General features: G+C 49.0%; 1 long non-coding RNA gene across 1 annotated transcript; it reads left to right on the plus strand.

Moving 5' to 3' along the window:
• Positions 1–14,015: 14,015 nt before the first annotated feature.
• On the plus strand, positions 14,016–53,951 carry LOC137225927 (uncharacterized). The gene is made up of 7 exons (XR_010944093.1): positions 14,016–14,602; positions 16,407–16,507; positions 16,759–16,831; positions 44,848–44,930; positions 45,869–46,005; positions 48,311–48,438; positions 53,028–53,951. It is a non-coding gene; the product is annotated as an uncharacterized lncRNA (long non-coding RNA).
• The last annotated feature ends 17,788 nt before the right edge of the window (positions 53,952–71,739 follow it).

Genomic DNA, 71,739 nt, shown 5'->3' on the forward strand with positions numbered 1-71,739 from the left:
GAAATTTGTCAATGAGAAGAAATGCATTCTCTCCCAAACTAGGGTAAGACTTATGCTTTGATGAGTCCTTCGTCGGGTCTCAAGGTTACTGTGTCTTCCAGTTGTGGTTTTTTCATTTCAAAAAGCACCTGCTGTTCAGGGCCCTTCGAGGATTCTAGGCTGGCAGAGAGTCCGCTGTAGTGTGCCGGTTTGCCTGTCTGTCACGGGAGGATGAGCCTTCAGCGTAGGTGCCAGGGACTCTGGGACAGGGCTTCCTGTTCTCCCTGTCTTTCTCCCGTCATCCCTCTTGCTACTGGGTGGTTCCCGGGAGCATACAAATGTGCTGTATTCTCCCATCTGGGAAGCAGCCCTCCCTGATGCCGCGTCTTCCTCTAGATCGTGCCAGAGATGGGGCATGCTTCCAGCCGGAGCTGGCAGGGCTGCGGGTGGACTGGCTGCATCGCGGGGTGTTTGGTTTTCTCTCTCTGCTCTGCAGGGATCTGAGGCTGCTCCGTGGGAAGCTTGTGTTCCTGAGTAGGAAGGATCATGGCTGGGGAAAGGCCCAGGCTTCTTGGACCATCATTTGTCATCCTTGAACAAATTAAGGGAGCTTGGGACATACCTTCACCTGGATCAAGATCTACTTTCCCCTGCTGCATCCAGACCTCTGGGGTCTGCAGGGAGGGGGGCTCACCTCGCAGGCACACAGCCTTTGTGGGAGAAGCCCAAGGATGCGTTGAGGGACGTCGAGACCTAGGTGGCCTAAGGCCGGTAGAGCAGTAAGAGGAGGGGGCCTGGCTCAGAGGGACATCAAATCCCAGGGCAGGGATAGAAGGGTCCGGAAACAGGCTGTGGACAGCTCTTGTCCCTTTGACCGGTCACTGCTTCAGGTGAAGCCTTATGTCACTGGCACCAAGTCTCCAGGGTCTGCAGCACGCCAGGGCTTCACTGTGGTTCCCCTCAACTTAGCAGGCTCAAAAAGCCAGGGGCTTCCCTTCTAAGCAGTGGGTGCCCATAGTAGGGACAGCTCGCCAGGGGGCTGCCTGACCCCCACAAAGGGGCAACTGGATAACTCTCGCCCTCGGCAGGCGTGCCCTGTGAGCTGCGCTCAGCCTCCCTGAGTCTCACCTCCTCTCCCATCCCATGGGGACGCCTCGTCCATGAAGCCAGGACAGTGAGTAGAGCATGTGTGCCAAGTGTCAGGGGAGAGCCTGGTGCACGCTGAACACTGTCTAAGGTCTGTTCTCTCCCTGTCACCACGTTTGCTTGCGATCTCAGCTGAGTCAGGGCCTTTGTCTGATCATTTGCTGAGCAGAGTTAATAATCCACATTCTCCTAACCTCCCAGAACTACCGAGAGAAACACGTAAAAGGGTGGACTTGTTTTCCAACAAGGCCCAGCATCTCCAGTTTAGCTCCCAACCTGCCAGGCTGAGTGGGATTGCTCCTCTTCTACGTTCGGAGCCCTTGGAATCCACTGTGCTCTTTACGAGGTGACAGTGTTTGGCTACTAAGAGTCAGCCCGTGTGTCACCTCCCCTTAAGAGTTCCCCACCTCTCCCCTCAACAGGAGTAGGTGAGGCCCTCCCCGTGACCCCCCCTCCCCAGTCCCCATGCCACCTTCCACACCAGAGCTCGTCACCCTCTGCTTTGCCTTCTTGTCTGCCCTCCTGAGCAAGGTCAGGGTCCAATTCTGACCCAAGTGTTTGGATACAGTACAGGTCTGACCAGAGCCCATGATGCCTTCTTAAACAAATAGATGCATGAATGGATAAATGAGGTAGAAGACGAACTGTGAGTGGCAGCCAGCTCACGGAGGGAAAGCTGAAACCGTGGGCTTACAGCGGGTGGGTCCTCTCTGGGTGTGAAGATGCCCCAGGGATTTCAAGTTTTCAGCTACCCTCGTGCTTAGCCCGGGGCAACCCTGAAAGCCGCCCAGGTCCTGAGTGGAAGGCGGGCTCCTGGGCTCACACTCAAACTCCTGTCCTGCTTTGGTCTCCCTGCTCTCACCTGTCTTGAGTCTCCTCTCTGTAAGTAGTGACATTTTGCACGGACTGGAAGTTCAATGTTGAAAATAACATGGGCTCCATGTTGGGTTCATTACTATTCCTTATCACCATCAGGGCTGTTTCTGATACTGACTCTAATTCCTCACCACCCATTCATCCCGCACCCTGCTCCCTGGCCTTGCTACCCAACCGCCTTCACTGAACCTGGCCTTGAGCTCCCGTGTCGTCAAACCCAGGCTGCCCATCCTCTTAGGAGCGTCACACTAAGTGACTGGCTTCCTGGGAGCCGTCCCCCCTCTTGGTTCCTGGGGTCCCACTCTGCCTGCGTCTCCCCTCTCCCTTCTCAGACTCTCTTTGCAGCTGTGCCCATGTTCCCCTGGAGCTCACCCATTACCTTGGTCCCAGCACCACAGCAGGCGTGTACTTGTGAGCTGGCCCTTCTCTGGGTCACAACTCAGAGGCTACCCCTGACTTCTCAACCTTGACATGCCCCAAACTCAACTGCTAATTTTTCCCTTGAAATCTGCCCTCTCCTGGTTTTATTCATTTCTGTAGACAGCACCCAGGTCCTCAATGCCGACTCTTAGAAGTGGTCTTGATTCCTCTCACCCTCTCACACTCTACATTTGACCCACCAGCAAGTCCCAATGCTTCTGCTTTCACCTGGGCCTCAGATCTGTCCACATCTCCCCATTATTGTCTGGGTGCCCCCATGAGGTGTAAGCTCCATTTGTTAAACAAATGCCTGAATCTCATTTCACCTACCAAGGAACTCTGTGAAATAGGAAGGGTAGAGTTTAGAAATGAGGGCCCAGAGAGACCTGGGACGGGGATACTGCCTCAGGCCAGAGCCTCTGTTCCTTCTGCAGTTTGCACCACCTTCCTGGTAATGGGCTCAGCATAGGAGCACAGGTTTAATCTCACCCCAGGGTACAAGTTCAGACACAACCCACCCTACATTCTTAAAGGCTGTGAGGCTTTAACTGTTGTTTGTGCCGCAGTCTCCTTGACTGTGGTTCAGGAATGTCTGTCACACTTTTAAATTTTTTTTTAACATCTTTATTGGAGTATAATTGCTTTAGAATGATGTGTTAGTTTCTGCTTTATAACAAAGTGAATCAGTTATACATGTACATATGTTCCCGTATCTCTTCCCTCTTGAATCTCCCTCCCACCTTCCCTATCTCACCCCTCTAAGTGGTCACAAAGCACCGAGCTGATCTCCCTGTGCCATGTGGCTGCTTCCCACTAGCTATCTATTTTACGTTTGGTAGTGTGTATATGTCCATGCCACCCTCTCACTTTGTCACAGCTTACCCTTCCCCCTCCCCATATCCTCAAGTCCATTCTCTAGTAGGTCTGTGTCTTTATTCCTGTCTTACCCCTATGTTCTTCATGGCATTTTTTTTCTTAGATTCCATATATATGTGTTAGCATACGGTATTTGTCTTTCTCTTTCTGACTTACTTCACTCTGTATGACAGACTCTAGGTCCATCCACCTCACTACAAATAACTCAATTTTGTTTCTTTTTATGGCTGAGTAATATTCCATTGTATATATGTGCCACATCTTCTTTATCCATTAATCTGTCGATGGACACTTAGGTTGCTTCCATGTCCTGGCTATAGTAAATAGAGCTGCAAGGAACATTGTGGTACATGACTCTTTTTGAATTATGGTTTTCTCAGAGTATATGCCCAGGAGTGGGATTGCTGGGTCATATGATAGTTCTATTTTTAGTTTTTTAAGGAACTTCCATACTGTTCTCCATAGTGGCTGTATCAATTTACATTCCCACCAATGGTGCAAGAGGGTTCCCTTTTCTCCACACCCTCTCCAGCATTTATTGTTTCTAGATGTTTTGGTAATGGCCATTCTGACTGGTGTGAGATGATATCTCATTGTAGTTTTGATTTGCATTTCTCTAATGATTAATGATGTTGAACATTCTTTCATGTGTTTGTTGACAATCTGTATATCTTTGGAGAAATGTCTGTTTAGGTCTTCTGCCCATTTTTGGATTGGGTTGTTTGTTTTATAGGGCCGTTGTGGGGTTTACGGGAGCGAATATGCAGAACACCCTCCGTTCTGTCAGCACACTGACCGCCCCAGGGTCGGGTGTTTTATCACCACAGTTGCTGTCCGCTGCGGAGTCTGGCACTAGACTTCTCTGTAGAGATGTCTACCCTTGCTGGCTTGCTTCACTTCCCTTTCACTTCTCAGCCCACTCACGTATGGTTCTACCAGTTCTCTGCTAGGAGCTGCTCCTGGGGTCATCAGAAATGTCAGTGGCCATTAGTCCTGTACACTGGTCCTTGCACCTTACCCTGTCTCACAGAGCACTCAGCTCCGTCCCTCCTGAGGCAGCCCCTCCCCGCTGTGGCCGGGATACTCCCAGCTTTTCTCCACCTCTCCCTCTCCCTCCCTCCCTCCTTCCCTCCCTCCTGCTCTCTCTCTCTCTCTCTCTCTCTTGCTGGCTCCCCCGCCTCCACTGGACCCTAAGGACTGGCCTCTGTCCCCCTTCCTGGCTCAGGGTCTGTTCTTCTGGGAGACCTCATCTAGCCACATAGCATCACCCGCCAGCCATTCACCACCCTGTCTGCAGCCAGCTCTCCCCTTTACTGCCCAGCCTGCTCCTCTAAGCTCCAATCCAGACCTCCTTGTGGGGTCAGCAGTGCCACCACTGAATATGTTTCAACTGAGCTGGACTTTCCCCTGAAACTGACACCTTTATCTTTCCCCAGGGACAGGACACTGTCCTCCCTGCCCCAAACCCAGGAATCCTTCTTAACCCATCCCCTCTCCTTCTATACTCCATCACTTCCTATGCCATTTTGCCTGCTTCATGGTTCCCAGACTATCCACTTTCCCCATCTCTCCAGACCTCCCTCTAGTCCAAACATATAATTTCTCACCTGGATGGATTACTTTGCCATTCTAATCCATTCTCCACAAAGCAGCTTATTCAAGCCTTTAAAAACTCTCCTCGATCGTGTCACTTTGTGACGTAGAACTCTTCAATCCTTGCTGGTAGCTCTGCTGATAAAATCCCAGGTCCGTGGTGTGTTTTCTCACGACGGTGCCCTGGCTCCCTGAGTCCACTCACCACCAGGCTTTTCCTGCTCCTTGAAAGTCCCATGCTGCTCCCTTCTCCAGGCCTTTGTCTGGCTGGCTAGCCCAGCCTCACCTTGCTGTGCTTCCCAAGGTCACGTGCTGTGCCCTCAGACTAGGCCAGGGATTCTGTTCTCTGAAGCATGTCCATGATACCTTAAAGAGCTGTACCTGTGATTTTGTTATTTGCCTGAGGCCACACCCTCCAGTCTCTTGGTTTTAAATCCCAGGGAAATACTGGTGTTTCCCACATTACCCTCTCCTCTGGGTTTTCAGCCTGGGTATCTTTCCACCCACCTGAAACATCCACTAGTATGTCCAGCAGGTACCTCAACAGGGAACATGTCTGAAAAGCAAATTCCTGATTCCACCTGGGCCAGACCTGCCCCTCCTGCAGTGTCCCAGTGCAGCCCTCCATGCTCAGGCCACCCCTGACGGCTACTCTCCTGCTTTCACACCTGGATTCAGTTCTCACCTGTTGGCTCTACATCCAAATTCCAGGACATTTGACACCGACAGATACTCCGTTTTTTAGTATTGCCCTTGTGTGAACTAAATGTTTGTGTCTTCTCCCAAGTCACATGTTGAAGCCCTTATCCCCAGTGTGATGATGTTTGCAGGGGGGGGTCTTTGGGAGGTAATTAGGTCACAAGGGTGGAGCCCCCAGGATAGGATTTGTGCCATTTTAAAAGAGGAAGACACATGAAATGTCTCTCTCTGCGTGCATTCACCGAAATGATCAGGAAGAGAGCCCTGATAGAGATCCAGACCATGCTGGCAGCCTGATCTTGGACTTCCAGTCTCCAGAACTGTGAGGAATAAACATCTGTGGTTTAAAATCATCCAGGTCTATGGTATTCTGTTGTCGACTGAAAAAAAATGCACAGCCTAAAAGTTGAGAATTATGCTTTATTTGGCGGACAAAACTGAGGACTTAAGCACAGGATGCAGACTCTCAGATGCTCTGGGAGTCTGAGCAGTTGCGCCCGAAAGGAAAGGGGGGAACCAGGATATATAGGAGTTTTTGCAACAAAGACCAGGTCGTCAGAACATCAAATGACTACTGTTAGTTAAAGAAAACCAGACATCTCAAGTTAATGAATTTAGCACTTTTCTACGTATGGGAAGATGCAAGAGTCTGGGCTTATTGAAATCATTCCTTTGATATGCACCTTAGCTCTCTGGGGCCAGCATCCTGTGATTTCTCATCCCTAGTCTCCTCAGGGTGCACCGTTGTCAAGGGGTGGCTGCAGCGGCTGACTGCTGGATGGTGGGCATCCTGTTCCACGCTGAGGTCCCTCAGGGCTCACCTTGGGGGAGGCTGTAATGTGATGGCTTGATGGCTGCAACACCCTTCGTTTACTGATATGTCAGGCAACATGTTTTCATTGACACTGTTATGGCAGCCTGAACTAACAGACATCCCTCTTCTACGTGACAAAATTATTTTCAGTAATAATCGTGAAATAAAGCAAATAATAAGGTCCAAGAAATGAAGTGCAGAGTGCAAATTTTCTTAAACTGAACTTTGTGTATATAATCATATAAAAAATTAGTGAATTTCAATAAAGCAGAATCAGCCCAAAGAGGTACAGTGCAGACAAGATATCACAAGATGCCACAAGATATCAGTGATGCAATGTTTTATTTCCTTTATTAATTCTTTGGTTTTAAGACAATCACTTAACAATTATAAAAGGCTAAATTTCAATTTAAAATATATTATTTACAATTGGTAATAGTTCGTGTATAAATTAAAATATGTTCTTGTAAAACAAAAATGTCACACCTCACAGTTTGCAGTGTTTTAAATACATTTTAAACACAAAAAACCCATATTTTAAACAGAAAAAACTATCCCAAGTGGTCACAGGGAATGACAGAGTTGAAGGAACTCACATTCTGTGGCCTTGTCTTCGTAATTGCTGTGCTGTCAATATTTGTTTCAACTCTGCAGTTTAAACGCAGGGTCTGGAGCCCTCATCTGGGCCCTAAGTGAGCTTGTGTGGTTGGGAACCATGGAAACTTATGCGTGACCTGTTCCCAGAAGTTGGGGGCGGTCAACCTTGCAACTGACAGTTCTCTGAATTAACCTCCACGTGGAACACATTGCTGACTAAAGAATACATCATAAAATGTGCAAATTTGAAGTTTACGGCTGTACTAATAAAACGCAATAGTAAATGCAGCATTCTTTGAAAATTAGACAAATAAAATATTATTGAAGGAGAACTCTTTTCTCAGTGATAACATTTAGAATTGCCCATTCTTGGATGTTGAATTCTCTCAGGGCGATGCACCCCTTTTGCCTTCACTGGGGGCAGACTGCTCCCACACCGGGCCTCGGCACCTGCCTGCAGGCTCAGACTCCCTCTCACAGTCCACCCTGCCCCTGTGGTGGTCCCAGCCCTGATCTTTCACCTGATTCCTGTCACTGTCACTGTGTGGGCTGAACCGTGTCACCCTCCCACTTCCCTCCTACAAAGTTCACACGTGGCAGTCCCCACCCCAGAACCTCAGAATGTGACCATATTTGGAGATGGAGACTTCAAAGAGGTAATTAAGGTAGAATGAGGTCATTGGGGGTGGGCCCTAACCCAATATGACTGGAGTCCTTATAAGAAGAGATTAGGACGCAGACACATGCAGAGGGAAGACCACGTGGAGACACAGAAGACGGCCGTCTCTGGGGTTTGCTCTGGCGGCCGAGTTGACCACTACAGTCACCTAAGAGGGTCACGTGCTTCTGTCCTCACCCCTCTGCGGTCCTTCCCCATCACAGCAGCACAGTGATCCTCCAGGTCGGACCATGTCCTACCTCTGCTCCGCCCCTCCAGGTCCGCCTTGCCCCAGGCTCTCTAGCAGGCTTCTGACTTCCTCCCCAGCCCTGGCTTCCCCTCCCCCTGCTCCCTGCCCTTTGCTGGTTACTCTGCAGGATACCTCCCGCTCAGGTGTCCACACCACAGCTCCACCACGACCTTCTCTCTTAAAAAGCCACCTCCTCATGGGGCATTGCAAAATTCACGCTCTCCATCCCACACTTCCTCTCTCTCCTGCCTGCTTTGCCCCTCTTATTAGCACACAATCTCACATTCCTGCCTGCCGTATCTCACCTGGTGGCGGAATGAGGTCACCTGTCCTGAATTCCAGAGCCTAGGACAGGGCTTGGCACAGAGTAGGTGACCGGTAACCATTCATCGATGGAAAAGATGAACACGTGAATGAATGTCCAGCCCCTTGCAAGCCCGTCTGCCAGAGCAGGGAACAGCCCTGACTGCTTATTAAATAGCTCCATCCCTGGGGCCCGGGCTAACAGCTGGCACATCTAAATTTTGAATTCAAATGTGCTGATTCCCTTGGATTTCACCACACTCTCTGAGCAGACTTACAAATACAGCTAAGATGGCAGAATTAGTCCCCCAGGACTTGGCTCTGTCAACTGGGAAGTGAAATGGGATTTCAGAGCAGGGGTGGAAATAAGAGGCTTGGGGGGCTTTGCCAGGGATACAGGGTTTGAGGAAGCTTCTGGAAGTTAATTCACCCACAAAGCTATCTATTATGCCTAAAATCCAGACCCAAGGGTGTGGGGGTGGGGCTGTCTGAGCCATTGTGCATTTCCTTTGGGACATGCAGCCTGGGGAGAGGCCCACACAGCTCACTGATTCACCAGCCACATTTGGACACCCCTCCCCAGCCTGGGGCCTGGATGGGAGACAGGATTCTATCAAGAGCCAGTTGTCTCCCCCCAGTCCAGGGTCTTTATCGGTGAGTAACCCTGAAACTCGCCCCCTCCATGGAGTCCCCCACCCCTCCCTGGACCTTCAAGCTTTGGCCAGGCTAAGCTGCCAGTGGCCTGGAAAGGCTCGTTGGAGAAGGTACAGCTTTCAAAGCTGTCAGTTCAGGCTTCCCAGAAAGGGCTTTGAAGTCTGACACGCCGGCCCCTCCCTTGGCTAAGGACTGGCACGTTCTTTCCTCCCCTGCCTCAGTTTGCTCACCTATAAGCTGAGGAGGGCCATGCCCACCTGGCAGGTGCATGTGAAGGTCCAGAGCAGTGTAGAGAAGCAGCTGTCCTGGAGTCAGTTAATGTGGGGAAGCAGCGCGATCTAGGACAGCACTGAGGGGACACAACCTCAGAGGCTCCAGTCCTGGAGTCCAGGCAGGACACTGAACAGAGAGGCAGAGGCACTGGCCACCGGCCTTGCTGCCTCTGCCTTCCTGCCCAGCAGCTGGGCCTGAGGCCCGCAAGGCAAGCCCGTGGGCCGTTAGACCCAAGGGCTTGAGAGCAGCCATCCTGAGGCAGCTGACGGCAGGGATGGGGGGGGGACCTTTGTGTCTGCCAGTCCCCTCCTGAGGCTGGGGTCACTCTCCTCACCAGCGGCCTCTGTTTCACCAGGCAGTTTGTCCATTCCAGTCCAACGGCCCATCATCAAAGAGCATTTCATGCAAACTGCTGAGTGTGTGGGATTTATCCAGGATGTGCTTTCTTTAAAATAGTATCAGGGTCTCCTTTTGTTAATTGCAGAGCCATTACTAAGGGAAGGGAAAAGGGCAAACTTCCTTTTCTGGGGGCAAAATCTACTAGAAGTGAAGAGATTCTCTCTTGTAGGTGATGGGAAGCTCACAGGGATGGGGAAATCTCAGAGGGGACCCCAAATGGTTCTGCATCACTTTTGGCTGCACTTGACCATCAGAATGGCCTGTCCGAGCCTGAGGAACCCTGATGATGTCCAATCAAGGCCACAGTGATGTGGTGGAGGCCTCTGGGGCCAGGACCTCAGAGAGCCACGAGGGTGACAAGTGTCTCAGTTTGCCTGCCCAAGGTTTAGCTGGACGTTCTGCTCACTCTAGAACAGTGTGGCCTCTGCACCTCTGCACGCTGATCCGTCATCCTCTCTGCTGCCACCTACATGCCCTCTGACCCTGTCACACCTTTGCCCTTCCTGACCAGGTGGGAGGTCAGGGGCCAGGTTTCCAGGGGACAGTGTCAAGTAGGCCTGTGGTGAACCCATTTGTGCCCCCTGGCCCTGGAGTGCTGCCTGGGGCTGGGGAGCTGGCAGCCAGGGGTTAAATGGCTTCCGCGTTGACCAGAAGGCAGGGGGTGCAGTTTCTAGGGAGCGAAGCCACTCCTCCTGGGGCGTGGGGCACAGGAAGCTCTTCCAACGTCTTGGGAGAAAAGTTGTGTAACTACCTTCTGGGTTAAGGAATTATTTAGTCTACTTCTTCCTTTACTGGCCAGGCCCCGTGCTGGGGGCTGGGAAACACTGACGCATAGAACGCTGTTCTCCTCCTGGGGTTCTGGGGTTCAGGTCTGTGGGAGGGACAGGCACTTAGCAGAAAGGACACTGTGAGGGCTAAAGCCCCTGAGGGAGAAGGGAGGTGCCGTGTGTGAGTGCGTGTGTGTGCACACGTGCATGTGTGTGAGTGCACGCTCTTATGAGGCACGCGGCCCAGTCTAGGGGGCGGGGAGGGAGACAGAAGAGGGCCCCAGGGAGAGGGCAAAAGTCAGAGCCAGGGAGACACAGGGATGGCCTTGACCGAGCTCAGCCATCCTGGGAGGGTCCCGAGTGGCCTCAAGGAGACACATGAAACCCAAGAAACTTAGAGTCCATTGCAGACTAAGACTTGGGGCTGCCTCTCACTCACTCTTATGCCTTCATTCTCTCTTTCTTTCTCTCATTTTCTCTCTCACTCGCACCCACACACTCTCTCTCTCTCTTTCACTGTGAGGCAGGCACCCAAAGGTTTTCCACATCCTCAGATGTCACCGTGAGACGAGACATGTTAAGAAAGGGGAAATTTTGTGCCTGGAAAGCGATGGAGCACCCTTCATCTACTAACAGGGAAGAAACTGGGCACCAAAATCTTGCTAACTGCTTTGATGTACTAGACACAGAACTCTCTTTTTGTACGAAAACATTTCGGTGTATATTTTGAAAACTTCTACGTGAAAATTTAAAAAAATCTTATTCAAAAACCCACACAACTGGGCTTCCCTGGTGGCGCAGTGGTTGGGAGTGTGCCTGCCGATGCAGGGGACGTGGGTTCGTGCCCCGGTCCGGGAGGATCCCACGTGCCGCGGAGCGGCTGGGCCCGTGGGCCTTGGCTACTGAGGCTGCACGTCCGGGGCCTGTGCTCCGCGACGGGAGAGACCACAGCAGTGAGAGGCCCGCGTACCGAAAAAAAAAAAAAAAAAAAATCCCACACAACTTTTATCAAAGTTATGAAAACATGGGGTTTAAAGAGTCTCACAGCCCAACAGGTTTTGTTATGCAAAGCAGCTGTCTCCTTGCCCCACCCCATTGTTTCCTGCTCCCCAGAGAAAACCAATTTTCAACAGTTCTTTTGATGTTATGTTCCCAATTCTAAATAAAATGCTTACATGACTAACTTTTAATTTTCCAGTTCTGGGCATTATTCTTTTACTTCTTACCATGGAAAGTGGGGAATTATTTTTCATTCACACTCATTCTAGGCAGCACCACACACATATTCTAACACGTTCCTTCCCCCATTATCAACAACATAGTTACAGCCTAATTCTGCACGGATTCTGCATGGATTGAGAACACAAAAGTTCCCACACTCCTAGGAAAAGACCCATTGTTCTGTAGCCATGGTAACAAATAACAGCGGGGGGGGGGGGGTTAAACTTTTTCAGTGGAGAGACAACAGCTGACTTCAAGGAACATGCTTTGCAGCCAACCAATCAGTGTCAGCTCCTAGCTGAAACTCAGCCAATCAGAGATGGACACAGTCAATTAAGTGGCCTCTGTGTGCCAGCCAATCAACCGTGTTGTGTCTCATCCAGTCACCTTCAAGTGATGCCGAATGACATCATCCCCAGTCTGGATGGATGGCCAGTCCTCGCACTCCTGGCTCCGTGCTCTGGGAGACTGCCTGAACAGCAAAGCCCTCCTTTTCTCAAGTGAGCAGTAAGTTCAGCTTTGCATTATATTTTAGAGTTGAAGGATAGCCTCATCGTCCTTGACGAGACGAACATTCATTATTTACAGGGTGACTAGGTTAAGGCTTTTCACAGGCAAGCCCTTTCTTGCATAACATTTTGTTTTACCTGGAGTTAATGATTGCTTTATGTTTTTCATTTGCTTAGTTTTCTTTTCCTTTCCGGCATAACATTTGTTTTGTTTAGTTTTACCTGGGGTTAATGATTGCTCTATATTTTTCATTTGCTTAGTTTTCTTCTCCTTTCTTGCATAACTATTTTGCTAGACCTGGAGTTAATAATCGTTCTATATTTTACATTTGTTTGATTTTTTTCTGTACTTGTCTCTAATTCATCCCCAAACTCTTCTCTATTGTCCATGCTTCTTCCCTGTTGGCGTAAATTTCCTCTCACTGTGTTCCAATACATTAGCTGTTCTATCAATTTTGTTCTCCTGCAAAGTGTCCCTTAGAGCTCCTGACCTCCCCAGCTGCTCTGGCTATCCTGGCCCTGCTGCTAGATCATCTTAGGGTCTCCTTCATGGCCCACCTGGGAACCCCTTTCTGTTGTCTGTCCCATTGGAAGGGTGATGCCTCACTTTGGAGAAGCCCATCCCCTGAGGGCTTGCTGAGGAAGGGTGCAGGGGAGGACAACCTGAGTACCTGCATGTCTGAAAAAGTCTTTTACTCTAACTCCTGATAAAACCAAACTACTGGTATAGAATTCTCTGATCAAGATTATTTTCCTTTAAAATTTTGAAGGTATTGCTCTATTTTTTTCTGGTTTGCAGAATTACTAATAAGACACTTGTTGCATTCTGACCCTCAAACCACTGCATCTAACTCATGTTCGCTTATTTTTAGATCCTCTCTGAGAGCTTGTAGGATCTCAGGTAGTCCTCAGTATTTGAAACGTAATGATGGCAAGCTCATTTATCCCACGTGTTCCCATTCCTTCAGGTTGTCCTGTTGCAAGTTCAAGCTCATTCACCAACTTCTCTTTTTCCTCCCTCCCCCCAACCCCTGCCCCAGACTCTGAGGTGCCCCAGACTCTGAAGTGCTGGGGTGGAGTTTTAGAGCCGGTGGGGAGGGGGCATTGCAGCAGGCCCCTCTGCTGAGTGTGTCTGGCCCAGCCTTGGTCCTGGTGATTGCCATCTGTCCCTGCCGGCATCTGATGGTACTTCCATGTCCTCCTTGGCCTGTGGTCACTGATACCCAACACTTAACTCTGTGTCTCCTTCTGTGAACTCTGAGGCCACCGGCCTGTTGATCCTGTAACAGACACAGGACACTGGGTGGGGGGCTGCTTTAGGCCTCTCTGCCACCTCCTGGGGTTCCCACAGGAAATGGGATGCACATTCCCACAGCTTTGGGGGTAGCCTCCATTTTCTGGGGGTTCTATCATCCCTGATTTGGGAAGTGACCTGGGGTGGGGGCGCTGCAGGGCAGGAGGTCTTTAGCAGCACCCAGCCCTGTTGCCTTCTTCCCTGCCCTCTCCTCCCCCAGCCCAGGAGCCCCCATGGTTCTGTACGTGTGTGTGTGGAGGGTACCTGGTGAGGTGGTACCTACCCATCCTATCACTCATGCAGGGACTCCATCTCTTTTTTTAAAAAAATAATTAATTCATTCATTAATTTTTGGCTGCATTGGGTCTTCGTTGCTGCATGCGGGCTTCCTCTAGCTGTGGTGAGCGGGGCTATTCTTCATTGCAGCGCGCGGGCTTCTCATTGCGGTGGCTTCTTTTGTTGCAGAGCTCGGACTCTAGACGTGCGGGCTTCAGTAGTTGTGCCTCGTGAGCTCTAGAGCGCAGGCTCAGTAGTTGTGGCGTATGGGCTTAGTTGCTCCGCAGCATGTGGGATCTTCCCAGGCCAGGGCTTGAACCCGTGTCCCCTGCATGGGCAGGCAGATTCTCAACCACTGCGCCACCAGGGAAGCCCCAGGGACTCCATCTCTTATGGGTCAGACCCCGTTGCTCCTGGAGCGCTGTCTCTGTCCTGGGCTCGCGCATCCCTTTGCGACACTGCAGAAGGCTGCCACATGGTCTCTCTGCTCCTACCCCTGCTTGGAGCAGCCCCAAGGGGCTTTTTTTGTTTGTTTGTTCAACTTGTAGCCCAGGTTGGTCCCTTCCCCTCTCCCTGTCTTCCGATGACTTCCCTCCAATGCTCGTGTTCAGTGTCTACTTGGCTTCTGTCACCTCCCCTGCCCTTCCCCTTGTCTCCTTCCTCCAGTGCACTGGCTCCTTGGCTGCCCGTTAAAGCTGCCAGTCTGGCCTTGGGGGCTTGGTGTTGAATTCCCCGCGGGGACGTTCTCCCAAGCCCTTCCTACCCACTCATTCATGTCCCTGCGAGTTGTCACCAGAGTGCATCCTTCTCAACCCTCCCAGAGTTTCTCTTCCCCTTCCAGAGGACAGTGGAAGGGAGCCCATGATACGGAGAGTGTGGGATCGTGTGTTATTTCACGAGGGTTTCGCACTGGCTGCATGTGGGCTTCAAGGCAGAGACTCCCCTGACTGGTCTTCTCATCTCCAGTCCTGACTGAGCTGACGTGGGGCAGGCACTTGGTAAGTTGTTTGCATGAATGTGAACCCGGGGCTGAGCACTGACTCACGCTGCCATCTTCTCCATTCTGCCATGGAAACCCTTTGCTGTGAGTGGGGCCCACACCGAGCCCTCCAGGCTGTGTGCTGAGCCGGGGAAACACACACGGGCCAGAGAAGCAACATTCCTTTACCAGAGCAGCCTAAATTCAGTGTGTGCTAATTAGACCTCTCAGTGTCACCCTGTTTCCTCTAAACCTCTGAACCAGGAGGGGTCCTTGGTTCCATCCCCTCCCATCCCCAGCGAGGCTCTGCCTGTCTGCTAACCTGTTCCCCTGGTGTTCTGCCGTGGAGAGCGGGGAATTAGCAAAGTGCCAGGCACCCGTGCCCAGCCCCCTGAGTCCCCTTCTCCTGGCCCCGCCCAGCCTGGCCTTACCTGGACCTTCATGCTCTTCTAGTTTTATTTGAGGGCTTTATCTGCAGTCACGCAGGCTGCCCTGTCCCATGTGTGGGAGCCAATGGGAATACAGGGAATTAAACTCTCCTAAGTGGCCCTCAACAAGTGAGTCTCAGGACTTCTGTATAACTTCTCCAGCTCCCTCACCCTGAGGTGGGATGAATCTGAGGCCTGTGTTTTACACTGTTTCCCAACAGGAGGAAGCTGGTGGTGTGCTGTTAAGTGTTTATCAACCAGTTCTTGGGGGTGGGGGGGGTGAGGGGGGATGAACCGGATTTGTAGTGTTTGCAGATTTCCATGGTGTGAAAACTCCCACCATGACTAATATCAGCCAGCACGTGACATCACTGAACGTGAAGCTGGGAGGAGATGCACCCCATGAACCAATGTGAACAAAAGAGCAGGTGTGAACCCAGGGAAGATGTGAGCAGAGGGCAGGTGTGAGCCTAAGGGCAGGTGTGAGCCTGAGGGCAGGTGTGAGCCGGCTCCGGCTAGCCTGGGACCGAGGTCTCGTCAGCACATCTTCCTGCCTTCCCTTTCCTGTCTCCCTCCCCTCCTGCTGGGATCCCTGCTCCTCCCAAATAAATGATTTCCACTTGAATCCTGTCTCAGGGCCTGCTTCTGGGGAACTCAGTCTAAACAGCCAGAGTTAGCTCCAGAAGGGACCGTGGATGTTGTCCATTTTTAAGACGAGGAAGCGGAGGCCCAGAGAGGGGAGATGACTCCCCAGGGCCCCAGGCTGGGTAGCAGCAGATCCAGCTTCAGAATTCCCAGGGTCAGGGGTCATCTTCAATTACCATCTCAGCAATGTGGAGTTGGGGGTCACACCCAAGAGTGCATTGCTGTCACGTGTCTGTGCCTGGAGACAACCCCTTTGCAGGGAGGTACTGGGCAGTCCTGCAGCCCAGGGTCACGGAAGGACAGAAGGGGAAGAGTAGGGGCTCAGGGGGTGAGGCAGGCAGGGTTCAGAATTCTCGCTGTGCCTTTCTAGGGTGAGCCAGGATGTCACTTTTACATCAGCAGCCTTTCCATCTCTGTAAGGTAGTGATGGTGATTCTGACCTAGAGAACCTCCTGCACAGTAGGTCCTCAGTGAGTGATGATGTGGAGAATGGTGATGAGTATGCCAGGTAGAGGCAGTCACAGTGTCCCGCCATAAACTGGGTTCCTCATCTGCACAGAGGGAGCAGGGAACAAGCCAGCAGCTGGCTGGGGGCGTGTGTGAGGTGACCTGAGGGATGCAGGTGGGCCCTCCACTGGCAGGCACCCTGAGGAGCCCCATGAGGCTGCCACGTCCAGCGTGCTCCGGGGGCCAGGGCTGTCCCGGGCCCTGAAGGTCATGACTGTCTCTCCACATTCATTCCTCACCCAGCTCCTCCCAGGAGAAATGGGCTCAAGCGCGACGTCACCTCGGTCATGGAGCTGTCACAGCTACAGATGTATGGTGGTGCCGTGGGCTGATTACTTCTGCAGGTAAATGCTGGGAAGGGGTGTGGAGGATGGGGGTTAGGCTGGATTTCTGTACTGCACATTTGCAGAAAATAATATTATATTTTTAGAAAGAATTTTCGTCCAATTTCCCATGGCTGGTTCCCCTTTGTTCTTCTATTTCTTGGTGAGATGTTATGCAATGATTGGTTAATTTGAATTTTTGAACTTTTATCGAGGATAATTATCAAAAGTTAGCCATTGGAATTAGTAAGACTTTTTTTTTTTTCAATCAGATGGAGTGACAGCATTTTGAGATGAGGCCATTCTGGACAGAGAGGCAAACTCTCCTGGGAGCTCTGCACTGAGGTGAGAAGGACTCGGGTTCCCCTTGTAGCCAAGGGCCCTCCCATCACAGGGACTGTCCCCACGTTCTGAGGACTCCATGTGCCCCAGCCTGCTCTGCAGGTCAGTGCATGGCAGAAGATCAGCCCATGGTGGGAGGTAGGTGGATTTGGGCTCGCGCCCTGCCTGCTCTCACTGCAGTGTGATTCGACGCCTTTTGGTTTCTCTGGGACAGTCCCCTTTCCTGTTGGGTGGGCTGTGTGTCCACCTTGGGTTGTCATACAGACTCGGGAAATCACAGGCTACAGCTCCAAGCTCCATGCTGACACAGGGTGGGCACAGGGTGTCATAGTTCCCTCTGCCTCTTGTCAAACTGCCTGATCGCAGTTTTTATTGAGCACCTATTGTGTGCATATCCCTCTGCAAGCCTGGCCCCTGTCCTCTGGGGACTTGGATTCCTTCCCTGGCCCCTTCCTGCATGAGGAAGAGTGCAGGGTGATGCTGACAATAACCCACCTATAGGAGTGACTCCTACCTGCCAGGCACTGTTCTCAGTATCTATGTGAATTACTTCATTTAACTTTCCCAGTAGTCTTTCCCCCATTTTACAGGCATGGAAGTTGAGCATAGGGAGAGTAGGTAACTCATGTGAGGCCCCAAGACCAGACTGATTGATAATGGGGGGGAGGGGTTGTTGATAATGGAGGAGGCTGTACACGTGGAGGAGCAGGTGGTTTATGGGAAATCTCTGTACTCTGTGCACAAAATTGCTATGGACCAAAGACTGCTCTAAAAAATAAAGGCTATTTTTTTTTTTAATGGCTGGCGTCTTGCAGTGCCTGGTCATGGTAGAAGTTAGGCATAAAGCAGAGGACCTGGGGATTTAACTCAAGGGCTCTAGGAATCCATGGAAGAGTCCACAGCAGAGAGGTCATGATGGGATTTGTTCTTTAAGCAGATGCCTCTCATCAGCAGGCAGGGAACACTGTGGGGCCCTGTTTGGCTGGGGTGGGGATTTCTGTGTTCCTGTGTGGGGAAGATTTTGCAGAAAGCGTCTGCCCTCCCATTCCTACCCAGCCCTGCTAAGCCATCTGAACCCTCTGAGGTATCACTGGATGACCCTCCCAAAGGACTTCATCTCATACCCACTCCATTCTCTAAATGAATTTTTCTCCAACCATACAACTTAGTTTGGAAAGTCTCATAGAAAAATATTTTCATCTATTAATTATGTTCTCATGGGTTCCTTGGAATGCAACAAGAGATGAGAATCCTTTGAGCTCAGCATCTTGCCTTTTTCCTAAAATTTCCCCTAGATTTAGGAGCCCACTTAACAGAAGGTGTAGTCTAAATATTCCTATTACCCATCACTTTCCCATCTGAAGAAAACTAAAAACTGGACAAAATATAAAACAATGGTTTTCCAGCACTGGACTGTGATCCATGGGGAAGAGTAAAGAAATGAAGTGAACCCTAAGACACGTCACTTACTGCCTGTAGGGAGTTTCAGCCACTGTTCAGGGAAGTTGAATCCAAGCAGAGCCTTGTGATCTTCCTGAATTGAAGAGACAGCTGGACCTGTGAGAGGCTAAGGCAACTGGAGTTTTCAGGGCAGGTTTTGGAGAAGAGATCTATGGAGGGTCCTCTTAGGTCTTGGTCAGCGTATTGTATGTCAGGAAACAACCTAAGTCCAGGGAAAGAGCCACTTGAAAGGAACAGAAGGAACAACCCTCAGAGAGGTTGGGGATAGTTTGTGTTCCCACCAGCTGGTGGAAAACCTTGTAATTCATGGGGAACTGGATAGAGTACCTAGGAGGGTATATTCTCTGAAGTTAAACAAAATTAGCCCTAGAATAATGGCTGCTCTAGTTCTGCCTAACAAATCTTAAAGGTAAGCCTTGACAAGGTCTAACTGCTTCCAGGTAACTAAACTGTATCTTAGACAAAAGTTCAAGAATATTTAAAAATAAAAATATTCAATAAACAGAAAAGTAAAATTCACAATGTCTATCTAGTCAACAATTACTAATTATTCATCAAAGCATGAAAATATGATGCAGGACAAGAGAAAAACTAATACAAACAGAACTGCAAATGACACAGATAATAGACTTATTAGACAAGAGCATCAAAAAGGTTATAACTTTGTTCCATATGCTTTGGTAGGTGGAGGAAAGATTGAGCATGTTAAGTAGAGGTACAGAATATATAAAAAAAGTCAAGATTCTAGAGGTAAAAGTGAATATATCTGAGATGAAAAATACATTGGACAGGATTAATGACAGATTAATGCTAAAAGACTGATGAATTTGAAGAAATGGCAGTAGAAACTATCCAAAATGAAACAGAAGGAAAAAATCAGACTGAAAAAAATATGAACAATGAACTGTGGGAAAACTTCAAGAGACCTAAACATGTATAATTGGAGTCCCCAAAAGAGAGGAGAGGGGGAAGGACAGAAAAAATATTTGAAGGAATAATGGCTGAAAAATTTCCAAGTTGGATGAAAGCTATAAACCCACAAGAAGCTCAATGAACCCTAAACAAAAGAAATAAGAAAATTACACCAAGGTATATCATAATCATTTTGCTTAAAACCAGTGATAAAAAGAAAATCATAAAGCAGTTGGAGCAAAAGACCTGTTATGTACAGAGGAACAAACATGAGAATGAAAATAGACTTATCACTGGAAACAATGCAATAGAGAAGACAGTGCAGTGACACCTTAAGAGTGCTGAAAGAAACACCCTTGTCAACCTAGAATTCTATGCTTGGTGAAAATACCTTCCACAGTTAAGGTGAAATAAACTTTCTTGGAATGGCAAAAGATGGAAGAATTTATTACTAGAAGACCTGCACTACAGGGTATATTAAAGAAGTCCATCAGGAAAAAGGAAAATGATTCCAGATGAAAATGTGGATCCACAAAAAGAAATGAAGAATATCAGAAATTGTAAAGATGTAGGTAAATATAGAATATTAAAAAAAAAAGCTTTTAAAAGGACAATTGACAGTTCAATGTAAAAAATGATACCACTGTATTGTGGGTTTTATAACACATGCAGAAGTGAAATATATGACAAAAGGAGCAAAAAGATGGGAGGGGGAGAAATAGAAAAATGCTGTTCTAAGGACCGTTTACTATACATGGAGTGCAATAATATTACTTAAGAGTAGATAGCATACCATAAACTCTAAAGCCACCACACACAAACACAAAGAGTTATGGCCAATAAATTGACAAAGGAGGTTAAATAGAATCATTAAAAATATTCCATCCAAACACTCCCAAACTCATTCTGCAAGGCCACCTTCACCCTGATATCAAAACCAGACAAAGATGTCACAAAGAAAGAAAACACAGACCAGTATCACTGATGAACAAGGATGCAAAGATCCTCAACACAATACTAGTAAACAGAACCCAACAGCACATTAAAAGGATCATGCACCATGATCAAGTGGGTTTTATCCCAGGAATGCAAGGATTCTTTAAAATACGCAAATCAATCAATGTGATAAACCACATTAACAAATTTGAAGCAGAAAAACCATTTGATCATCTCAATAGATGCAGAAAAAGCTTTCAACAAAATTCAACACCCATTTGTGATAAAAACCTTCCCGAAAGTAGGCGTAGAGGGAACTTACCTCAACATAGTAGAACCCATATATGACAAACCCAAAGCCAACATCGTTCTCAGTGGTGAAAAACTGAAACCATTTCCACTAAGGTCAGGAACAAGACAAGGCTCCCCACTCTCACTACTATTATTCAACATAGTTTTGGAAGTTTTAGCCACAGCAATCAGAGAAGAAAAAGAAATAAAAGGAATCCAAATTGGAAAAGAAGAAGAAACACTGTCACTGTTTGCAGATGACATGATACTATACATAAGGAATCCGAAAGATGCTGCCAGAAAACTACTAAAGCTAATCAATTAATTTTGTAAAGTAGCAGGATACAAAAGTAACGCACAGAAAACTCTTGCATTACTATAGACTAATGATGAAAAATCTGAAGGAGAAATTAAGAAAACACTCCCATTTATCACTGTAACAAAAAGAATAAAATACCTAGGAATAAACCTACCTAAGGACATGTATGAAGACCTGTATGAAGAACAGTATAAGACACTGATGAAAGAAATTAAAGATGATACAAACAGATGGAGAGATATACCATGTTCTTGGTTTGGAAGAATCAACCTTGTGAAAATGACTATACTACCCAAAACAATGTACAGATCCAATGCATTCCCAATCAAACTACCAATGGCATTTTTCACAGAAGTAGAACAAAAAATTTCACAATTTGTATGGAAACACAAAAGACCCCGAATAACCAAAGCAGTATTGAGAAAGAAAAATGGAGCTGGAGGAATCAGGCTCCCTGACTTCAGACTATACTACAAAGCTACAATAATCCAGACAGTATGGTACTGGCACAAAAACAGAAATATAGATCAATGGAACAGGATAGAAAGCCTAGAGATAAACCCATGCACATATGGTCACCTTATTTTTGATAAAGGAGGCAAGCATATACAATGGAGAAAAGACAGCCTCTTCAATAAGTGGTGCTGGGAAAACTGGACAGCTACATGTAAAAGAACGAAATTAGAACACTCCCTAGCACCATACACAAAAATAAACTCCAATGGATTAAAGACCTAAATGTAAGGCCAGACACTATAAAACTCTTAGAAGAAAACATAGGCAGAACACTCTATGACATAAATCACAGCAAGATCCTTTTTGACCCACCTCCTAGAGAAATGGAAATAAAAACAAAAATAAGCAAATGGGACTTAATGAAACTTAAAAGCTTTTGCACAGCAAAGGAAACCTTAAACAAGACGAAAAGGCAGCCCTCAGAATGGGAGAAAATATTTGCAGATGAAGCAACTGACAAAGGATTAATCTCCAAAATATAGAGGCAGCTCATGAAGCTCAGTATCAAAAAAAAACCAACCCAATCCAAAAATGGGCAGAAGACCTAAGTAGACATTTCTCCAAAGAAGATATACAGATTGCCAACATGCACATGAAAGGATGCTCAACATCACTAATCATTAGAGAAATGCAAATCAAAATTACAACGAGGTATCACCTCACACCAGTCAGAAAGGCCGTCATCAAAAAGTGTACAAACAATAAATGCTGCAGAGGGTGTGGAGAAAAGGGAACCCTCTTGCATTTTTGGTGGGAATGTAAATTGATACAGCCACTATGGAAAACAGTATGGAGGTTCCTCAAAAAACTAAAAATAGAACTACCATACCACCCAGCAATCCCACTACTGGGCATATACCCTGAGAAAACCATAATTCAAAAAGAGTCATGTACCACAATGTTCATTGCAGCTCTATTTACAATAGCCAGGACGTGGAAGCAACCTAAGTGTCCATCAACAGATGAATGGATAAAGAAGATGTAGCACATATATACAATGGAATATTAGTCAGCCATAAAAGGAAGCGAAACTGAGTTATTTGTAGTGAGGTGGATGGACCTAGAGTCTGTCATACAGAGTAAAGTAAGTCAGAAAGAGAAAAACAATACTGTATACTAACACATACATATAGAATTAAAAAATATATGGTTTTGAAAAACCTAGGGGCAGCAAAGGAATGAAGATGCCGACCTAGAGAATGGAGTTGAGGACACAGGGAGAGGGAAGGGTAAGCTGGGAAGAAGTGAGAGAGTGACATGGACATATATACACTACCAAATGTAAAATCAATAGCTAGTGGGAAGCAGCTGCATAGCACAGGGAGATCAGCTCGGTGCTTTGTGACCACCTAGAGAGGTGGGAGGGAGATGCAAGAGGGAGGAGATATGGGGATATATGTATATATTTAGCTGATTCAGTTTGTTTTAAAGCAGAAACTAACACACCATTGTAAAGCGATTTTACTCCAATAAAGATGTTTAAAAAAAAAAGAATAGACTCCTAGGGAGGGCGCTGTAGAAGGTCAAACAGTGATCCAATGCCCTGCAGACCGCAAGCCCACATACAGTAGCTGGTGCTTCGTGGTCAACACTGACTTGTCCTCATTACTTCTCCCTTATTTCTTACAATAACCTCATGAGGTGGTTAACAGTTACTCCCCTTTACAATGAGGAAGTTCAGGCCCAGACAGGTGGGCCAATGTGTTTCTAGCAGTACAGAGCTACGAAGTGAGGGTGCTGTCATCCTAACCCCACAACCAGAGTCTTTGAAGCATCTTGGAAACAACTTGCAGGCAGAGGCTACACAAAAGCAGAGGGGATGGGTGTTCATGGCTGGAATTGTAATACATGGTTTAGGTATACGTACGATTTTAAGCACTTAACCAGACTCTCCTTTGTGGTCAGCATTTATTCTCTGGCCGAAGAAACATTCAGAGTGGGTAGTATTTTTGTAAAGAAACAGTGATTGCTGGCAGCCTTCATGGGTTCATTAAAAACAAGTCATGGCTTGATGACATTCAGTTTCATTGGGCAGATACACTAAGCCATAAGACCCAGTACTCTTGAATAAAGGGCATTGTGAATTCTATAAAACATTTGGTATCGTTTTTAAATATGCTACTGTGGACAAAATGGGAACAGGGGTCTGAAGGAGGGTGACTGCAATTAGATGGGCAGAAAGTGGGTTGAGCTCCGTGCCCTCAGCCTGAATGATGAGCCTCGTTGGGTGCAGATGCATTTTCTATACTGTGGCTGCAGGCTCTGGGGCTGTAACAATTCATTTTAATCAACGACCTAAATCATGGCAGCCTCATTTATGCTGTGCAGATGGAAAAGAACCTTGGGGAGAGAGCTCTTGTGTTGAATGAGAGGTTCCAAGGAGTACTGGGATGGTGACTGCACCAGGAAGGTGGGTCTCAAAGGCACAGTTGTAGGCCTGCTGTGCCCACAGGGAAGCCAAGCCATGGTTTGTCATGGGACTTGGACGCAAGGATTATGATGTGAAGTTTAAGCTTTCACAGAAGGTTCATGGTATTTTGTAATGAGTCCTACTACTTAGACTACAGACACCCTCCTCAGGGTCTCAGAGGACTTAATCCAGAGAGATCCAGAGAGCTTCTGATGGATCTTTCTTCTTTCACACTCACCACCAACCCACTTTCCCACTAGCTCACTCAAGTGTGCCCCATCTACCCATCTACTGTCATTCACCAATCTGCACACTCATCACCCATCATCCAACTACATATTCATCTATCTACCCAATCTTCATTCACCCATCCATCCACTTACCCACCATTATCCATCCATCAGTCCGTCCCTCCATCCGCCCATCCATCCATCTTCCCACCCACCAACCCACCCACCTGTCCATCTACCCATCCTCCTAGATACAGTATCCAGCACGTGTCTGCTCTATCTCAGGCAGTGTACCGAGTGCTGGAGAGCTAACAGATAAATGAATGCAGTTCCTACTATTAAAGAGCTCATAGCCTGTTTATGGGTGGGCGTGTGTGTGAGTGGGAAAACAGAGGACAGAGAGTCAGTGAGGGCATTATAAAGTGTGGAAGCAAGGTCAGGCTGAGGCTCTGGGCAGTTCAGGGGCTCTAGAGGCCCCAGACATGACGATTGCCTGATAAATGTCATTCTCTTATCCCCGAGGCCTGGTGTTCTTCAATTCTCCCTCTTTCTACCATCCTTGCTTCCCCTTGAGCCACCCTTCCCTTTTCTAGAATTATGAGAGCTGACAACAGCCAAGGGTTGGGGGAGAATAAATGAATTTCCGGCTTGTATATCATTGCAGAAGCACAGACTACTCTTTGCAGGTTTCACCCTGACCAGTAGCCATTTATCAGGATAATACATTTATTTATTGCTTCTTGACCATTTTGCATTGAGATATATGTGCAAACTTAAAGCGCCAATGATTTGCTTGCAAACATAAAAGATAGGAAAAGAAAATGAAATTGGGCATATTAGATTATTCGGTATTGAATTCAGCGTCGGCAGCCTCCCATTTTTCTCCATCTCCCGCTTTTTGTACAAATCAATTTACATGACTTTTGCTGGAAATATTTAGCATCAAAATCTACGGGTAAAACCCAGCAGTGGTAATCATTCTCGTACCAGCAGGCAGTGAAATGTGGAGCAGCGTTGCTGCTGGGCTGGTGCCCGGGTGGCTGTACCGCACAGACCTTCCTCCCATCCCTCATGCCCACAGACACATGCACACGGGCAAATGCGTGCACACACACGTGCATACATGCACACACATACATGATGCACCAAAGTCACTGTATTGCGATTGGGGGGATTAAAAGAATGAGTCATTGACGACTAGTGAAGGTCAGGCTTGTCTGCAAAACCTGCCGGGGCTTGGGGAAGTCACAGTGTGGGGGGCCTCTGGGTTCTTTCCTAGGAGGCTGCAGGGGGATTGACACCCCGTCTTGGGTGTATGAGGATTTGAGCTCCAGCGTGGAGATGCACGTGTTCAGCAGTGAAGCTCTCCTAAACCTACCCCACCACCCGGCCCCCAGGGATGCGCAGGCCACGCATCTAGTGATGAGTGTGGGAGGGCGGCCACTGTTCAGGCAGCTGTGCCGACAGACCCCCCGCCCCTACTACCCGCAGCACGTGCGGCCAGGGCTCCTTGTTCCTCTCCGTGGGGCCCCTGCACCCGCTCCTGGCAGCCTTCCTGCCTTCCTCCAAGTTCAGCCCCTCAGTTTCCTTACCCCTCCCTGAGTGCCCTTCTGTTACCAAAAGCTCAGCCTCTCTGTTCACCGGGGCCAAATCAAATCTCAGAGACAGAGTTTTGGGTGCAGTGGGAAAGAATAGTTTTATTGCTTTGCCAGGCAAAGTGGGCCACAGTGGGCTGCTGCTCTCGAAAACTAGGTGCCCCACCTGGAGGATCTGATGAGGGGTTTACAACAGTCGTTCAAAGGTGGGGTCTCTGACGAGATTGGGGGTGAGCAGGGCTTCCACTCCCTTAATCTCATCTCAGGTGGCTGGTCTCCTAATCTTGAGGAGTTTCTCTGGTCCCTTTAATCTTGCCTCAGGTGGTTTCTTGGCTGCTACCCCCTTGATTAGCAACTGTTCGAATCTGCCCTTTGGAACATGGAGGCTGGAATCTTGCCTACGGGAAGTGGGGGACAAAAGGGCCTCTGTGCCCGGGAGCCCCTCAGGGCCCCATCGGTTTTAATCCTTCTACCCAAAGTGATTTCTCTTCTAACCCAGCCTCCATCCAGTCACAGTATCACATGACCCCTATTAATTTTTTATCTTTTTTTAAAACTCGCTTTCATAGGTAAGTTTACCTGGCAGGGTAGAATGGCATATAGGCCAAGACATGGAATATTTAGGCTCTCAACGTTCTAGCTGGCTTTATCTCTACCTGGTTTGTAGCTCTGTGCAAGGCCCTATGTGGGTCTCAGTTTCCACATCTGGTAAGTGGGGTAATTCTGGCCTTGCTTACGTCATCAGGTTTTTTGGTTGGTTTTCTTTTTTTAATTTCTAAAAATTTTTGGATGCATTAAGTCTTTGTTGCTGAGCGCGGGCTTTCTCTAGTTGTGGCGAGCGGGGGCTACTCTTCGTTGTGGTGTATGGGCTTCTCATTGTGGTGGCTTCTCTTGTGGAGCATGGGCTCCAGGCGCGTGGGCTTCAGTAGTTGTGGCATACGGGCTCAGTAGTTGTGGCTTGCAGGCTCAGTAGTTGTGGCTCACGGGCTCTTGAGTGCAGGCTCAGTCGTTGTGGTCCACGGGCTTAGTTGCTCCATGGCATGTGGGATTTTCCCAGACCAGGGCTTGAACCCGTGTCCCTTGCATTGGCAGGCGGCTTAACCACTGTGCCATCAGGGAAGTCCCATGTCATCGTCATCAGGTTTTATAAGAATCGCAAGAAGGAATGAATGTGAAAACAGTCTGCTAAGTTAATCCACATTCTAGAGCAGTGATTAAACATGGACCTGGCAGGGGCCCCTGTCTTCCACCCCATTTACTGGCTGTGTAACTCTGGCAAGTTGCTCAGTGTCTCTGATCCTAGGATTCCTCCTGGGTCACACTTACTTCAGAGGGTTGTTCTGATGAGGGGTGGGGGGCAGTAACCGTTAACCGTTAACCGTGACCTGGTAGCCTCATGCTTGGCTCAGGGCCTGCTGCATTCTCAGCCTTTAGTGGTTGGTAGGGATCACTCTGCAGTTTTAAAAGGTTACTAAAGCACGTGGAAGTTGGATGATTGAGAAAATGGGATTTTACTTTATGAATCAGGAAAAGTTCTGAAAAGCTGGAATCTTTCCTAGGGCTCCCAGAAGAGGGGAAAAGGGTCCGTTTTCTACGTGGCATCTCCTGTCCTCCTCTGGGGCAAAAGGAACACGAGGGAGGTAGGGGAGATTCTCAGAACCAGCCACCCAGAACCTGGGGTCCCACGGGCCTGCACCTCCTCCCAGGGCTCCCCTGCCCATCCTCTGGCTCCTGTTCCCCAGGTGCGCCCTGAGCAGGCAGGTAGTGGTGCAGGGCCCAACAGTCCCTCCCAGTTGTCCTGTAAGCAACCCCCCCACCCCAGCTGGGTCTGCGACCATGCCTCCGCCTCTCCCCCCCTCCCACCCCTCCTCCCCCGTGGCCCGCAGGAAGCGGGTCTAATGAGGGGCCCTTGGCTGCCTGCTGGGGTGGGCAAAACTGCTCTGTCAGCATTTCTTCAGCTTCCAATAAACCACAGAAAAGTTCCCTGCAGACAAAAGCTCGGCACTGAGGCCCTCTGCTTAGAAAGTAGTTTCCTCTTGAAGTTAGAGTGAAGTCAGTTTCCAGGGCTGTCCCCCACCCCACGGTTTCCTTTTGGGAAAGGATGTGGAGGGCTGAGGAAGGAAGAGGGCAGGAGACAGCCACTTGGAAAGTTCAGGCTTGCCCTCCCTTCCCTCCCCTCCCTGCCCCCTCCCTCCCCTCTCTCCCTCCCTCCCACTTACAGGGTCTGTGGCTGCAGTGGTGTTACGGTTTAGAAACCTGCAAACTCCACCATCACACCTTCTGCCAGAGTGGAGTGTGGTATTTTGTTGGTGCAAAGTGTTCCAGGCCCTGAGACGGCACACCTGACATTTGTGGACATGTTGCCACTTCCGAAACCATGGAGTTTTTGGAGTCCGGTGGACCTGGATTATGTTTCCAGATCTTCCTCTGAGTAGACTGGGGGCATGGAGACTTTCACATCCCTGTACACAAGTGTGCACGCAGTTGGTGCCCAATAAAGGCATGTGTCTCTGTAGCTTCTCTACAGTGTACAGGGGGCTCTCACACACATCCTTTCTTTGGGGCACTGCCCAGCCATTAGGAAACGACCTATCAAGTCTGAGGTAGCGTCCGAGATAAACACAGTGGGACATTGGTTAAAGCGGTGAGAAGGTGAGAAGGTTTTCTTGTGTTAGTGCTGCTGTGGGGCTGGTGGGGGGAACGGGGGGCAGCTGAACTTCATTCTGACCTAGCAGAGGTTCCCAGTGTTCTAAAACGGGAGTAGTGGGGGCGGGTGAGTGGGGGTCTGAGCAGAGTCAAGCGAAACACTGTGAGAAGCAGGTGAGAGGTTGGGCGGTGTTGGTGCCGTGTCTGCTGACTGGCACACATCACGCTGGGACAAGGGCCCCAGCCTGCTGGACGATTGCGTTTCAAAGGCTTGGCTGCAGGTCCTTGAGAAAGACACTCCAGGGTGGTAGGAGATATCAATACATATACATCTCAACAGAAGGATGGATGGAGGAAGGATTTACAATTTTAAGCTTTCTAAAGAAACTAGGGGTTCAGGAGTCCACAATCAGGTGTTGGCTGAAACAAATGGCAGATCCTTTGGTGGCCTCGAGCTGTCTTCAGCGGCATTTTTTAGGGGACGTGGCCTGAGGCTGCTAGAAGCTGTGTTAGAGTTTCTTCAGGTTTCCTAGTGTGGGTGTGGGCAGGTGGAGGAAATTGTTTATGTTGAAAGTTGCAGTTCTCCTCGGCCCAGGTGGAAGCCTGGTCTCAGAAGGCTCAGAGGACCCTGGCTAGAGTCAGTCAAGGAGAGAGAAACAGTGTCAGCAGGAGGCCAGGAGTTGCTCTTCCTCCCATTTTACTGCGGAGCAGACGGAGGCTGGGGGAGACCCACCCCGGTCACACACAAGTGATCAGGGTACCACCAGGGCCTATGCCGGGTTTGCGCCTCTGGATGGAAGCAGATGTGACACTTCCATTTGATACTCCAAGGAAGGGCAATGAGCGTTTGTCCACCAGGCCCTGAGCCTCCTGTGCCCCGTCCTCTGAGTCCCGAGGAAGGGCTCTTTGCTCCCTTGTTTATTCCCTGGGTGGGTTTGTTTTCCTCGTAGTGGGGAGAGGGCAGTGAGGTGGCCCCTCTAAGTCACAGGAAGGTGGCTCTGTGCTCACAGCGGCCTCTTCCTTCGGAGCCCTGGTGTGGCCTCCAAGTTTTCAGGCTAGGACAGGCGGGACGGGGCGTGGAACATCCTGAATCCTGCCCTGGGTGGTCCCATCACGGGCCAGATCCGGGGTGTGTGCTAGGGCTCTCGCATCCCTCTCAGCCTCCAGGGCACTGGGCTATAGTGCTCTCTGTCTGGTCTGGGCTGCCCCACCTCACTGGTGAGCAGATGGCCATGGAGCTGACCTGTTTCGGAAGAAGAACGCAGGGCGCAACTGGCTCCAGCACGCCGGGGTCTCCTGGGCCTCTTTGGCGACAGCTCTGTGTGGTGGGTGCCACTGTGGCTGGGCCCAGGTACCCGCCTACGGGAAGCTCTGGGGTGGTGAGGGGTGCAGTTTCCTCCTCTGTGTCTTCCAGCATTGCCCTAGAGTTCCTCTGTGTCCTGTTCTCCATCTGAAAAGCTTTCTCCTTGACGCTGCTCACGTTACACCAGCTCCCACACAGCTGGGGTGTCCAGTGCAGGACCAGACGTGTCTGCTGGAGGGAAGTGGCCCCCGATGGGGGCGCTGAGATGGCCAGCTGAAGTGGGTGTCAAATGGGAGTGCTGGATGAAAGCAAACACGGAGGCTGTGCCTGAAAGGGGCTGGTCCAGTGGGGAAGAGTGGGGTCCCAGCCACAGGAGGGTGGGACAGGCAGAGCAGAGGGGGCTGGGAGCCAGGGCAGAGAGTGAGTGCTTGGGTAAGGCAGCTCAGAAGTTGGACCCCAGGGCTGGGCTAACAGGGTGTCAGGCTGTCACCAGGCCATGGTCCAGGGTCAGGTTCTCAAAGATGACCGGCTGGAGGGAAATGAAGGACGTCATGCCTCAGTCAACAGAAGAGCAGGTGGTTCAGACGCTGGAGGTCCTGGCTGGCAGGAGCTCCCCTTTGTTAGAGGTCTCGTCTGGTGCTGAGCCCTTTCCTGCTCTGGGTCCACTGACGGGTTGTTCTCTGGGCTCCAGGGACCTTTTGAATAAAACTCCAGGGCCCACTGTCTGGACTGGTGGGCACAGCGGAAGAAAGTGGCATCAAACTCACGCCGGGTTGTACCACCAGTTACTCCTTCTGGATCATTAGTCCCTGGGGAGCTGGCTTCCCCAGGGCTGGAGGGCAGTGGGGGTGGGGAGAACCCCATTTGTTGTTCCCTTTCTTCCCAGTGTAGGGGGGCCCTCCTCCTTGAGCCCTCACTCAGGGGGCAGTCACCAGCTCTGGGCCTTCCAGGACATACTTCACTGTGACCAGGTTCTCACGGGGAAGAAAGCAGGGGTGCCAAGCGGTGCTGTCTACAAGCAGGAGATGCTCACAGCGGGGTGGGACTCTCCCTGTGCTGGGGTTCATACCAGCTTGAAGATGCCCGCTGGTAGTAGGCGTCAGACGCCTGCATCAGAACTCCCTGTGGCATTGTTTAAGACACAGACCTGGGGACCCACCCCAGGCCCAAGAACCTGCATGGAATCAAGTAGCCTTCAGGCTTGGGGGCCGGGAGTAGAGAGTGGCAGGCTCCCTCCCAGCCTGAGTCTGAGGCTGGCCTGGGCATGGGTGGCGTGGGTGCTGGACCGAGAATGTTCACCCTTGAACCTAGCCCAGCACTCAGAGGGACCCTTCCCGGTGCAGGGGGCATGCACAGAAGTCAGGGATGGGGCGTCTTTCCTGGTGTGTTTCTCCAGCAGGGTTCTGGTTGCTCCCAGGTCTGCCTGTCTGTCGGTTTCATTCTACGTGTCTTAAAAGCACCATTCCTTTTCAGAGGAAGTTATTTTGACTTCAACATCTGGGCCATTATTATTTTTTTCTTCTCCTTCTCCTTCTTTTCTTCTTCTTCTGGGATTCAGGAAGGAAACTCCTCCCTCCTTTCCTAAACTGCGGCGTCCTGAGGACCATTAATCCATGACCGGAATGGGCAGGGGCCCAGCGTCTGCACATGGCTGGCTGGGGAGACAGGCTCCCAGGACCCACCCGAGACGATCATTCTGTTCCCTCCCCACATCTTGGTTTCCCTCTTCTCGTTCCAAGGCCAAGGGCACAGGTTTTAGGCCCAGCTCAAAACTGGCTGACTTTGGACCTTCCTGTCTCAGATGGGGAACACCCTGAGGCCCCCCCCGACGCCTCCTTTGAGAGCTCGGCTTGCCCTTTGACCTCCAAGGCTCGCAGTCCCAGGATCCAGGCTTCCTTCCGGGAGGGGCTTTGGGTGTGTGGCTCTGAGATGAAGGGTGGATCCATCAGCAGGCTGGGCCTCCTTTTCCCTGGATACCAGTAAGAGGTGGGTCTGGACTCAACAGGGCCCAATCCTCTGGGAGGGATACGAGCAGCCAGCCCCCCGATCCCCTCGGTTCCATACATGTCTTCCCCAGGCCTCTGTGGGGAACCTGCAACCCCCTGGAGCAGGGCAGGACCATCCTCACTGTCCGGGTGACATGCCTCTTCCCTTGGCTCAGGAAGACAGACCACCGGGGTGGGGGCCACACCTTGTCTGCTTGAGCCTTTGATGATCCCTCCGCTTTCCCAGCTCAGACCTGGGATAATCAGAACACTGCCCTCAGGGGTGGTGGGAGGGCTCCTTGTGCCCCAGATGGATGTCAGATCCAGGTCAGCACCCTTCCCACCTCTTCCTGCTAGGAGAAATTTTGATTTGGGCTGCAATCTTCCTACAAAATCTCCCTTTTTTGTGCTACGCTGGCCTCTGGCTCAGCCTGGAGGGAAGCAGTACAGTGAGGTGGAAAGAGCCCAACGCTTGGGAGGAAGCTGACCTGGGTTTGAACCCAACCCCGGTGGTCACTCTCCAGAGCAGGGAGTTTGCATGTTTTGCTCATTTGAGAGCCCCCAGCCCCTAGACCACGTGGTGGGTGCACAGTGCATATCCACTAAATTCACAAACACACGCTTACATGGTATTGTTACCAAAGAACAGATTGGTAAGAAACAAACACCAAGATAAGCCCAAACCTCCGGCTTCTGCCCAGCCAGCTCTCCCTCACTGTGTATCTGTGTATTGAAGTGTAAATCTGGGGGACTTAAATATGATCTCGGGTGGCCTCAGCCTGCAGCGGCTTGAAGCAAGATTTCGGTTCCTGGGCGGAGATGGAAGTCAGGCTGTGGCAGTGAGAGCACTGAATCCTAGCCACAAGCCCAGTGGCCAGTGACAAGGCCCCGGCCCGTACGGCTTTGCAGAAATGAATTCCCACGAAGATGGAAAGCAGTGAAACAAGTAAAGTGCTCATTAGGAGGAAAAGGAGTACGTGTGGGGAGACACACAGGTGGGCTCACCTTGAGAGTCGCGCCCTTGCGGTAGTTTGAATCACTTTTGTGGGGCATTTCTTCTGGGTTTCCTTCGGCCAATCACCTTGCTTTGGCTGGTTCTAAGCCTGTATTAGGCTTATCTCAGGGTTCTCCCATGTGTGCACACGCATCTCTTAGCCAAGATGGCTTCCAGCCAAGGGGCCAGTGGGTAGGTTGACATCACCAACTGTGGGGTGGAGACCCCTCCCTTTTTGACCTTCAAGGAGACTTTCTGTGCGTGTGTAGTCGAGGAGGTCTCCTTGACTTCGAGAATGAGGAATGTGTGGCCTTTTATCTCTTATCTGGGCAGGGCTCAGCTTCTCCTCCCTCCTGCATCTGGTCCACAGGGGACGAACTCCAGCTGCTCAGCCTGGGGCCCATCTACCTCCTGCCTCAAATCCAGGCAGACAGACGCCTCCTGGGCAGCCTCTCAGGAAGTTGCAGCAGGGCGGGGGCTCTCCACCTTCTCAGTGATCTTAAGTCCCTCCTGCCCGGTCCGCAGTCAGCCTGCCCGGATTCCTTCTCCTGCTGGGTCTGGTACAGCATGCTGCCTGTTCTCAGGAGCCCCCTTGGGGGGCCCCTGGCCTGGGCGCCCTCACAGTGCCCAGCAGCTGGGCCTGGCCCCTGTGCACCAGGAAAGCCCGGCTAATCGCACACATGGGCCCCTCTGCTCGCAGGCCGATTTGCATTGTGGGTGTATCCCTGGTCTCACAGGGGTCTGGTTCTGGCGCTCTGCCCTCTACGTTCCTCCTAAGCCATTGCCTGCTTCCCACTCTGGCTCCTTGTCTTCTGGAAACTATGAGTTTGGGGCCTTCAGGTAGTGCTTAGGTCACGAGGGTGGAGTCTTCAAGAATGGGGTTCATGCTCTTATAAAAGAGACCCCACAAATTCCCTAGCTCCCTTCTGCCAAGTGAGAGTCCTAGAAATCTGTGAACAAGAAGAAGGTCTTCACCTGACTATGCTGGTACCCTGACCTTGGACTTCTAGCCTCCAGAACTGTGAGCGACGCACTTCTGTTCTTTATAAGCTACCCAGCCTGTGGTATTTTGTTGTAGCAGCCCGAACAGACTAAGACGGTCTGTCTCCCTACCTGCTGGGCCCCTGAAGGCAGCTGCTGTGTCCTGTACTTCTTTGAATCGGCCCTTATGTGAGCGTGTCCTGCATTTATGTTGAATGACCTGAGTACAGAGTACAGAGGGTTTCAATGACTTGAAATCTAGGGCAAATGACTTTTCAAGCCTCCAGATAGGAACACTAATCTTTTAATCTTAGTGTGGCAGTATGCAGGGTTTAATTGAGTTGTGTTGGGACAGTGACAATCCAGCCAGCTTAATAAATGCCACGTGGAGTGGAATCTCAGGCAGAACTTGTTCTGTGAGCAATTATGAACGATCACGAGGAGGGAGGTAATACAGAATGAGCGTGGGGCATGGTGTCTGGGGCTGGAATGCCCAAGACCCAGCCTGGAGATCCCTTTTATGGGTCTAACGGTGCTGGTTTGGGTGGACACACTCAGACAGCAGGCACACAGAAAAGCTTGAGTCCTTGGCGAAGTGAAGGCTCATGGGTGTTTTTAACTTGTGCCTGATGATGAAACACAACGAATCCTAGAACCCACTGATGATGGATGCTTGGTTTCTCTGCACATGAAAGTAAAGGATGGACTCTTTTGACCCAGGACCTCAGGCAATGCCCAGGGTGTGGGAGAGGAACTCCTCCAACAGAAACGGCAGCTTTTCATCCGAACGTGCTTCTTAATGCTCATCCCAAGGCGGCCTTCCGTGGGCACCCTGGCAGCGAGGGGCCCCCAGGGCAGGATGCCAGTCAGAACCTGCTGGGAGGGTGGTTACCATGCAGATTCCCAGGCCCTGCCCAGGCCTACTGAACCGGAGACTTTGGGGGAGGAGGTGGGGCATTCCTAGCTTTTGGAAGGTTCCCAGGTGTCTCTGAGGTCACCGGCTCAGCCGGCCCGCAGAGTGACATTTGGGATCTACTGCCAGGGCAGGAGAACGCCCAGCAGATTGACCTTGGAGGCAGTGTGACTTTCATCAGTGATGTTTGACAGTGTCACCTCCCTCCCTCAGCTAGTGACCTTTCTGCCTAAAGGTAGAACGTATACTGATTGAATGCCTACTATGTGCAAGGCCTCTGCAACTCTGTGAATTAGGAAATGTCATCATCCCCATTATACAAATGACACAGCTGAGGCACAGAGGGGCTTGAGTGACTGGCTCGAGACGGAACCAGGGCTGGAGGGTGGCAGAGCCCGGCATTCCAACCTGGCCTGCTAACTGCACGCCAGCTGCTGCCTGCACTCTGGACTGCCTTCTAGATGCGGTGTCCTGCAGTCCCCAGAGGGGTGTTAGCAAGGGCTGGAGTAGCATTCCAGCTACATTCCAGTCCTTGGAAGGCCACTCCCCGCTCAGGCCCTGGCCTCGTTACTCCACGGCTCACTCTCAGAGCTGCCCCTCAGGCCTGAGGCCCCCCACTTCCTTTGCACTTGGTTTCTTGGTTCTCCAGGGAACTGAGATGTCATCCAGGTAAAGAGATGGGGCCGCCTTGTTTTCCCTTTCTAATTTGGGCTCCAATCTCTGAAGAGAAACACCTTTCCTGCTTCCTCATTTTGTAAAATAAGTTTTAAATTAAACTGTATCTGATACTGTGCTCATTGTAATAAATTTGGAAAATCAAAAGTGTAATGATACAGAAAATTCACTCACAGTTTTCCCATTCGCTGTTAGCATTAGCACATTTTTCTATCCAGTTTTTTTTTTTAACTTGTTTTCTCTGTCTTTTTTTTTCTTCCAGTTTTATTGAGATATAATTGACATACAGCACCATATAAGTTTAAGGTGTACAGCATAATGATTTGTTCTTTCTCTAAACTGAGCTCATACTGTAAATAAAGTTTTGCATTCTGGTTTTGGTTCATTATTAAATCAAAAACATTTCCCCACATCATTAAAACAGCTTTTTTGTTAACATATTTTTCATAGTTGCTTTATGTCCCATTGATGTGATAATTTATTACTTAACCACTTTCTATGTCTGGGTTGCTTTCCCATTTCTTGCTTGGATGTGAATGCTTGTCAGACATCTTTATGTGTCAGTTTTTATCCACATCTTTGAGAGATTATGTAGAAGCATTATCTGTGGGTTGTTACAAAGGCTCTTAATACAAATTTGCAAATTGCTTTCCTGAAGACTTGTGCTAACTCGCCTTCCTGCCCTTGTGAGTTAATATTTGACCTCAAAGAGATGCTATGGGTCCTCTATTCTGAAGTGACCTTCCAAATTAAATTGGGGCAGAAAGGACAAGGGAGCAGCCCATTTCTCCATGATGGGGAGCCCCCAGGATGTTCAGCCTCTATTAAGGGAGCACGTGCTCTGTTGGATTAAGAGGATAAAGCTCACCTTTAGGCAGGTTGGGCAGGTCGTATTTGCCTGTTAAGCCTGCTCTTTGTAATAGACTTCATTTTAGACGGTCCATTGCCCACCCAACGTCAGAGAGTTTCACATAGGAATGGCTTTTAGATTTTGATAATGTTTCTGCTCAATCACTTAGAGGAGTCATTATTTTAATTTTTCTTTTTAAGTGTTCCAACTTTCCATGTCCCTTCCCCGCTCAAGATCCAGCCCCAGAGTGCTCGAAGGAGGAGCGGAGGGCTGAGTACCACTGCCGGTGTCATCTCAGCGCCACGCGGGCCCCAGGCTGTCTTGGCGTGCACGTGCGCACACACGGACACACGCACGCATGCGCGCGCACCACCTGGAGAGTGTAGGAGAAAGTGAGCTGGAATCTGGGCACTGCCACGCCCCCTCCCTTCTGTGCTTGGGATGGACTTATCCGTTAACCCAGCACTGGTTTTCTGTTGGACCTGAGCACCTCTTCAGAAAACTACTCAACGCTTTACCCCAGGAAGTCGTTGCCATTCAAAATAAATTAAAATGACCGATACTTTGCACAGAAACCTGAAGCGCATCTCCATCCCCATCTAGCGTACCTCCTAGGCTGTTGTGCTGTGAGTTCGTTGTCCCCCTTCCCCACCCCCGTCCCCTCCCTGTCCCTTCCCCGAGCTTCTTGCAGGAAGGAAATGGAAATGAGAGACTGGGTGACCGCTGGTGGGCTTTACGTGGCCCTCGGTGATACTTTGAGGTGTAGCAGTCCATCCATGCAGAACCTTTCAGCTCCCACTTCACCAATGGCTGTGTTACCTCCTTGTGCTTCAGGCTGCTGTGCCCCTCTCCATCCTGAACTCAGCTGGAGCTGCTGGTAAAGCGTCAACTTTCATGTCTTGGACTGTCCATGTCTCTTTTTGCCTGCCTGTAGTGGGCTTTTTTTTTTTTGCTATCGGCTCCTGTAAGGAGTCATTTTCCAAGGGTAAACTTAGGAAGCTGATGGGAGCCGAGGGAGCTTTTGAGGATGGGGAGGCAGGTGGCAGGTGGCCCTCTGGGGGTGAAATGCCCCCATTGTCTCCCTGCTCCTGCCTGCCCTTCACCAGCTCTGCTCCACGGGGGACCCAAGCCATTAGCAGCCACAAGTTGGGCCCTGGCTGATGGGTCTTCTTGAGACCCAGTGGACTCTCTCGGGAAAGTACGCGGGGTCCTCATGTCCAAGGCCTCCTCCCCACGTGCACTGTGAGGGCCTCACAGCGGGGACCACCCCTGACAATGCTGCTGCTTCCCTCGGTGCTGACTTTTGGAAATGCACAACTGGCCATGTTGCCGGTCGTCGTTCACCAGTAGTTACGGAACTCCTCTGAGCAGGCACCGTTCTAGAGCTTGGCATCCCTTGCTCTCACGAGCCTACATTCTTGGGGGAGGCAGAGGGATTAACGAGAAACACAACGTGTTTCATAATTCATAGAGTGTGGTGGAAGTGATTAAGTGTTTGTAACAGAGACGACGTAGGACCGTGTCAGTGGCCTGGGGGTGCCAATTGTAATTTTATCTAGGTGCCACGGCGAGCTTCTGGCATTTCGGCAGAGTCTCGAAGGAGCTGAGAGTGTTGGCCACGCAGATGTCTGTGGAAAGGAAGTTCCAGGCAGAGGGAGCAGTAAGTGCAAAGGCCCTGGGGCAAGCGTGAGCCACAGTGAGGCCACGTGGCTGGAGAGCTCAAGGGCACCTGAAGGGAAGGCATCGGAGAGAGCCGGGGCCAGGCCCACGGGGCCTGCGATGCTTCGCACAGACTCGGGCTTTCACTCTGAGCGAGGCAGGAGCCTGGCTGGGGTTGTGGGGATGAACTGTGGACACCCCGTTGGGAGGAGTGGGCAGTGATCCAGAGGGATGCTGATAGCAGATGGGACAAGGGGGTTAGCTGTGAAGGTGGTGAGAAGAGGCCAGATGCTGAATGCATTTCGAAGGTTGGGTTTTTGACCCAAGCAGTCAGAAGCATGGTGTCGCCATCAATGGAGATGGCAAAGGCTGTGGGTGGCACAGGTTTGGGGGCAAGGTGGGCACGCAGAGCTGGAGGAGGTGCTCACCGGCACCCAGGAAGCTGGGCTGATGGATGGGTGGCCGGCTGCGGGCCGAGGCTGGTGTCAGCCTGTGGATGCTCTCTGCCGAGGCTTCTGTTTCCTCTGCGCAGCGGGACAGTTGTCAGGCGAGGGTGAGGTTGGTGAAGGTGTTGGAGCATCTGGGGAGAGACAAGCAGGAGACAGCACCACATTGCTGTGTAGAAGAGGGCAGCCCTGGGGCACGGTGGGGACACACGTGAGCTTCGTGCCATGGTGGGTGGATAGGAGAAAGCAGCAAAGCAGGGTAAGGGAGGGATGAAGGGGTCACCCGGCAGGCAAAGGGCATGGTCAGCAGGTGCTGGCGTGCGTGGAATGTATGAAAAGAAACCTGTAAAGACAACGGGGGCTGGAATGGCCAGGTGTGAGGTCTTCTTTGCTTTATTACGTAGCTGTATTTCCCCACTTCTTTCTTATCTCTCATCCACTCCTCGCTAATATAAAACACAAATGATAGCACCTCAAATGGGAATGGTGACTGAGCTGGAAAAGGGATGCATGTTCTCCAGAGACAGAACCATGGCCTTTGCCCCTTCCCTTCCGAGTGGGTTTGCTGAGGGGTGTGGGGAGGTGAAGCCGCCTTGCCCCTGTGGCTTGGATGAGGCCTAGTTGGCAAAGGTGGAGACTGTCCTGTCCATTGCAGGCTCTGCATCTCTCCTGCATTCTCTTCTGCGTCGCTGCAGGTCAGGCGCCCAGAACTATACTTCGTAGGGTCCCATTTCTCAAGGTCTGGCAGAGGCAGCTGAAGGGAAGCCCTGGCGTGAGGCCCGGGAGGTGGAAGAGAAAGGGACCCTGTGCCTGCAGGGTGGCAGTGGGTGACAAATTCTGAGAGCTGGCTGCTCAGTGAAGGGGGCACCAGGACAGTTTCTGTGGCTTCCTTGACCCTCTCTCCCAGCCTTCCAGCAGTCGTGAAAGCCTTCAGTTCTCTGCTAATATGTGGGATACCTCGAGAGGCTCCTGGGATATTCACCAAACTCCACCTGATGCACCCTGGAAGGCCGCTCTTGCGGGATGCTGGGCCACGTGCCCCGACTGTGCCAGGGAGGGGAACACGGTTACTGATAATCCCTGGACAAGTGGACACAGGCGCCCCACCTGCCCTCTCTGTAGGGAGGGGTGGAAAGGCCATGCGGGGCTCCGGGGTCCCTTAGGGAATGGTACAGCGCCTACGTGCCGAGTTAGATGGATTTACAGATGGTTTTCTCTATGTCTAAGGTTTCCTCATAAAACCGATGAGTAGTCTTAAAATATTTCTACTAATAAACTGTGGATTGATGCTAATAGTAATAACAAAAGCAGAAGCCATAAGAAATGGCAGAACAGGCACTTGTACTCCCAGCAGGGACTTTTTAAAAAAATTTTAACATCTTTATTGGAGTATAATTGCTTTACAATGGTGTGTTAGTTTCTGCTTTATAACAAAGTGAATCAGTTATACATATACATACATATATGTTCCCATATCTCTTCCCTCTTGTGTCTCCCTCCCTCCCACCCTCCCTATCCCACCCATCCAGGTGGTCACAGAGCACTGAGCTGATCTCCCTGTGCTATGCGGCTGCTTCCCACTAGCTATCTATTTTACGTTTGGCAGTGTATATATGTCCATGCCACTCTCTCTCTTTGTCCCAGCTTACCCTTCCCCCTCCCCGTGTCCTCAAGTCCATTCTCTTCGTCTCCAGCAGGGACTTTTTTTGCTTCCGCATTATGGAGTGAAAACGTTGCTGAGCCGGTTAGATATTATATATTTGTATCATTAATAAAATTGTAAGAAATTATGTAATTTTAAAAGAATTGTCTATGTAATGTTTATCTCACCAATCAAGATGATCTTCTCAGTGTGTGTAATTGTCCAGCAGGTTAGGAGAGAAGTACATGGTTATCAGCCTTGGATGGACAAGCGCATCTGTGTCCTCCCCCGGTAGGGGTGCGGTGGGGGGCAGCTCTGAGGAGTGGGTTGTGTGGACATGGGGGGAAGTTAGATGCCGAAAGGCTATCTTTATCTTTCCAATGTACTCTCTAACTGGTAGTTTTCTACCGAAAGCTAATTATCGTTGGATATAATTCTATGTTTAGACACTTAACTAAATTCTCTTATTGTTCAAATAGCTTTTCAATGCATTCTCCTGGTCCTTCCACGTATACAAATAATAATAATTTTGCTTCCTTCTTCCCAGTTTATATAGTGAGCCACTAGCCTCAGATTGAACTCTGTATCAGCAAAGAATAGAATTTGAATGCACGTGTAAGCTATTCTAGAACTTAAAAAAAGACAACACCAAAATTATTTCATGGAGCTAGCATAAAATTCAGCCCCAAACCTGATAAAAACAACACAGAAGTAAAAATTCATATTGATTGAGGCAAACACTTGAAATTAAGTTTTAGCAAATGAAATCTCTAAAAATATTTTTAAAATAATGCAGTACAACACATTCCAAGAATGCAAGAAGATTTTACTGCCAGGAACTAATTAATATTAGAAAAAAGAATTGGGAAGTAATTTCCTGTATTAAGGAGTCTCTAGGAGAATAAAACACCATCTATGATTATCTCCATTAAAGCCAAAATGGCATTTGATAAAAATGTACAGTCACATCTAAAATAGGAATAGGTAGGGCTTCCCTGGTGGCGCAGTGGTTGAGAGTCCGCCTGCCGATGCAGGGGACACAGGTTCGTGCCCTGGTCTGGGAAAATCCCACAAGTCACGGAGCGGCTGGGCCCGTGAACCATGGCCGCTGAGCCTGCACGTCCGGAGCCTGTGCTCCGCAACGGGAGAGGCCACAACGGTGAGAGGCCCGCGTACCGAAAAAAAAAAAAAAAAAAAAAAAAGAATAGGTAGACACTCCTTCCATGTAGTAAGAGAAAGAAACTCAAATAAGAAACCAGCTTCCATGGAACAGGGACACACTGAGAGCCTGTCATTAATGGCAGACACAGGTAAAGATGGTCATTTTCATCATGATTCTTTGACACTGTCCTGAAAGGACTAGTTAATAGAGCTAGAAAATAAAAAGGAATAAGATATAAAAATTGGGAAGGAGGGAGCAAAATTGTCATTATTGCCAGGTGACTTAGCTGTGTACCTGAAACAAGCAGGAGAACCCAGTGAGAACTTTTTGAAAAATAAGGGAATTCAGTAAAGTGTGTGATTATGGAATGGATACACAAAATATTTCCCTAAAAGAATTCATTTGCTAATTTCTTCTAGATTCTACATATTTTTCCTATATTCAAATTAGATGACTCATGTTTTCCTAGAAAGTCATCCATTTCTTCCAGGTTTCATATGTATTTGCATGGGTTTGAGCAAAGTTTGCTTTTTTATGATTTATACATTTTTTCTGTGGTTATTTCCCATTCTCACTTCTCATTTGGGGCAAAAGTTTGCTTTTGCTTTTCTCTTGACTGGCCGTGTGCTGCCAGTTCTCTCTTTGCCCCTCCCCCATCTGTTTTTCCGCCCAGTTCTGTCCTATCCGGTTCCAGGAGGCCGAGCTGTGCGGCTGAGTCAGCTGAGCAGCCTTGCCGGCGGCCTGGCACCCATGTAGGTGGGGCAGCAGGAGGAAAGCAGTGTCACGGCCTTTCTAGGCCCGGTGCACTGCAGCCCCTGCCCTCACCTGGTTCACATCTACATGTCACTTCCTTATTTCTTCAGTTCCGGGGCGGGGGGTGGGTGTGTGGGACGTGACTTCACCTGGAGCTTGTCCCAGGTACCGTTCTTCCCCTCACCCTGCCCACACCTCTGGGAGTAGGTGGGCCCTTGAGGTCTGTAGGTGCCACTGTTTGTGAATGTCCCATGGGTGTTGAAAAGGCGGGAACGTTCAGTTTGCTGGGCAGGGTTCGAAACTTGTTGATTCGTTTTGTGACCTAGACCCCTACCCTTAACCTTCTGTTATTGCATTTCTGTGATGGATTAGATATAGGCAGAGAGAGGTGAGTTCAATCTTTCTGCTACTGTTGTGTTTCTATTTCTCTGCGTATTTACTTAGTTTTTCCTTTATAATTTGGTGCCGCATGTGTTGGCACATACATTTTCCTGACAGTTAGGGCTTTATTGCATATTATCCTCTTGATCGTTATAAAGTGTCTTCCTCTCCGTAATGCGTCCCCTGAACTGTCCTGACTGATTGTGCTTTCACAGCCCTGGCTTTGCCCATCCACTTACTCTCAGGCTTCTCAGCGGCTTTGCTTACTTAGGTGCGGCTCTTTTTTTTTTTTTCAGCAAGTAGATTTTTCAAATATAATCTTAAAGGTGTGGATGTATCCAGTTATTGAATATCTGTCAAGTTTGATCTTAGTTCTGTTGTCTTTTTTATGTTACTTTACTGAGTATTAATGTTGTGTGTGTGTGTGTGCGTGTGTGTGTAGTTTGAATGTTTTCTGCCAGTAGTATGGAGGTTGATTGTCTTACATTTTAGTTTTATATTTGTACAAATGTTGAAAACTCCATTTCTTGATTTATCAACCTTCAGCCAGTTTTTGACAACCCAGAATGAAATATGAGAAAGAGAAAAGATTTAGACTTTCTTCCAAATCCCTTTCCTGCCTATAGCTCCAAGTTTGGTTAGTTTATATCATTCTCATGTGGCTAATGTCAGAATCCTGACCTGCTGGAATCATATTCTGACTCTCTTTAGCCCTGATTCTGTAAGTAACCCACTGCCAGGCTCTCTCTAGTTCTTGTACCAGGCATCTCCAAGTATGTCTTGGCTGGCTGGCTGGTTGTTTTTAGGACTTTCTAGAGACCTTCATGGGTGCAATATTTTGGGTACTTGCATATTTGAGGTTGTCTATTGCTCAACTTAGTATACATTTTTTAGGTCACATTTTATTTCCCACAAAAGTTGAATACATTCCTTTGTGGTCTTCTGGAATTTAGTGGTGCTGGGAAAAATCTGAAGGCAGCCAAATTTCCTTCTTTGTAAGGAGTTACATGTTTTATTTTTATTTTTTGCCTGGTTGCCTAAAGACTTTCTTTTCTATCCTTGATAGAGCTTACTAGGATATGCTTTAGTGTTGCTTTCCTGTATCATTTTCTTCCGGAATATGGAGTACCCTTTCAATCTGTAGCTACAATTCTTCCTTTTTTCCCCCAGAAATAGTTCCTTCTCATTTACCTTTGACTATTTTTATTTCCATTTGGTAGGTTCTCTATTTTAGGGATACCAATTATCCATAAGTTGGCTACTTGTTGTTTGCTCTTCATGTCCACTGATTTTTTTTTAAAAAGTACTTTAATCAATTTGTCTCTTTATTCTGCATTCTTTTTTTTTTTTGCGGTACGCGGGCCTCTCACTGCTGTGGCCTCTCCCGTTGCGGAGCACAGGCTCCGGATGCGCAGGCTCAGCGGCCACGGCTCACGGGCCCAGCCGCTCCGCGGCATGTGGGATCCTCCCGGACCGGGGCACGAACCCGTGTCCCCTGCATCGGCAGGAGGACTTTCAACCACTGCGCCACCAGGGAAGCCCTGCATTCATTTTGATTATATTCAGTATTTCCTCTTTGCCGGAAATGTGATAATCTACCCTGTCTTTCCTTTGCTATTTTTTTTTTTTTTATAAATTTATTTTTGGCTGTGTTGGGTCTTCGTTGCTGCATGCAGGCTTTCTCTAGTTGTGGCGAGTGGGGGCTACTCATGGCAGTGTGCAGGCTTCTCATTGCAGTGGCTTCTCTTGTTGTGGAGCATGGCCTCTAGGCACGTGGGCTTCAGCAGTTGTGGTTCACGGGCTCTAGAGCCCAGGCTCAGTAGTTGTGGTGCACGGGCTTAGTTGCTCTGTGGCGTGTGGGATCTTCCCAGACCAAGACTTGATCCCATGTCCCCTGCTTTGGCAGGTGGATTCTTAACCACTGTGCCACCAGGGAAGTGCCCTCCTTTGCTATTTTTAATTTATTTATTGGTTCAGAAAGTCACTCCATTTGTTTCCTTATCTCTTTAATCTCCCCTTGTAATGCTGTTATACCATTTTAATCATTTAAACAATCTGAAAATCCTCTATAGTGTACAGAGCCCTTCCATATTCATTATCTCGTGTAATCCTTATGATAATTTTGAAGAGTAGGTTTTACCTGTTCCCCCCAACATTTTATTCTAAAAAATTTCACGTATGGAAATGGTGACAAAATTTCACAGGTAATCTCCATCTATCCACGCCAAAATCCATCTACATTGTCCCATATTGCTTTATCGCTGTTTCTCTATCCCTCTTTCTTTCCACCCATCAATCCTTCTTATTTTTGATGCCTTTCAAAGGTGCAGACATCAGTACACATCCCCCCAAATACCTCAGCAGAGTCATCTATTTTGGAGTTCTTTCATTGCCTTTCATTGTGAAAGCAGTCTTTGCTGTTCCCTCCAAACTGCTGGGCAGAGCTGCACCCAGAGTGATTCCTCCTGGCTCTGAAGAGGGATGCCACCACAGCACTCCGGACTCCTGCATCTCCTCTCCTTCCCTGCTGTCCTCATCCTCCCTGCCCCCCATACTTTCTGTGATTAGTCAGTTGGTTCCTTAGCCGCTAGGAGCTGTGCCACCGTACCAATTCCAGCTCATGTCACTTCTCCCTTTTTTCTCCTTTGCTTTCTGAAATTTATGTTACAGACCTCAAATTCATAATAAGTTAAACTAAGTTCTATTCACTTAGTAGTTATTAAATGTGACACGGGCCCCTCCTGGTTGCTGCAGTGGGCGAGGCTGGGATGGCCAGCAAGGTCACTGTGCATCCACGTTTCCAGCACCGCAGGACCTCTCAGAGCAGGCGATGGTCCTCTGTTTCACTGCCTCTGAAGAGCCAGGAGCTGGGGAACTAATGCTGAACACCAAGGTACAAATGCCGATGGAGCTGTTCTCCACCCCTGCTCTGAGGGAATATCTTTCTCGGCCCACTCAGGACGCCACTTCAGTTCAGGAAGGGACCTACCAGAGAAAGGAAAGGAGAAGAGAAAGAGCAGTGTTTTTCCTCAGCTCATCCAGGTGAGCCTATCATCCAAGGAGAGAATCACGTGATACAAAAGATAAGCAACTTTAGAGAGAACTGGTCACAGGACAGGACCCTGAATTTCTTAGAGGACAACATCCCCAGTGGTCAAACAGGCACAGAACAGTGTGCTCAGTGGCCATGTCTGGAGAGTTGCCACTTAACTCAACCAAGGAGCACAGCTAGAAGGGGCATGACAAGGACCAGGGTGACCAGGGCAGGTGACACAGAGTCTCGCTCCCTGCTGGGAGGACTGCACCTCAGCCCTACCTTTGGAGGCCAGTTGGGCCCTAATAAAACTGAATAAACATCAAACCTATAACCCAGAAATTCTCCCGTGAGGAACCCTTCCCCAGGGAACTCCTCTGTGGGAAGATGTGAACATGGCCATGAGCAAGCATTGTTTATGGTACTGAAAATTCATAATGTCCACCAGGAAGGAACTGGCTGAATAAATTGTGCTATATTCACATGCACACATTCGAACAGCAATTAAAATAAATGAGATAGCTTTATAGGAATCAACTGCATGAGAGCTTAAGGCTGCAGTATGAATACAGTGAGTGAAGAAGCATGTTTCAGAATTATAAATTCAGTACGACTTTATGGAAATAGTAAAAACAATAAAGCTTTGCTATCTCGTCTTTTTGGACGCATAGCCATAGAGCAAAATAAGACTGTTAGGATGGGAAGAACACATACCAACTTCCGATGGGGTTTGCCTGTCAGACCAAGGAGAGGGAGTGGGGCTGGGGGAGGGGTACCCAGCAGATGCAATTGTAGCTGCATGATTTTATTGCTTTAGAAATCTCCCAGGCACTTTTGGAGATGTTAACATCTGTTAATTGCAGGTCGTGGGTACACAGGCAGTAGTAGTTCTCTTTGTAATTTTTCATAGTCTGGAAGTATCATGTGTTCTCTTCCCTCATTTCAGTAAAAAAGGCCTGGAGCCCTTTGTGGTGGAGGAACATGTGGCTGAGCACAGAGGTGGAGGCAGAAGAGCTGGCTGCTGAGTTCCTGGAGGGCTACGTGTCCCCTGCTGGGCTGTGAGCCCGTGAACCCAGGACCAGGGTAATTCATTTCTGATTCCCTGACCTGGCCCGGGGTAGTACGGCAGCTATGCTGGTCATCTTGTCTGGAATGAACAGAGTGGTGATAAGGGTGGTGTCCCCCTTGCTCCTGTCTGCAGGGTCCACCTGGGGATCTGGCTCGAGGGGCCATCCACGTGCCTGTTGAATGTATAGGCCATGGGCACGGGGTGGGGGCAGGGTCCTGCAGAGGGTCGGTCCCCTCCTGGGCCCTAGCCAGGGAGGGCTTGACAGGGGAAGGAGTGGGCACTAGCCCAGAGAGGGGGCTCGGGGAGGGCTGCCTGCTTCTGCTACCCGTCCAGGCCTCTGTGACAGACATTGGAAGGGAGTGGTCCCAGGACCACAAGTCCTCATGTCTCTCCCTGCCTCAGGGATGCAGGAGTTGAGCTTCAAAATGCTTCCAGTGCCTGCCCTGGGCTTAGATGTGGGAAGGAGGGCTGGCGGTAGGAACCACCACCAATGTAACAACAGTACAGTGCTGGAATTTTGGATGCAAAATGTCACAGCTGTAATGGACCTGGCATCTCCTCATTCAGGAAGCTGATTTCATCAACTCCTAGGCGGGGGTCAGAAGGGGCGCCTTGTGTGAAGTTTGAAAATAGATATTGACGCCTTCAACCTAGAGCCCTGGGGAGGGCGTTGGCGGGTATTTGCATGGGCCAGCTCTGGGCAGCTGGCGAGGCCAGGAGGGGAGCCCAGGTGGGCTCTGTTTGTATTTATGGGATCTGATCTTTAAAATAAATCATCATGAGTCTTATTGATGCATAAATTCATGAAGTAGGCCTCCATTTCGAGTTGACGCTGTGCCAGGCCCTGTGTTGGGAGGCTGGAAGGAAACACAGGGGTCCCCACCTCTGTGAAGCTCTCTCTGGGAGCTGGAAGACACTTTAGGTTAGAAAGAGCTGGACAGAGCCTGCAGGGAGGGGATTGTGGGCAGGCCCAGGAGCAGCCCGTGTGGGAGGAAGGCCAGGGGGCTTGAGGGAGTGCAGGCTCCAGGAGTGTGTGTGTGTGTGTGTGTGTGTGTGTGTGTGTGTGTGTGCGCGCGCGCGTGCGCACACACACAAACGCTCTGGCGGGCCTTGTTTGCCGTACGAGTGTGCATGTGTGTCCAGAAGGACCTTGGTGACCTGCAAGATGGCCAGGCTGGTCTCCTGTGGGTGGGCCGGTCACTGAGGTAGTGACAGGGTCAGACTGGCTGGGCCGGAGGGCAGAGCAATGGCAGAGGGCGTGAACTTGAGTCAAGGCTACATGTGGGTCTGGGCTGTGCCAGTTGAGACCCACCGCTGGGCCACCCTGGACCTGGGCAGCATGGGCCGTCCAGTTTCTGATGAGTGTGGAATCAGTTCCTCCCTGATTCTGGAAGCAGGACCGAGCCAAGTTGTAGAGGGCAGGGGACAGGACAGGCTGACGCAGAGTGATGGAAGGGACCGGCCCAGGACTGTTCTTTGCAAACAGGCTTATTCCTCATAGGGAACCGCAGGGCCCCAGGGCCCCAGGGGTGGCCCAGCAGGGAAAAGCAATCACCAAGTCAATGAACCCAGGTCTCTGGTTCGATACCTGCTGTGAGGGATACACATTATTTTTAGCTTTAAGGAGGCCCTTTGCTTTGAAAAGGGCCAGCTTTTGAAAGGACCGCGTGGAAAGAGTCAGAGGCAATGGAAAAGGCAAGCTTAAAAATGCACACTTGCACGCCGAGATCCAAACACACTTCTCCAGGATGGAGTGAATTCAATATAGGAAGAGACTCTCACTCAAAGAAGTAATTAGATTTGGAGGATAGAGAGATAAATCTGGGCCCAAGGAAAGATAATTATGTTAGCTTTTGTATAACACAATTTATGTTTACTTAAAAAAATAAATGACAATTCGTTTCTTTGTGGATATTTGTATCTTCTCATATTTGGGGCTCCGCCATTGTCTGCACAACCCCCGAGGCAGTGTGGTGGAGCCGTAAAAAACATCAGGGAGGATTCAGACTCATTTCTAGTCCTGCTGTCTGACCCTGGGCAAGCCTCTTCACCTTTCTCAGCCTCGGTTTCCCTGCTGCTTAAAGGAGGGGTTGCACTAGATAATCTCTAAACGTGTGGCCTGGTTCAAAGATGAAATAGGCCACGTGCAGGAAGCACCGGATGTGTGTAGAATGGTACCTGGCCGTGCTTTGCCGTAGAATTGACATAAAGGACAAACATAAACATCAAATAAAATAGGAATAGAAAAGCGATACTAAAATCTTTTAATCTCAAAAGTTTGCATCTCCTGAATTTCTAGTTCTTTTTTTTTTTTTTAAGAAAATCTGCTGTCAAATCCCAGCATGATTCACTTCTTGATTTTCCCCTATGCCTGACTTCAATACCAAGCTCTGCTTTCTACAAAAGCCCGGAGGCATGAAGTGGATTAGCTCTTGGAAAACTGGGAGGTGAGTCTATTTTTTGACTGATTATAAAAGTCGTATATTTTAATAGGGAAATTTTTTAAAGGACAGAAAAACCTGAAGAAGAAAACAAGAATTGTCTGTAACATTACTATCCAGAGGAAAGTGTGGTTAATATTTTATGTGCTTCTTTTTAAACTTTTCTGTGGCATATAAGTTCAAATACAGACATCTTAAAATAGCAGAAAACTACAAATACAACAAGCACTATACATCCACCATATTGAATTAACAACTGTCAATATAGATCAAATTTATCACGTTTATTTTACTTTCCAAAGAATTAAAAAGCAGCGTATAGTTGACATCGCCTTGACCCCTACCTCGGGCTCATTGCAACAAGTACCGTAATTCTATGAGTATCTTTTCAATCTGTTTTTGGGGGGCTTGTATATTATGTACTGGTATCTGTGAATAATTTAGAATATTGTTTCCTATGCTTCAAAAAATGCATATAAATAATATACAAAAGTTTTGTTTTGCAACTCTTCGTGATTAAACACTGTGTTTTTGAGAAATGTCAATGGTGACATAGAGATCTAGTTATATTTAAGTGCTGAATAGCATTTTATTGAATAAGTATTCCGTGTTTTATTCATCCATTCTGTGACTGGTTTGGGTGTTTACATATGTATGTATGTTATTTTTTACTGTTATGCTTTTTTCAAGAAATATTTCATGATGAAAATTGCCTTGTATCATTGACAATTCTTAAAAACATTGGTTTTGAATGTTGAATATTATTCCATTTAATGGATGCAGTAAAATTTATTTAACCATTAAAGGTGTGGTCTAGCGTCGTTCAGGAGAATCATTGAGCTGTCTAATATCGTGGACCCACATGAATAAATTTGAATTTGAAGGAATCCATGACATCTATGGGATTTGGGCTGACTTAAATACATTTCCAGCTTTGCCTTTTACAAGCTGGGTGAATTTAGCAAGTTCCTTAACTTCTGGGAGCCTCCAAGTTCCCACCTGGACCGGGGGGGCCATAATAATATAATCAGTTCCCAGGGCTCTGGGGAATATTGCAGGCATGGTGCCAGGCATATCACCCACCAGCACTGCTCATCACAAATAGGGTTGTTATTGAGAGTTGTTGAGAATTAGGTTTCCTCTCTGGAACTAGTTTTCTCTTGGGAACCTTGAAGTTACAGGTGCTTTGTTCTGGGGATATACACGTAGCCTAGTCCAAAGTTTTCAAACTGCAAGGTGCACAAGCATCTCCTGAGGGGCTCATTGAAATGCAGATTCTGATGGATAGGTCTGGGGCTCCGGAGAGCCTGCATTTCTAAGCAGCCCTGTGGGTGGGTGATGCTTGCTGAAGCTGCTGGACTGGTCAGCAGAGAGGGTTTGACCACGTGGTCCTCTTCCACTGGCTCACTCTCCCTGGGCTCGGTGTTCTTCCACATCTGTGGGCGGCTGCACGTGGGTGGGGGCTGTGGTTGGCTGAAGCCACAAGAAGACCCTCCCTCCCTTCTCTCCTCCCTTCGGGGAGGGGGTGGTCTGGGGACCTTCCTGTGCCTTAGAGTTGCTGAGGAGTGCACGTGGTGATAATGAAGTCCTAAAGAAAAGCTCCTTTTCCTTTTCTCTGTAATACCCCTAAATCAATTCGGTTTTGCAATCAGGGATACAAAGTGGAAAAAAAATATTGCCTCGATTAGGTGGTGTGTCATCCTGTTGTCAGTTATGAATAGTTAATTTTACTTAACTGAATGGGCTCAGTAAACATTTTGGTATTATTTAATAACCTGAAGGTTTTTTGACCACTAATTAAACATAAAAGAACAAATCTAACCTACGGATCAAGGATGACGACTGTGCTAACAAGATGTTACAACATCCATATAAAAATAAGAGATTCAGGGCTTCCTTGGTGGCACAGTGGTTGAGAATCTTCCTGCTAATGCAGGGGACATGGGTTCAAGCCCTGGCCTGGGAAGATCCCACATGCTGTGGAGCAACTGGGCCCGTGAGCCACAACTACTGAGCCTGCGTGTCTGGAGCCTGTGCTCCGCAACAAGAGAGGCCGTGATAGTGAGAGGCCCACGCATCGCGATGAAGAGTGACACCCGCTTGCCACAATCAGAGAAAGCCCTCACACAGAAACGAAGGCCCAACACAGCAAAAATTAATTAATTAAAAACCAAACCAAACCAAACCAAAAAACATGCCAGGGAATCCTAAAGACCTTCTAATTGATAATAAAGAGAACTTTAAAAAAAATAAAAAAATAAGAGATTCAGTCAGCCAGAGAACAAAATCCTTGCTGTCTGCATCTGCTGGAGGGGGTGGGGAAGGGAGTTTGCTTCCTCACTTTCTCCCCCTCGCCTTCCATCCACAGACACCCTTTCCCCAATTGTTGCATGGTTGCCAGCTGGCCAGAGGCAGAGAAATGAGAAGTGAATCCTGCAGTCTGCACTCCATCCCCTCCTGTCCCTGCTCCTCTGGAGATCCAGGTGGCCGGGACCCCGGGCAGAACCATGGCCCTCCTCTATGACCCCCACCCCCACCCCCATCACCATCTGTCCCCATCCCTCCTGGACCCTGTTCCTGAGCTGTTTCTTGTTGTAACCCTGCAGGTCTTCCATCCCCTTTGCTCTCCTTCTTTACTGTGTTAATTGAGAACACCAAGACTCTCCTTCGTCTTCGGGTCCCTTCCCCCTCCTGCTTCTCCCTGACCACACTCAGCCTCATCCCTTCATCCTCCCAAGAGGACGAGAGCTCCCATCTCCACTCAAGGCCACATGTCTTGGCCCCTCCCCTGATGCTCGTGAGTATGTACTTAACGTCTATTCTCTCCGCTCCACCACACCCTGTGAGCTCCGGAAGGTCACTCACTGATTTCTTATTCAAGGCTTATTCTTAGTCAAGAATTTCTTATTCTGATCCTCATGCCCAAGTGGCCTTCAATAAATATTTGTTAGGTGAATGAGTACTCTCAACCCTCAAATCCATATTGTTACATCTGGCCTCTTCTCGACGGCTCATATACCAGTTGGCATCCATGAGACGTGCCACAAGCAGCCCAGACCCAAGGTGTACACAACTGAAGCCATTGTCTTCTTTCTTCAGTTGGCATGAGTCCACTGTCCTCACTGCTTCATTATAGAAATCTGGACTTACGATTGGCTTTCATTATAGAAATCTGGACTTACGATTGGCTTTCATTATAGAAATCTGGACTTACGATTGGTTTTCATTATAGAAATCTGGACTTACGATTGGCTTTCATTATGGAAATCTGGACTTACGATTGGCTTTCATTATGGAAATCTGGACTTACGATTGGCTTTCATTATAGAAATCTGGACTTATGATTGGTTTTCATTATAGAAATCTGGACTTACGATTGGCTTTCTCTTAACTGAATGAGTGTCCTGAGACTCAGGCCCACTCCATGCCCCACCAATTTACTTCCGGTCTGTTCCCTCCCCTAGGACTCAGTGATGGGTCCCAGACTAGCCTTGAACCCAGAACCTGGTTCACAGAGCCAAGGCGTGGTCATTAGCAGCCATGCTTCAGCCACAAGACCTCAGGGAAAGCCAGGGTCAGGTGCCCACCCAAACTCCACATCGCTGTCTTGCCAAATAAATGAAGAGGGCAGGTGGATTCCCCCTCCATCATGGTATCCAGGTCTCCTCAGTGCCAGCAATAATTTGGCAAGTAAAAATTCCAAGGTCGCTCTATTATTTATAGTAGGAGCTTCATCTATTCTAGACACCTCTGCAAATTGAAACATGAATTCCACCAATTAAAAGAAAATAAAGATCACAAAAACATTACACAAAAGCTGTCTGCAAAAGGACATAAATAGTGTAGTCTCTGAGACAGAGAAGCTGCCCCACTCTTCCATAATACTTAATAGTGAGGAATGTCCAATGCTCTAAGGCAAATAAACTCACTCCCTCAAAACTTAAACTCAGTACAAAGATCAGCGTTCATCCCATCTCCATCCAGAGCCCCTTCAGCCTCAGTTCAGGTGCTTAGAATCTGGTTTTCCCTTTTCTTTTGGATTTTTCCCCTTGAGAATGTCCCCTAATTTCTTACAAACTCAACTGTCCATTTAAAAGGATATCACCTCTCCCTTTCTCAACATTTCTAAGTACTTTATATAGCAGGATGATTTTTCTAGTTCACTAAAGTATTCTTAAATGTAAGCATGGATTAGATCGCAGATATAAGTACAATAAATAAATCTGATTGACAGACAAAAAAAACAACAACACTTAAACTCAGGACGAGGAGTGGATGGGTAGAGGATCCCAGACTCCAGTTCTGGACCATTATCAGAAAGAGCTTCAGAAATACGAAAAAGAATATTATATATCTGGCTGAATGTGTAAGCTCAGTCCCCAAATTTAACGAAGATCAATTAAAGCCACCCATAGAACCATTAATCAAGTCCAAGAAAATAGACAGGGTTTGGGGAACCAGCATTCTCCGTTGGAGACAGCCTAAACTCACGCTCTTGCTTTGCCAGGGAAAAAGCTATTGATAAATGATTCGGGCTGATGACTTCGCAAGGCAAAGGCACCTGCTTTTACTTTTTACATGTTCTCTCATTTCAGCTCCTTGGCTCGAGGCTCCCACAAGAGCCCGTTTTGTGTCTGAACTGACGAGATGGTGAATCAAGGAATCCTGCTGCGCCAGGAACCACCCCGTGTTCCACAGAGAGCGCAGTGCTCTCATAATCTAAATGGTGGGCTCCATGCAGGGAGCCCTGCAGACACAGCTTAGCTTCCCCAAGGGTCAAGTGAGGAGGGAAGGGCTTTCAAAGGTTTGCTGCATCGGCTGTCAGCTGCAAGCTCCTTTGTTTCGGCAGGGCCAGGAGAGCACTGCCGGAGGCCAAGCTCTCCTAACTCAAGCTCAGGCTCCCACTTTGGTGCCAGTTCCAATCACAGGGGGCACGGGGTGGCCAGGAGCTGTGGCTGCCAAGGTTGGGCAGCAACCAGAACTTGGGGTGTGGAAGAGTGGTTGTTGAGAGCCTTCTGGACGGCACTGTGGGCCACTTTCTTTCTTTCTTTGGGCAGTTCTCTGCTTTTACTGTCACATCTCCCTTGGCCCAGGTACGAAGAAGAAAAGGTTGCCCACCATTCCAGTTCTACAAGGATCAAGGCATCCTCTACTGCTGTCACCCACCCCAGGACAGTGCGCCCTGAGGGGGATTCAGGATAGAGCTAATCAGGGAGTACTCTGTGCTTTGGATGAATGGGGCCCCTAGCTAGCTAGATGCATACCTCAGGAAGAATTTCAATGACCCCAGATCTTATATCTTCCCGGACATAGAAAAACACTAAAATCATTAACTTGAGATGTCTGTTCTTTGTGATTAGCAGTTGTCTTTTTATGCTAGACTGCATGTTTTTCTCAGCAAAAAAGTTCATATATGTCCTGGCTCCTTCCAGGAGCCTTCTGCTTCCTCTTTGGGGCAGTTCCTCAGAGCTACTGAGAGACTGTCTCCCAGGTTGTAGTCCTCAGTAAGGTCTCCAAATAAAACTTAACTCACTGCTCTCGCGTTGTGTGTTTTTCTCAGTCGACACTGGAACACCCGCCCTTTACTCTGAGCTAGGCCACCCCGCTCCAGTGCCCACTACCTCACTTTCTTCCTCAGCTTCCTCCCGTCACTGACCTCATAAAGCAACACTCTGCCCAAAGGGCTGCAGTCTGAGCAGACTCAGAGTTGTCCGTGAGGACGCAGTTTAATGCTGAGGCAGGAGATAGATGGGCCCCAGGCTGAACATTTTCTCCCCTGTGGACAGAAACTCCATAAAAGCAGGATGATGGAGGAGGCTGGGTCCTGCCCAGATAAGAGATAAAAGACCACATATTCCTCATTCTTGAAATCAAGGAGACCTCCCCGACTATACATGTGCAGAAAGGCTCCTTGGAGGTCCAAAAGGGGGGGAGGGTGCCACCCCATAGTAGGTGATGTCAACCTTCCCACAGTCCTCTTCACTAGAATCCATCTTGGCTAAGACATGTACACACAAACAGGGAAGGACCCTGAGATGTACCAAATACGGACTCAGAACCATGCAAAGCAAGATGACTGGTCAAAGGAAACCCAGAAGAAATGCCCCATATAAATGATCCAAACTGCCACGAGGGTGCAACTCTCTCTGAGCCTGCCCGTGTGTCTACCCACACATACCCTTTTTCCTCCTAATAAACACTTTACTGGCTTCATTACTTTCTGTCTCTATGTGGAAATTCATTTCTTCACAGCTGAGAGACCAGGGCCTTGTCACTGGCCACTGGTCCCTGGTGGTCTGGTGGCTAGGACTCAGTGCCCTCACTGCCACTGCCTGACCTCCGTCTCTGGCCAGGAACAGGAATCCTGCTTCAAGCCACGGCAGGCCAAGGCCACTCGAGATCAATGCCACCTCTCGGGACTTCGTGCCCTACCTTGGCCAGTTAGGCCCTTGGGCCATGGCTGCAGCAGCATCACACCTACCCTTCTGCAGTGCTCTGCTTGTCAACCTTGCCATGGCATGTTGAATCGTCTCCTTTACCAAACTGGAGGCTCTGTGAGGTCAGTGACCTGCTTCTAGCAGCATCACGGTGGGCAGGGCCCCCCAGCCTGATCCCTCAGTTTCCTTCGCCTGTGTGTTACTACCCCAAACGTGTTCTGTGGTGTGGGAGACTGTGCTCACTCTCTTGCTTGCCAGGGGGACTACCTACCATGGCAGGCGGTCATGTTAGGTAGTCAGGCGTACCCAGAGCCGTGTGTCTCACGTGGGGCCCAGGGAGGTCTCTTGGTCACATAAATACATAGGACTTTAGGACCAACAGCGGGTCAATGGCACTAGGAAGTCAAGACCCTGGGACCCTGGGGGGGTGACTCTTTCAATACAGAAGGCGGGGAGGAGTTGAGTTACTGCCCTTGGCCTCTGGGTGGAAAGGCTCATGCTGGCGGGGGCGGGGGGGGGGGGTGGGGGGATGTGGAGGTGTTTGAGCTGCACCTGGATCATCCCGCCATGACGCACTGCTAAGGCCCTTTTCACGGCTGCTCGAGATGGGGCTCTGTCTCTGTTCTGTCCCATTGATTTATTTGCCTGTTTATGACAACACCATACTGTCTTCAGATTACCGTAGTTTAGAGTAAGTCTTGAAATCAGGGAGTATTTGTTACCTGACTTTGTCCTTCTTTCCAAAATCATTTTGGATATCCTAGGTCCTTTGCTTTTATGCATGAATTTTATAATCAGTTTGTCAATAGGTACACAAATCCTGTTGAGATTTTGATTGGGATTATGTTGGATTAATTTGGAGAGAACAGATATCTGAATGATATTGAGACTTCTGATGCATGAATATGATATATGTCTCCTTTAAATTCTCTCAACGTTTCATACTTTCCAAATCTTTTTGTCAGATTTATCCCCAAGTGCTTAATATTTTCTGATGCTATTATAAGTGGTATTTTAAAAATCTCAATTTATGACTTTGTATTGTTAGTATATGGAAGTGAAATTGATTGGTTTTTTTTTTTGGTATATTGCTGTTGTGACCTACAAATGTATTAAGCTCACTTCTTATCTAGTAATTAAAAAAAAATTCCATTAGATTTTCTACATAGATAATCATGTCATCTGTGAATAGAAATAATTTTACTTCTTCTTTTCCAATCTGGATGCTTTTTTTTTTTTCCCCATTGTACTGACTTGAGCCTCCAGTGCAAAGTTGATAGAAATAGTGAGAATGAATATCCTTGTCTACTTCCTGATTCAGGGGGAATGTATTCAGTTATTCTCCACTGAATATGATGTTTTTGTAGGATTTTTGTGTATACCTTTTATCAGGTTGAAGAAGCTCCCTTCTTTCTATTCATGCCTTGCTGAGTGGTTCTTTTTTTTTTAATCGGGAATGAATGTTAGATCATTTCAAATGCATCTATTGAGATGAACATATGTTTTTTCTGTTTCAGTTTATTAATATGGAGATTACATTGGTTGAGTTTTGAAGGCTATACCAATCTTGTATTCCTGGGATAAACCCCACTTGGTCATGATATGTTATTCTTTTTATATATTGTTGGATTTGATTTACTAAAATTTTGTTAAGAATTTTTACATCTATATTCACAAGGGATACTGAGCTCTAGTTGTATTCTCTTCTAATATCTTTTTGCTGGTTTTATTACGTCAGGGTAATGCTGGCTTTATACAATCAATTGGGAAGTACTCCCTTCTCAGTTTTCTGGAATAATTTGTGTAGAACTGGTATTATTTTTTCCTTCAGTTTTGGGCAGAAGTTATTAGTGAATCCATCTGGGCCTGGAGTTTTCTCTGTGGAAAAGCTTTAACTACAAATCTCTTTTCTTAATAGATATAAGGGTAAATAAATTATCGAATTCTTTTTGAGTGAACTTTGGTAGTTTGTTTCTTTCAAGAAATTTTTCCATTTCATCTACATTTTCAAATTTATTGGCTAATTTAGAAAATGGCTTTCTGTAACAAATTACCATGGCTTAAAACAACAGAAATGTGTTGTCTCTCAGTTCTGGAGGCTAGGAGTCCAAAATCAAAGTGTCGGCAGGGTTGGTTCCTTGCAGCGGCTCTGAAGGAGAATCTGTGCCATGCCTCTCTCCTAGCTTATGGCGGTTGCTGGCATGCCTGGGCCTTCCTTGACTTATAAGTGCTTTACTTCAATCTCTTCCTTCCACCTACACATGATGTTCTTCCTGTGTGTTTCTCTGTGTCCAAATTCCCCTTTTCTTATAGGGACACTGGTGATTGGATTTAGGGCCCAATCCAATCCATTATGACCTTATCTTAACTTGATTACATCTGCAAAGACCTTATTTCCAATAAGGTCACATTGACAAATATCAGGTAGACAGGACTTTTTGAGAACACTATTCAACCAGCACATCCTTATCACACTTCTATTATCTGTAGACTCTATAGAAATGCCTCTTCTCTCACTCATGATTTTGGTAATTTGCAGCTTCTCTTTCTCTCTCTCTTTTTTCTGATAAGTCTGATTAGACATTTAATAACATTATTACTTTTTTTCCAAAGGAAATGGCTTTGGTTTCATAGATTTATTTCTATTGATTTTCTGCTATGTTTTTATCTGATAAGTCTGATTAGACATTTAATAACATTGTTACTTTTTTTCCCAAGGAGATGGCTTTGGTTTCATAGATTTATTTCTATTGATTTTCTGCTGTGTTTTTATATTTCTATTATTTCCTTTCTTCTACTTACTTTGGGTTTAATTTTCTTTTGTTTTCTATCACTTCTATCAGTTTTACATTCATGTAATTTCAAGCTCTGGTGTTTGGGGCATAAATGGGTACAATTTTTATGTCCATGTGATGAAATGATGGCTTTATTATTATGAAATAATCATTTTGACGTATGGTAATATATTTTGCTCTGAAATCTACTTTATCTGATCTTAATATAGCCCCTCCAGCTTTCTTTTGCTTAGTGTTAGCAAGGTTTATCTTTTTTCCATCCTTTTATTTTTAATGTATTTTTCTCTGTGTTTAAAACATATTTCTTGTAGGCAGTATATAAGCGGGTATTGCTTTTGCATCTAGTCTGCCATTTAACTGTGAATATTTATCCATTTATATTTAATGTGATTATAGATTTTATTGTTTATTATATTTTTTATACATCTTTATTGGAGTATAATTGCTTCACAATGCTGTGTTAGTTTCTGTTGTACAACAGTGCGAATCAGCCATATGCATATATGTATCCCCACATCACCTCCGTCTTAAGCTTGCCTCCCACCCTCCCTATCCCACCCCTCTAGGTCGTAGCAAAGCACTGAGGTGATCTCCTTGTGCTCTGCAGCTGCTTCCCACTAGCTAATCTATTTTACATTGGGTAGTGTATATATGTTGATGCTTCTCTCACTTTGCCCCAGCTTCCCCCTCCCTACCCCACATCCTCAAGTCCATTCTCTATGTCTGCATCTTTATTCCTGTGCTGCTACTAGGTTCATCAGTACCACTTATTTATTTAGATTCCATATATATGCATTAGCATACGGTATTTGTTTTTCTCTTTCTGAGTTACTTCACTCTGTATGACAGATTCTAGGTCCATCCACCTCACTACAAATAACTCAGTTTCATTTCTTTTTATGGCTGAGTAATATTCAATTGTATATATGTACCACATCTTCTTTATCCATTCATCTGTCAATGGACATTTAGGTTGGTTCCATGTCCTGGCTATTGTAAATGGTACTGCAATGAACATTGGGGTACATGTCTCTTTTTGAATTATGGTTTCCTCAGGATATATGCCCAGTAGAGGGATTGCTGGGTCACATGGTAGTTCTATTTTTAGTTTTTTAAGGAACCTCCCTACTGTTCTCCATAGTGGCTGTATCAATTTACATTCCCACCAACAGTGCAGGAGGGTTCCCTTTTCACCACACCCTCTCCAGCATTTATTGTTTTTAGATTTTTTGGTAATGGCCATTCTGACTGGTGTGAGGTGATACCTCATTGTAGGTTTTTTTTTTTAATTCTTTTTTTTATTTTTATTTTTTGTGGTACGCGGGCCTCTCACTGCTGTGGCCTCTCCCGTTGCGGAGCACAGGCTCCGGATGCACAGGCTCAGCGGCCATGGCTCACGGGCCCAGCCGCTCCACGGCATGTGGGATCTTCCTGGACCGGGGCACGAACCTGTGTCCCCTGCATCGGCAGGCGGACTCTCAATCACTGCGCACCAGGGAAGCCCTCATTGTAGTTTTGATTTGCATTTCTCTAATGATTAGTGATGTTGAGCATCTTTTCATGTGCCTCTTGGCCATCTGTATGTCTTCTTTGGAGAAATGTCTACTTAGGTCTTCTGCCCATTTTCGGATTGGGTTGTTTGTTTTATTGATATTGAGCTGCATGAGCACTTGTATATTTTGGAGATTAATCCTTTGTCAGTTGCTTCATTTGCAAATATTTTCTCCGATTCTGAGGGTTGTCTTTTCATCTTGTTTATGGTTTCCTTTGCTGTGCAAAAGTTTTTAAGTTTAATTAAGTCGCAGTTTTATGCATAAAATCTGCTTAAAATCTACCTGCAGGAGCTACATGGAGAAGTTCAGATTCACATCCTCTTCAATTTATCCCATCAGAAATATGCTCTCATCTTCCAAAACCCTTGAAACTCTAATTTTGTTACTTGAAAGTCAGAGCATAATTTTTCTATTGAGATTTAAATTTTTCTTTTACCTTTAGTGCAATTAATTTGTCAATGAGTCATGACAAATTCCAATTAGTGGTTTCACTACATGAGTAAAAATGATCACTTTTGTAAATGTTTTATTTACACACTGTAAATATATTTATCTGCTTACTTCTAGTGCACACAAATAGTGCATCATACTTAGGGATGTTGAAAGATCGAATGAGGAATTCCCCAGCAGTTCAGTGGTTGAGACTCTGTGATTCCACTGCAGGGGGCATGGGTTCGATCCCTGGTCGGGGAACTAAGATCCCACAAACTGAGCGGCAAAAAAAAAAAAAAAAAAAAAGCATTGGCTTTTGAATAGGGCACATTAGCTTTTTGGAATCCAGCCATGTCAACCAAGCTCCCCTTTCCTCTTAACCCCCATTTTGTAAACATTAAATAAGATATGTGAAGTACTAGCAAACACTTAGTAGGTGTTAATAACCCTCACTAACCCACCTCTTCCCATCCTCCCTGGAACCTGTCTATTCTCCCCCATTTTATGTAGTTTATTCTAACTGAAATAAGCCGCGACCATCAGGGTCATTCCTGAAATATGTTAAAATCCCTTTATGGGGTGAGCATTGGGTAGGTAGATTAACAATGACTTGTAGTCAGTCCTTTGGGCTGCATTTTGCCATATGGAGTTGTTTTGCTTCAGGGAATACATTTTTCCTAGTGGTGGATCTGAGTCACCAGCACATTTATGGAGTCATAGCTCCTTAGGGTAGCAAAGATCTCAAGGGAGCCAAGAGATGGTACAGCTCTGGCTCCCTATAGAGAAAGGGCTGAGTTGGCAGAGCCTGGGGAGGGAAGGCAACTGGAATGGGGTCACGGCGCTGATTGTGCGAACGCTGGATTTGGTGTTCCTGTCTCCTGGTTTCTGACGCTGTGCTTTTTCTTCTGCTGTGAGGAGTTCCACCCTCGCAGAGAAGTGTTTCACACAAGTGACAGGGATTATTAGAATCATCTGAGTTTCCTCTGGACTGTGACTCAAGTCGTGGGGGACTCAAAATGCTTTTAGCATCATCTCAATTCTGTTGGCAGCAAAGAGAACAAACAGAATCACCCAATTGTGTCCATTCTCTTCTCACGTGTGAGACAAAGCCTGCCAAGTTAAATTACGCCCTTAGTCCCTGCTGCTATGAATTCATAGTTCAATGTCTCCTTTCCCCTTCATTAAAAAAAAAAAAAAAAAAAACCAAAAAAACCCCACATGTTCTCTATTAACAAAAATGTAAAAGCCAGAGAATTAGAAAGAGGAATTTTAAAATTCCCGTAGTCCCTCCTGCCAAAGACTATCACAGTGAACATTTTGGGATACTTTTCGGAATTAAAAAAAAAAAAATCTAGTTATGATTTTATTGCTTTCTGCTTTTCATATAAAATTTCATATTCTGCATTTTTTCTACATTATAACAGAAGTCTTTTCCATAGTTATTATAACTTCATAAAAATAATTTTAGTGGCCGCAGCGTGTCTTATTCAGGCAATTTAGTAGGTTACTTAACTGATTGGACATTTAGCTTTTAATGTAACTGAACTCTAGAACTGAAATTAATAGAAAAAGTTTTAGTATATTTCATACTGTTTTCAATCTTAAAACAATACATGAACATTATAAAAACATAGACAAAGAGAAAGGCTCAAATCCAAGAGAACAGAAAATAAAAAGCAAAATTCTTCACCTGGCCTATTTCAGCACACACTTTGTAGCCCATCACCCTCTTTTAACCACTTATGATTTTTGTTTCTCTGGAAATTTCCTCTCCGACTCTAAATAAGGGTTGTCAAGCATTCTAAACCTTTTCCTAGTAATTTAGTCCGAGTATTGAGTAACAGCAAAAGTTATGTCCAACTAGCAAAGTACCCTACTAAATTGCCTAGATAAGTATTATGCAGCCACTAAAGTTATTTTTAGAAAGACTTTCTAATAAACCAAGCATGCTTCTCTTCTTGATTTGTCAACTAAAAAGCATATACCTAGTCTTCAGTGTTACACTGAGGAATTTAGCTCACTTCAAGTATCCTGTACTCACCTTTGCCTCCTCTCATTTTTTAATATTTATATTTATTACCTGAGATATACTTGTTATTCTGGTAAATTCAATTGATGGACTTATACCTCTATTTCTTGGGCCATCCACTCTGGGAGGATGACTCCTCTCTCACACCTGAGGGAAAAGCTGACACCCCTCTGCTTCTTCCCATCTTCTTGTCCTCTGTCCCACTCTCAATTTCTTCAGGTATTCCACTTCTTCACATGACAGGTTGATAACATTTACATTTTGTTAAGCTTTCAGTGAGGTTGCTCCTGACCTGAGATTGTTTTTGGAGCTGTGGTGACCGGAGTTGCACTAAAATGAAAAATCCAGGAGTCGAAGGACCAATACTGTGCATTTATTTATTTATTTATTTATTTATTTTTGCGGTACGCGGGCCTCTCACTGCTGTGGCTTCTCCCGTTGCGCAGCACAGGCTCTGGACGCGCAGGCTCGGTGGCCATGGATCACGGGCCCAGCCGCTCCGCGGCATGTGGGATCTTCCCGGACCGGGGCACGAACCCGTGTCCCCTGCATCGGCAGGCGGACTCTCAACCACTGCGCCACCAGGGAAGCCCAATGCTGTGCATTTAAAGAGAAGGTGGGGCTTAAGCAAGCCCTCTCCATGACTGCATCCCCTGAGGTGTGTTTGCCCATCACAATGGGTCCAAGAGCAAGAGGGGGAAGCTGGGTGGACAGTGGCTGTGTTCTCCGCTGCCTGTCATTTGGGACTCTCACGCTGGCTGGAGGAAATGTCATTCGCACTAGGATAAGGAAAACACTGGCAGCGGCTCCCTTCCGCCTGCCTTCCCTCCCTGCCGGCGCAGAGGGTCCCTCCTTCTCAGGGGCTGTGCACATGGGCTGGAGGCGTCCTCTGAGCTGGCTGCTCCGCGGGCTGGCTGTTATGTGCCCAGGGGAGAGGCTCAGGGTTTGAGATCCGCAGCACCCTGGTCTGGAGACCAGAAGAGTAACGCCTCCCTCTGACAGCTCACATGGGGGATGTGTGTGGGACGTGTCCGGGGTGAAGCCTGGCAAAAAGTTGGGGCTCCTTGTGAGCAGAGCCTGCCCTTCGGCCAGTCCTGGCTCCCACCAGGCCGCAGGGGCGTCCAAGGCTGCTGTCACTGCTCCAGGCCCTGGGATACGGCCGTGATCAGAAGAGAGAAGACCCCCTCTCCTTAGGGTGCTGGGAGTCCTTAAAGGAGGGCAGACAAGAAGCAAAATCAATGCCATCAATTGTGTGGACTATTAGAAGGTGGTGAGTGTGATGCAGAGAAGGTCTGGGAAAGCCGGAGTTGGGAAGCCTGGATCCTGCCCTCCCCAGGGCTCCCACCTCCCTGCTTTCCCAATCCCTCTCTCCTGCATCCGTGCCTCTTCTATTTCCTAATCTTCCCAAGCCCTGCACACGATGCTCCTGGCACTGTCCCGGGGGAGCGATGCTCAGACCGTGGCAATGAGAGGGAGGGAGCGATCGCTGAGCCCTTGTTGGGTGCTGCTGGGCAGGGATGGGGGAGGGAGAGGAGAGGAGGAACGCTGGGCTCCTGCACGAAGGTCTTCCGGAGGGTGACGACGGCAAACCCCTGGCCTCCAGGAAGGTTCCCCTGTGCGTCAGACGACCCTTTCCTCCCTGGTGGGTGCTGGCCGTGGAGAAAGGGTTAGCTGGGGCAGGTCGCCGTGCAGCCGGGGCATGTGCGCTTGCCACCCTCCAGCCTCTCGGCGTTGCTGGGAAGCTGCCGGCACAGGCCTCCCCCGCCACCAGCTTTGTCACTTTAGTCCTCAAATAACCCAGCAAGCCTGGCTGGTGTGGCAGCAAATCCACGTTCCTCCGGTTGCTGTGCCTGGCGCGAGGCTGCTCAGACATTCCGTAGGCGCCAACTGAAGGTGCCAGGCCCTATGGTGAGACCCCGCGCTGCACGCCCCCTGCACAGAGGCCGGTGGTTATAACTGGCACCCCTCATTCCTCACCACCACAGAGGAGACAAGCGTGGGCGCGGGCTCGGAGCACGCCAGGGGAAGATGGGGGGTGGGGACAAGAGGCCACCGGGCAGGGCAGCGTGGTGCCTGCCGGGAGAGCACAGAGCGGGGTCCCGGCACCCGGGCTGGTGGGAATCGGGCTGTTTCCAGGCCAGCTGGGGATGTCTTTTCATTATTCTTTCTCTCAAAATGGAATTATCTTTCGAAATCAATTTTGACCGGCAGCCCAGGCATCTTGCCTGGGCCGTCTGGAGGAACTGGCTTCCTTGCCTACACATACTTTCCTTTCCTTCCAAAGGAAGATGGAGGTAACCTTCTGCTGGTTTGGAAGAAAGTGGGAGAGGAGGGAGGAAGGCAAGTAGGTGAATTTAGAAGACGGGACAGGAAAAGGGGGGGCAGGGGAAGCTGCCATGAAAGCAAGGGGCCGGCAAGCCCGAGGCCAGCACCTTTGCAGCTGGAACTGCAGACCCGCAGTGCTGAGTGCTGGCCCACTTAGCTCTGATTGCAGGGCATCCTGGCCTCCAGGGCCGCCCCGGACAGTGAGTCTGTGGACCCCCAGGAGCCCCTGGGGCGCAGCGCACAGCACAGGCGTCATTGTGAAAACCAGAAGAAGAGTCAAGGTGGAAACCACGGGAAGAGAGCAAAGGGCAGAGAGAGGAAGAGAGTGATGGGCGTTCGATGGGGGAGGGAGGGGTGGTCATGGACAGCAGTCGAGGGGCTACAAGCCAGACAGCAGGATCCCAGGCCCGATTGCCACTGCCGTGCTCAGTTTCCCCATTTGAGAGAGTGAGCTGGCGGGGACCCTTCCCGCCCTTGCTTGGGTGGTCCAGGCAGCAGAGGCTCTGCACTGTCCCTGTCACCCTCTATGGCTATGTGCCCTCCGTCTGCAACAAGGACAGCTGTAGCCACCTGCCCTCACCGTTCTCACTGGGGTTGCTCTGCATAAGCCTCCAGGCCAGGGGGGCTCCTCTCTGCCAGGTGGGCAGCCCGGAAGCTAGAGCTTCTCCTCTGTGGAGGCGCCCAGAGTGGACCAAGCCCCCTGCCCCGGCAGGGCCAGGAGCTGGAAGCACGATGTGGGCAAGTTATTTTACAAAAACAGCAGTGCCACCCTTGCTGGGTCTTGAAGCAAAAATGAGGCAAATCCCGCCCATGTCCCACCTCTGGTGAAGATAGTCCACTGAGTGCTCAGCACAGCGCTCAGTATAGGGTGGACTTCCCAAGGGGAGAGCTAGCACCCCAGTGACCACAAGCTGCTGTGTGTCCGGGGCTGACAGACATCCCACCCCTTAGTTACAGAGCCCTGAGTAGGGGCTGGGCCGGGGAGACACATCCAGCCCCTCGATTGCCTGCTGGCTCCGGCCTCTGGCTCCTACTGTCCCGCAGTCACCTGTGCTCAGCGCGAGCCAGCCACGCCTTGCCCTCTGGGCACACCAGCCAGCCGCTGAGCTCCAACTGCATGGTCCTGGAGAATGGCGGCTTTGGGGAGTGAGGATGACGTGGGCGGACAAGGACGGCTCTGCTGGCCAACGGTTGGGCAGAATGAAGCACACGGGCCTGTGGGGTCAGATAGGAGGGTGTCCAGGTGCGCAGGGCAGAGCGGGACATGAAAGAAATGGGACTGTCATGGGCAAGGGGGACACTGGAACAGCAGGTGCAGAGGCTGGAGGTGAGGCAGAGCGAGACAGAGTTCTGCGGTTGTAGAGTCTGGGGAGAGGATGGATGAGCTGCCAGGGAAGGCGGGGCTCACATCCCAAAGGCAGGGTGGGCGAGCCCGGGGATCTGACTCAGCGCACCGCATGGGGCGGGCCCGGGGGGGAGTGTGCCTGGATGGTAGGCTCTGGAGCTGCTCCGTCCTGGCCCGGCCCCCAGGCCACCTTCAGCTCAGAAGAGAGTGTCTGCCCCTTGCCAACCCCCACGGGGCTCCTCCATGTGTGTGCACTGAGCTGCCTGTCACCATCTGTGCCATCCCCACCCCCCTGGGCTGTGAGTCCCTCTGAATCCCCCCCGCACCTGGCACAGTGGCCCCTCTGATGTGTGTGTGCTGAATGGATCCGCACAGCCATCAAAAACTGAAAACTTTAGGGAAACGTTTCCAAAAGGCAAGAAGGGGCTTCTTTTTCTATCCCCCAATCCACTTTTTTTTTTTTTTAAATAAATTTACTTATTTATTTATTTTTGGCTGAGTTGGGTCTTCGTTGCTGCGCACAGGCTTTCTCTAGTTGCAGCGAGCGGGGGCTACTCTTCGTTGTGGTGCACGGGCTCTAGGCACATGGGCTTCAATAGCTGAGGCTCGCAAGCTCTAGAGTTCAGGCTCAGTAGCTGTGGCTCACGGGCTTAGTTGCTCCGCGGCATGTGGGATCTTCCCGGACCAGGTCTTGAACCAGTGTCCCCTGCATTGGCAGGCGGATTCTTAACCACTGCACCACCAGAGAAGCCCTGTTTTTAATTTTACTTTTTTAATTTAATTAATTTATTTTTTAAAATTTATGTATTTATTTATTTGACTGTGTTGGGCACGTGCAGCACATGGGATCTTCGCTGCGGCATGGGGGCTCTTAGCTGTGGTGCGCAGGCTTCTCTAGTTGCTGCACGGACTTAGTTGCCCCGCCACATGTGGGATCTTAGTTCCCCGACCAGAGATCGAACTCGCATCCCCTGCATTGGAAGGCAGATTCTTAACCACTGGACCACCAGGGAAGTCCCAAAGGGGCTTCTTTTAAGCAAGGAAAATGGGACTTACACAGAATTCTGTCTCCTCTACAAAATTTTATTTAAATGACAAGGAAAGGAGTAAAAAGAGCATAAATTCCCAAGAACAAGAAGAGGCCAGGAAGGACACGATCCTAGGCAAGAGGAGTCTGGCACACTTTGGAAGCCTGCACGTGGATGGAGAAGGGGTAAGTGGCTTTGCAGACCCGAGGAAGCTGAAAGCTGACCATCTGTTATTGGTACAAAACCCCAGAAAAGCTCTAGAGTTGAAGGAGGGGTTTTGGGAGGGACTGGAAACAAGAACTGGATGAAAGTTTAAGGAAAGCCACCCCCATTCGAGGCCTGATAGTGGCCCACCTTGACCGTCCCTTGACCTGGGTCTGCACTGCTCCTATCCCAGAGGGACGGGCTGTGGTTTCTGTGCCCGTGGAGATCTGGGAAGTAAGGCTGAGTGTGGTGAAGTCACCAGAACCTGGTGAAATCTGGGTTGTGGAAGCCAGATTCCTGTCGTCAGGCCCAGGGCAGCCACAGGGAGGTAAGCAAAAACTGGAGGAGAGCGCCCAGGGCTGCCCTGGGGCAGGGACGCTCTGCCCCTGAGAACTCCCTGGTAGCCGAAGCAGCTGTTGGTTAAGGCCTGCACTTTTCCTGGACCGCAGACGGCTTAATCCAGAGGAGTGAGACACGGGCGGGCCCCTTTGCTTTTTACCTCTGCACACAGCTGACTGCCAGAGCGTTTCAGCCGCCCTGGCCTGGCAGCAGCCGCTAAGTTGGTTATGCGAAAGTGCAGAACGCTAACGTTCTTGTGGGATTTTTCAGTAGAGATAAGCATTTGCAGAGATTGACTGCGAAGTAAACTCAGCATTCTCTCAGCTTTACCGCGCCCACGGCCCTCAGACCCAGTCAGTCCACGGTTCCCGCCAGGCAGAACCCGGGTCTGTGCGTGCAGCCACCCCCTCGAAGCAGCGTCTCACGTAAGACGACAAGGTGGGCAGCGTGGAGCTGGCGAGAAGAGGAAAACCGGGCCGTCCTTGAGAGCTCACCTGGCCAGCTGCCCGTTTGGGGAGGCTCAGATGCAAATGTGGTTTCACTGTTTCCAAGGCCAGGAGAGCTCAGGGTGTGGGGGAGGGGAGAGCACCTGCGGTGGATCCGGGATGGCCTGGCTCCCAGGGTCCAGTGGGGGCTCCCTGTACATGCCCATGACCCCCATGGATAATGTCCGGAGAAAAGGAATAGGATCTCTTAGGTGTTAAGTGGATCAGGGAGAACCATCCCCATCCTTCTAGATGCTCAGGTTGGAAGTCTCGGGCCATCTTGCCCCCTCTCCTCTGATCTCCCATATCTGCAAGTACATCCAGAATTGGACCTCTCCTCCCACCTCCCTCATTCGCCCTGGTCCACGTGTCCAGCCACTCCGGCTAAGGTGACTGCCATGGCTGCCCACGCGGCTGTGCTGCTTTCGCTCTGTCCCCTGTGGTCTAAACCTGGCACAGCGGCTGGAGTGACGCTGTTCCACCTTGAGCCACATCGGGGCCCTCTTCTGCTCCCACTTCCTGAGAGAGACCCAAGGTCCTCAAACATGTGAAGACGGCCCTACTGGCCCTCCCTGAAGCCTGGCCCCAGCCTCAGGCCCACCTGCTCACGGTGTCCCAGGGCCTCTGCCCTGGTGGCCCTCTGCCGCGGACATCCACACGCTTGCTTCCTTCTCCCTTTGGGCCTCAGGAGGCACCAGGGGCATCTGCGCCGTTGCCCACCCTGCTTGCCCTCCCCATCACCCACCCTGTGTGTTTTTCTCCACTGCACTTGCTATTGGCTGGCCCGGCTTACATTCATTTGCCTGTTGGCGTTTTCGAGTCTCCCCGCACGGGAACGAGAACAGCACATGAACGAGGACTTGGTTTGTTCAGTCAGCTACTCTATCCCCAGTGCCTGTACCCCACACACCCTGGCCCCGCGGGTCCCCGCTGAGCACTCGCTGTGGGCCACTCTGCAGGCTTCCACACTCATCCACGTGGCAGCCCTGTGAGGTCGCCTACAGCTTGGCGGCTTTACAGTCAAGGCTACTGGGAGGCCCAGCCACACGGCCAGAAAGGCCCTCCCCGCCACGTGCCATTCCTGATTCAAGCCTGGGTTCTGGTTCCTCGGCCAAGCTTCTTAAGCTCTCTTAGCCTCAGTGTTGTCATCTGTAAAAGGGGGCTGATAACCCACTTCCCTCAGTAATAGCAGTGCTAATGGGTGGCATCCAAAGTGGATGGGGCGGTGGGGTCAGCATTCCTTCCTCAGTCCTCAAGGGCCACTGCCCAGGGGGGTCTCTCTTTTGGATTCTGGAGGAACGTTCCCCTGAGCTCTGGGTGCTGGGCGGCTTGACACTCTGCCTTGTAAGTAGCCCTGAACATACCCACCCGTTCACGAATTCGGAGGTGGGTGGACTGCACAATCCATTTCCTACAGGCTCAGAGCTGACCTGCGTTACCTCCCCAGCTCACAGCTGGCAGGGAAGTGAGAGTGAGGAGCTGGCGTCTCCATCACGTGCCCTGTGTGGCTGGCTGACTTCTCCACTTGGCACCTTGGTTTGACTAGCGGAGGACCAGGGGCCGGTGCTAGGGCCTCCCCTGTCCCCTTTGGCCTGCTGGGGAGCTGGGATCCAGGCCCCACTTCCTTCCCGGGGATGGACTGTTTTCCTTGCCCTGCTTAGTGGGGAGGGTCAGAGCCACAGCACTTTACTCAGGAGCGCCCCCCGCACCCCAGGGCATGGAGAGGCTGGCCTTTCGAGAACCTCTATCCTTCCCAAACCTCACTGCATGTTCAGACCGTCCTATCTTAGAGGGGACAGTGAGAACAAAGAGCTCCTGAGCTTCTGCTGACTTAGCTGGCGGGACGGGTCCAGAGTGTCTGCCTGGGAAAAGCAGGGGGCGCTCCACGTTCCGCCGTCCGCCTGTGCTGGCTGGGCTCAGCTGCTTCTTACATGGCATCCCCCCCGCCCCCCACCGCTGCTGTGTACGTGGTGGGACGTTCCACAGCCAGACTGAGCGGGTGTGGCTGGGCGCATTCTCCAAGAGGGGCCGCCCGCCTCCTTTGCTCATCATGGAAGGGACCCCTGTTCTGATTGTGGGATGAATGCAGCCCTGGCCTCTGAGCGTCATAGAAGTTGTTCTGAAATCATGTGGCTTGGGTAAGGGGGGCCTTTTGGCTCCTTTGTCCAGAGCAAGGCGTTATTGATTAGAGAGCCACTGGACTGGAAATCCACTACCTAGAAAACGGACGCAGACACTTCCTGTGTCACCTCATCAAACATCCATCTACTGTCGGCCCATGGGCTCTGTTCCTTAGAGCCTTGTGACACCTGAGAGCATCTTGCAAAGATCCAGGACACCACAGATATGTTTCAGAAAGACTGGAGAAGTGCTAAAAGGGGCAAGTCCAGGCCAGGGAGCCCTGAGCAGCCCAGGGGAGCAGGGAAGTAGGGAGGGCGTGGAATCGGGCTCTAGACCAGGCTTTGTTGGGGCCAGACTCTTAAGGTGTTTTCTCATAGCCTTGCAGCTGGCCACTCTGGTCCTGCGTCTCTTGCTGAGCTCTGGAAGAGGCCATAGTCAATGAGAGAGACAGAGAAACAGAGGGGCAGGTACTGTGCCACGTGATGGAGGCTGTGATGGAAGATCCAGAGTGGAGGGCTGCAAGAGGATGAGGGTTGGGCTGCCCACTCCAGTCTCGGGGAGATCTGGGAGGAGCAGGCCAGGGAGGCTTCCCCGAAGAGTTGACAGCTGAGCATGAGCTGGAACATGACCATGGGTTAGCCCAGCCCAGAGAGGCAGGCAGCAGTGGTGCAGAGCCCAGACAGAGGGAAGATGGGGGCAAAGCCTGGAAGTGCAGTCAGCATGTGTGTGTGTGTGTGTGTGTGTGTGCTCTGGGCAATGAAGAAGGGTGGAATGGAGTTGAGGTGGGAGGAGTCACACAGGGGCTGGAGGAGAGTGTCAATGAGTTTGGACTTTATACTGCAGACAGAGGGGGGCATTGTAGGGGTTCAAGCTGGGCGTGGTAAGGTCAGATTTGAATCTGACAGTGAGGAGTGTGTGAAAACCCAGAAGGAGGCTGTGGCAGCAGCCTCAGCCAGATGGGATGAGGTCCTTGACTGGACACTGAAGGCAATCAGTGTTCTTTGCAGCAGCCGTGGGAATAGAGGACACCAGAAGTGTCCCAGCAGAATCCTCCTGGGGGGATCCTCCCCGGTGGGGCCTGGTAGAGGCTCTGGGACTGTCAGCTTAGAGCATTCCCACGCTGCTGCAAGCCTGACAGGCAAAGTGCTTAAATATTTATTACAAACATAAATTGATTTTGGAGAACTAAATTCTCAAAAAGGAAAATGAAAGGGAAGGGAAGGTGGGACCTCTGAATGCCAATTTGAAGCACCCGGCCTCTGCATATTTCATTAACCCCTCAGAGTGCTGAGGGACCAGATTTTCAGGGTGTGAGGATGTCTGGCTATTCACACTCTGATGCTCCTTGTGGCAGCAGCTCATTATTCTGGGGCTGTGTGAGGAAGGTCAGATTCAAAGATGCTTGAGAAAAGGAAGAGTGAATGAAATCATAATGGGCAGGGGAGGACTTTTGTTGAACCACTGAAGGAATAATAGATACGAGAAACTAGCTGAGAATCAAAATGAACATCAGGAAAAGGTAATGGGGTGTTTGGAAAGAGCGCTGACCGTGGACTCAGCCAGATCTTCATCTTTTTACTACTCTGAGAACTTGAGAAAATGTCTCAATGTCTCTGGACTCGTGAAGTACAAGTAATATGATCTACAATCACCATCGCTATCATCTTTATTGCCATCATTATTATCATTACTTTTATATTCATCATCCATCACCATCACTACCAACATCATCATCATTACCATCACTATCCATCATTATCACTGTCATCACCACCACCATCATCACCATCACCATCATCACCATCATCATCACCATCATCATCATCATCACCATCACCATCATCACCATCATCACCATCACCATCATCATCACCACCACCATCACCATCATCATCACCATCATCATTATCATCACCATCACCATCATCATCACCACCATCATCACCACCATCATCATCATCATCATCATCATCACCATCACCATCATCACCATCATCATCATCATCATCACCATCACCATCATCATCACCACCACCATCATCATCACCATCACCATCATCATCACCATCATCATCATCACCATCACCATCATCATCATCATCACCATCACCATCATCATCATCATCATCATCATCACCATCACCATCATCATCATCATCATCATCACCATCACCATCATCATCATCATCATCATCACCATCATCATCATCACCA

Source organism: Pseudorca crassidens, chromosome 6 (genome assembly GCF_039906515.1).
Source record: "Pseudorca crassidens isolate mPseCra1 chromosome 6, mPseCra1.hap1, whole genome shotgun sequence".
NCBI lineage: Eukaryota > Metazoa > Chordata > Mammalia > Artiodactyla > Delphinidae > Pseudorca > Pseudorca crassidens.